The sequence below is a fragment of the Heterocephalus glaber genome, unplaced genomic scaffold (genome assembly GCF_053883595.1).
Source record: "Heterocephalus glaber isolate CG9 unplaced genomic scaffold, H.glaber_assembly_v1.0 deba00001461, whole genome shotgun sequence".
Classification (NCBI taxonomy): domain Eukaryota; kingdom Metazoa; phylum Chordata; class Mammalia; order Rodentia; family Bathyergidae; genus Heterocephalus; species Heterocephalus glaber.
This window is the reverse complement of record NW_028258308.1, coordinates 48,834,116-48,906,204: the sequence shown is the minus strand read 5'-3', so window position 1 is coordinate 48,906,204 and position 72,089 is coordinate 48,834,116. Positions and strand designations below refer to the sequence as shown.

At 40.9% G+C, this 72,089-nt stretch overlaps 1 protein-coding gene and 4 pseudogenes across 1 annotated transcript; 2 read left to right on the top strand and 3 right to left on the bottom strand.

The window, feature by feature from the left end:
- The first annotated feature begins 9,090 nt into the window (after positions 1 to 9,090).
- Positions 9,091 to 10,285, top strand: LOC101714518 (N-acetyllactosaminide beta-1,3-N-acetylglucosaminyltransferase 2-like; annotated as a pseudogene).
- Positions 10,286 to 15,839: 5,554 nt separating this feature from the next.
- On the bottom strand, positions 15,840 to 16,802 carry LOC101710454 (olfactory receptor 2T29). Its single transcript, XM_004870974.2, has one exon. The coding sequence runs from the start codon at positions 16,800 to 16,802 to the stop codon at positions 15,840 to 15,842; it is 963 nt and encodes a 320-aa protein (XP_004871031.2).
- Positions 16,803 to 30,162: 13,360 nt separating this feature from the next.
- LOC101710096 (olfactory receptor 2T3-like) lies at positions 30,163 to 34,074 on the bottom strand (annotated as a pseudogene).
- A 4,142-nt stretch (positions 34,075 to 38,216) lies between these two features.
- Positions 38,217 to 39,408, bottom strand: LOC101709747 (olfactory receptor 14A16-like; annotated as a pseudogene).
- A 10,532-nt stretch (positions 39,409 to 49,940) lies between these two features.
- Positions 49,941 to 50,855, top strand: LOC101709390 (olfactory receptor 5P55-like; annotated as a pseudogene).
- Positions 50,856 to 72,089: the final 21,234 nt, after the last annotated feature.

Below are 72,089 nucleotides of genomic sequence, written 5' to 3'. Positions count from 1 at the left end.
ATGTATAAAAGAGGAATACTAACAATAAAACTTGCCTTAACTCCTCATGGATCTCTGGTCCCCCGTGCCCTTCCCTTTATAAGTTTTGTTGGATACTGTCTTCAGTTTCCAGTCTTCCCTCGAGAAGACCCCAACATCTCACAACCCACTTGAGTAATCCTGTGGCAGCCTGTGAAACTGTGCTCCATAAATCAGTTGAAGAAGTTAGGACTGCTGTTGTTCTGCCTGGGGCTGTGGGCTCTGCATTTATAATCAGCACACCACTGAATTGCAGCAGAATGGGATGTCCTGTAACCTGTAGGAAGAGCAGTGTATGGGGAGAAGCTGTAGGTTGGTGGGCCACTTCAACACTCATCTTGGGATCACCCTGTTCTTGCCAGTGATGTGCCAGAAAAACTCCTTAACAATAACTTCATTCTGGAAGTAAGGGTTGTTCCTGAAGCACAAGGAGATCTTGCAGCAATTACTGGGTGGACCCTGTTCTTCCACCTGTCAGAACAAAGTGGAGAAAGTTCACATTCCCCATTCTGCTGACCTGTTTGCACTTCCTGTTTGCAGTGGGAGCTCTTTTCCTCATCTCCACCACCCCCATAAGCAGCCCCCACACTAGACCTGCCATTCTGGAGGCTCCATAGTCCTAACTTCCAAATGGATCATGTAGCTAAGTGTGTCTTCATCTTCCTCACTGATCACTTGTGACATCTCTGGGTGGTTGGGCATCTGCCTAGGGTCAAGGAGGTGATCACTCAGGACTTACTGTGCCTCCACAAGCTTCTGAGAGAAAAACAGAGAGAAAGAGAAAGAGAGACAGAGAGAGAAAGAAAGGGAGATACAGAGAAAGAGAGACACAGAAAGAGAAGACAAAGAGAGAGACACACACACACAGAAAGAGACAGAAAAAGTAAGACAGAGAGAGACAAAAACAGAGAAGGTAAAGAGAGGTAGATGGGGGAGGGGAGAGGGGAGAGGAGTCTTACAGCAGAGAGCACATGGGATCTGGGATCTATAGACACACAGGCCTTGCAGGCTCCAGTCCCCTTCCTAGGTCCCTGACTGACTTTCTTCAGGCAAGCTCCGGGCTATGTGGGGCATCTTCCAGGTTGTGTGCACATCAGACTGTGGCCAAAAGCCTGCCCCGTTGACCACCACCACCCCTCCCCGAGGGGCAACAGCCTGTGTGCTGAGGCCCAACAGAGAAAGTTCTTGTGTCCACACAAGATCTTACTATGCCTCTGGTTCTGTCCCCTTTCCCCTGCAATTAACAGTGCCACAAGGAAGTGCAATGCTTCTTGTAACCCAGGTTCCACAGGAGCCTGGCCTTCCTCGCCCTGTGATCTCTCTGCCAAAGGGTGCTGCTGAGCAACAGGAACAGCTGTGACACCAGCTGGAGCAGAGAGCCACCCCAAGCCCCTGCTTGAGCTGGGCCAGAGCCCAGTTCTCAAAACACTGGGAGTTCCTGGATGCTCCTTGTGGGGTGGGACTGCCGTGCTGGCTGTGCTTCGGGTGGGCGATCCTGTCCAGGGCACCTGCCCACCTTGCAGGTCCTGGTGGCCTTGTCCAGGAGATTGGGTGCTAAGGTGCCCTCTGGAAGACAGCCTGTAGGCTCTGTCTTGCTTGGAGGCACCCAGGCAGGAGGGCATCCTGGGCTTTCCCATCAGTGGCTGCCTCCCATCTGCGACCCAGGTAAGGCGCCAGCCTGGGCCCCATGCCCCAACTTGTCCTGTGGCTCGCACAGTGGCCCCTCCAGGAAGTCTTCCAGGCTGGTGCTTTCTCACTTCTGCCCAGGCAGCTTGCCCCCTGCCACAGCCATGGCCTGAGCAAGACTCTCACGCCCAGGTCAACAATCTCGCCAGACCCGTGGGTACACAGTGGTGAAAGCTCAGGGAAGGAAAGGCTGAAGGCCCGGATGCTAGGGAGGTGGCCCAACCTGCTGTCCCCTCATTGCTTGGGTGGGCCCAGAAAGACGAGGGAGGACTGGCTGCCAAGCTAGTCTTCAGCTGGGCGAGCATGGGGAATCCTTGTCCTGCACACAGTGATGCCATTGTCCCTGAAAGAAGAGCCCCATGTCCCTGGAAGTGGACACAGCAGATGTGATACGAGGGGCCACCCCACCTGCTGTGGGCCTGCTTCTTGTGCCGGCTTGGGGAGGGAAGACATAGCAGTGTGGGTCAGCAACTGACCATGGGCCTGTGGCTCAGGGGTTGGTGCAGCTCACCAGGAGGCAGAGAGATGGGCTCACAGAGGCCCAGGTGTTTGCATCACACACGTAGAGGCCCACCTTGGGTCAGTAACGACCCTGTGCATTCTGGCCAGTGTCTGTCCCCCAACAGTTTCCATCCCTCTGGACCAGATGGGGAGTTCAGGTTGCAGGAAAGCTATGGTTGGAGAAGATCAGAACTCCATAGGGAAGTCGTTGGCCAGGCCATGTGAGGACTTTGGGACTGAGAGACAAGTCAAAGGCACCGGCAGGCCCTGAGAGAAACAACAGAGTGAGAGCATGAGAGAAATTGGAGTGAGTGGGGCAAAGCAAGGGAGAGAGGAGACAGGAAAGAGAGTTTGGGAAGGGCTGAGCTGGACCTGCTGGGGAGAAGAAATTTTGGAGTTTAATGTTTGGCAGGGCTCCTGAAAGAATGGGGGTGGAGGTTATCTTTTAGGAGGTGTAAGGACACAGGTGTGTGCTGCGCCAGCCTCCCAGTCTACCACAGGTGTCACAGGACAGCCTTTGCTGGACTCCACCTGCCTAAGTGCATGTGGCATGCTCCTCTCCAGATTTACAAGCTGTTTTGTTGCCCATCCTGTGCTGCAGCTCTCCAGTTGGAGACCTGAGTCTCCTCTGGCTTGCCATGAAGGGAAATGAGGCACCTCTCACTGAAGTAGAGTGTCCCTGAGGCTGAGAAGTCCTGGCAGCTTTGGGAGTGGGGAGTTGTGGGGCTCTTGTGCCTGTTTCCTTGACAGATCAACTGTAGCATGAGCCATGTGCCCACTGACCTTCTAGGATCTGAGCCTCTGCTTCCCCATTTTCACTAGGCGAGTGGAGAATGTTTCCAAGAACAACAAGAGCAAAGCACACAGGTGTTGTGTACTGGACAAAGGCACTGCCCAGCAAATCCCACAGGAGGTGTATAGTGAAAGGACAGCTCTGCACAGCAGATCCCACAGGGCCCCCCTAGCCACCGCAGTCGACAGGGCAGTGCTCAGGAAAAGTCTGCAGGGAACTCGGCCTGTAGGACACAGTCCCTTGTAAGTCCACAAGGCTGTGCACAGAGCACCAGCAACTCTCGGGGGACCCAGAGAGCATGCACAGAACAACTCTTAACCAGAGAGTTGTGGCAGCATCCACAGGCAGCCTGATGGACTACAGCATGGGCCTATACTCCATTGTTTGTCTCCCACCTACTGCAGGGGTGGATTTAGACAGCCAACCCATAGCTTGTCTTTCTTCCCACACTGCATGCTCCAGTATTTGAAGGACACTCTCACCTAACATTCAGACCAGCAGGCAGTTGGTACCGGTAGCACAAACTTGGCTAGTTTCCAAAGTCCCTGATATAATTCTTAGCCAAATATGCTGGTCACCATCTGCTTAAAATGCTCCCTTGGTTACATGAGACTTGAGCCTCCATCGGTGTACGTCAGGGATGTGCTTTGAAATGCCCTGGTCTTTCTAGTACCGTGTATCTATTGGAAAGGAATAGAGACAGGATCCAATGATGCTGTACCACACACACAGGTTCACAGATGATGCTGGGGTGTGCACAACAGTCACAAGTGGAAAGAAACCACCTACCCATGGACTGATGGACAAACACAATGCAGTACAGGGTTATATGCTCAGTGGAATCTTCTCAGACAGAAAAAGGCATGAAAATCTGCTCCTTGTGACAACACTGATGGAACTGAATGTAGCCTTGCAGATACAGCTGAGTATGAGATGTTACATGTTCATTATTTTATAAACACCTATCAATTACATACACATGGCGAGGTCATCCTCCAAATATAATCTTGTGTAAGGTCATAAAACATCTGACAAGAAATGATATTACATGGAATTTTAATCTGAAAAATTTAATAATACAGGTATTTAATATAAAACCATAATTTCTATTTCTAATTAGCATTAAAAATTAATGGAATTAGTCCTAACAATTCTTTATCATTGGACTCAAAAATTTCACACAAGAAAAGTTACCATATGTTCCTTGGCCCTTCAAAACCAACATACTTATTTTAGTAATATTCAGGTAATGTAGGCAAAGTAGCATTTAATTTTCTTCTTTTGGGTACTTGGAATCGAATTTGGGTTCTTGCACTTGTGAAGCAGTCAGCGGAACCACCTAGCTAAATCCCTGGCCCCTTAATTCTCATTTTTGGAAAGGAAGTTTGGTATATAACTGACTCTAATATTTGCTTCAGTCCCCTCTTTCAGATAAACTGTACCCATGACCTCCTCTGGAACCCCCACACCTTGAGCCAGCATATAACTCACAAGAAACAGGGTTCATCCTATCCACTGAAAACTGAATCCCTCATTCTTGTCTACCACTATGCTCATGACCACTCCGACAGGTATCCCTTTGACTGCTTGAGTAATTTTCCCTAGTTCCACTGTATCCATCCCATATGTAGTTAGAATTATCATAGTGATGGTTTCCATCATGTATCTGTGGGTTCCCTTTTGTAGACGCTGATCCACAGGAACTCCCTACAGGGAAAAATAGTAAAATAACAAAATTTTAAGGACGTTAAATATTTTTGTAGCATTCCATAACTTTTAATTTTGAGTATTAAATATTTGGGAAATTTTACTTTTTTTCTGAAAATGAGCTTATATTTTGTTCATACTGTTCTAGAGCTCAGAATGTTAAACACTCATTCTTTACCAGTATTTTAATTTCTCTTTAGTAGGACAAAGAGACTATTTATCCCAAATCCCAAACTTTTAAAATGAGAATTAAAATAATACAAAGGTCCTGATACTAACAAAGAGGCCATGAATATCTTTCCTCTCAGCAGAGGAAAATTTCATTAAGAGTGAAATCTAGTCTATGAAATATAATTCTATGAGATACAAGTCAAATCTGAACTCTTAACATAACTCTCATATGCAACTCTGTAACTAGCTCCACTTGGATGTTCAGAATACTCTCTATCTCATCCCCCCACTGTAGCTGTCAGAGTCACTGAAATTCCACATTAAAAAGCTTTCAATTCATATGAGGATTAACAACTTCAGCAATTTATTTGGTACAGTTTTAAAAGTTACCTATAGCCTTTAGAGAAATGTTCATTTGGAGAACAATAATGGCCATGACGACAGTATCCATAGTCTTTCAGTGGTGAAGCACGATCTTTGATGTCTCGGGAACTTGCATAGACTCTGCCTGAGTAACTGAATGCACCAAAAATATTACAGATAACTCTTAAAATGGTCAATAAACATCCCTCCAAAAAAAAAATGGCCACAATATATATGAAAAGATGCTCAATTATAGTTTATAGGAACAGACACACACACAAATGGAGGGTTATTCAACAATAAAATGATTTCAATATTGTGGAATGCTGTAATCTGGAGAAATCTTGGTAATATTATCATGAGGAAAAGTATAGGCCTCCAAAACTCATGTTAATCCCTAATATAAGGACATAATTGCTTAGTTGGAAAAGAGCTTTGGGGAGTGGGTGGGTGAAATGCTTCAGAATTAGGTAAAAATGTTGAATGCACTGAATTTGACTGAATTGCTTAATTTGGAAGTATTTTAATTTTTTTGAGATATGTGGTGCAGGCTGTCCTTAAACACACTACGTAGCCCAGGCTGGCCTCTCATTTTCAGTGCTGTTTCATCTTGAGTGTCTCAGGATTACAGGAGAGTGCCACTCTGCCTTGCTCAAGTGTTTTAATGTTAAACATTTCACTTCAACAAAAAAACAGTTTTATTATAATTTTTCTTTATATATCTTTAGTAGAGTAATTATCATCCTTTGGTGCTACATAGTCATTTCTCCAGGAAGAAACTGGTTCTCTGCATGATGTACTCCCAAAATTCTCTCTCCCTCATGATACTGGACCTTTAATTTTGAAGTGCTTATATAAGTATTTTATATATATATATATATATATATATATATACACACACATACACTTATATATAATTGTTTTTCATGTGATATTGTATCCATTGGTCTTTTCCTCAGTGAATGACAGAGCCTTTCTGTACTTGTTTAAAGCCACAATTAATTTTCACTGTTCTGAGTCTTGCAGTGAGAAAGTCCGTTGCTGTGCTTATGTTGCCCCTGGAGCCAGCATGCCTGGGCCTGCCCTGGGTGTGCAAATGTTAACACCTAGGCCCCTCTGTGGCCTGAGTTCCCCAGCTGCCTGGGACACTGGGCCACCTGGGCAGCAGCTTCAGGACTGAGAAGATCTGACCTTTACTTAACAGAAAGTATGCTAAAGCTGGAAGGAAAGCACAGTGACAAAAAAGAACTACTCCAGAGATGTCACTGTTACTAGGGAGGCTCTCAGAATTCTTCTCCTTAGAGCCTGGGCACTCCATCCCTCTCACTCTGACTTCAAAGCCATAGCAGAAGCGACCAGCACTACTTCTGCTTCCTGGAGGCCTCACACGGAAGCCAACCTGTGGGTCTCTTCCTTCGCAGCTGGAGAGCATAGCTGTGGAGAGGAGGAGGATGCAGTACCTGGGCCCAACTGCCAGTCCTGGAGCCCAGGCACCCACTGTGGACTTGGTGTGCAGGGAAAACCTGCACAGCGAGTTAGGTTTCCACGATCTGCTTTCCTCACCCCATTACCCCTCACATGCCCTGATTAGCTCGGCCTTCCATCTAACCGGGAGCCTCTGGCAGACAGTATCACTTCAGCCTGCAGTGCAGCCTCTCTCTGCACACACCGCTGCCAGGACCCCAGGGACTCTGCCTGTGCCACCCTCCGGGTGAGGCCCAGCAGGCCTCCAGGACTCTGCCCGATCAGAAGATGGATAAATCTTGCAATTTCCTGTGAGCACTTGATATCGCTGAGGGTTCCACCACAACAGAGCACCTGAGAAGGCTCTTTAACCTGAACAGAAATTTCCAACTAATGAGCCTAATTTCTGGAAGCCTGCTTTACTATGTGATCCCCATTTACAAACACTCACTTGGATTTAAGGAGGGTTCTGATTCCACAAATTCATAAGGAAAGACATAACACAGAACTCACAAGGCACCTACTTTATTTTTTATTGATATTTTGTATGAAATTTAAAATTCCCTTTTCTTTTTTTTTTTTTGGTACCGGGATCAAACTCGGGTCTTTGCGCTTGTGAGGCAGGCTGGGGAACCACTGAGCTAAATCCCTAGCCTATTCTCTTTTCTTTATTGAGACTAAAGAACAAGTAAGACAGCTTTTCACATTTGTAATTACATGGAAATTGAGTCAAATTAGAGAGCTACCTGTCTCAAGGAATCCACATCCCCACCACCTCGGGATACAAAGGCATTCTGAGGAGCCTCAGTCTGGTGCTTCATCTTCTCCAAGGTCCAAAGAAATGAAAACCACAGCACAACACACTCAAGTAGAGTCACTTCTTTGTACTCAGGTTGGGTTTCTCATATCACATGTGAAATGTAAGGCTTCACATGCCCGGAGCACCAGGCACACTGCAGGGGAGTTCTCTCCCTTCTGCTGGTGTGGCTGAATCCAGAGCTGGACTCTACTTCTAGAATGTGCAGGTCACGTTAGTCATGCTCCTGAAGAAATAATATGTCTTCTTCAAAATTCAGTCCTGCAAGTAGTATGCTCATCTTAGCAAATAAACATTAAATAATGATGTGCCTTCTAAATACTATTGCATTTGTATATGTGTTTTCAACAGGATTACATGTATAACCATCAGGGTAAACAATAAGGTATAAATTACTGTTCTAACTAAACCCACCTTCTCAGTGATATTTCAGAGAATGGCCTAGGAAGACTGTGTGGATGTCATGATTGACACAGATGGCTGGAGTCTACCAGGAGATGGGATGAAAGATTCAGTCAGGCTAGTCCTCCAGGCCACAAGGGACGGCTTCCATAGGAGTGGTCAGTGCATGAAGGTGGTGGAGCAGAAGCTGAAGATAGCAACAGAGCGATTCAAGGACACGACCAATGGCAATGGAGGGGTTACTAAGCAGAATGGGCATGTGTTTAGAGATAAAGATCCACACGGAAGAATAAAATGACAGCCAAGTTGATGATGACAGCCATGGTGTACAAGATGGTGACAACCTAGAAGAGAAGTGAGTCTGCCTTGGCCTCTCGGGTGTACCAAAGAACAGGAGGGCTGTAGGGAAACTCTGATGGTCCTCACTTGGGTGAAGGTTGCAATCTAATGGTACACAAGATTATATATGACAATGTGGAAAGGCTATATTGTCATTTTAAAGGAGACAAGCCTTAGTGTGGGCTATAAGATATAATCTCTCTTTCATAAATCTATATTGTTAATCCCAATGAATTTTGTAATATGCTACATCCAAGATCAAATTCAACTAAAATACCTATGATAACAGTGTACCCACATGAAATTCTAACATCATCACCTCAGAATACTGGTGTATGTGCATATTTCTTCCAGGTTGTACTTTTGCACATGTTTATGTAATATATAATTATACATAATTAAATGTCAAGAATACCTTTCATGTTTCATTTATTCCAGAAGGAGCAGATACAAATTTACATTACTTGGTGATTTTAATGAGAGTGCATGAATGAAAATTACATCTGGGCTGCCGCTGCAGCAACAAATGCGGGAGGCAGCCACAGCCATGCCAGCCTAAGACCCTGCGAGCCGCCCTGCTGGGCACAGCGCATGGAGCATGAGCGGGGCTGGTCACCGGGCTGAGCCACGCGGAGCGGCCAGGAAGTGGATGTAGCCTCGATTGCCCGTCCCCGCCCCGCCTAGCTGGAGCTGCCCCTGGAAAAGAACCTGGAAAGGGCTGGCAAGGGGCAAGCAGCAGATAGACAGTCTGGGAGGTGAAGATGTGAGGAAATCACACTCACCGGGCTCTCAATGCAGGGGCAGACTCCAGGATGGATAGATATGAGAAATGAGTGTTGGACGTCAAAGAATAAAGCTGTTGGATATCCTGATGATGGCAAACGTCTTCATTTATTTGATTGTGGAAGTCTCCAAAAGCAGTAGCCAAGAAAAAAATGGAAAAGGGGAGGTAATAATACCCAAAGAAAAGTTCTGGAAGATATCTAGTCCTCCCCAGGCATACTGGAACAGAGAACAAGAAAAGCTGAACAAGCCGTACAATCCCATTTTGAGCATGCTGGCCAACCAGATGGGGGGTGGATATGAGTCTTCAAATATAAGCCATCTGAAATATTGTGAACCTGACCTGAGGGTCACATCAGTTATAACAGATTTTAACAATTTGCCAGACAGATTTAAAGACTTTCTCTTATATTTGAGATGTTGAAATTATTCACTTGATTATAGATCAGCCAAATAAATGTGTAAAGAAACCCTTCTTATGGCTAGCTATTAAGTCCCTCACTCCACATTTCACTGGAAGACAAGCAATTCGGGAATCCTGGGGCAGAGAAACCAATGTGGGGAACAAGACAGTGGTGCATGTCTTCTTGCTGGGCCAGACCCCCCCAGAGGACAACCATCCAGACCTTTCAGATATGCTGAAATTTGAGAGTGAGAAGCACCAAGACATTCTTATGTGGAACTACAGAGACACTTTCTTCAACTTGCTTCTGAAGGAAGTGCTGTTTCTCAGGTGGGTGAGTACTTCCTGCCCAGACACTGAGTTCATTTTCACGGGCGATGACAATGTTTTTGTGAACACCCATTACATCCTGAATTACTTGAATAGCTTGTCCAAGAGCAAAGTTGAAGATTTGTTTATAGGTGATGTGATCCACAATGCTGGGCCCCATCAAGATTATAAACTGAAGTACTATATCCTGGAAGTTGTTTACTCTGGGGTTTACCCACCTTATGCAGGGGGAGGTGGATTCCTCTACTCTGGCCACTTGGCCCTGAGGCTGTACAACATCACTGACCGGGTTCATCTCTATCCCATTGATGATGTTTATACTGGAATGTGCCTTCAGAAACTCGCCCTCATTCCAGAGAAACACAAAGGCTTCAGGACATTTGATTTTGAGGAGAAAAACAGGAATAATATTTGTTCCTATGTAGATTTGATTTTAATACATAATAGAAAACCTCAGGAGATGACTGATATTTGGTCAAGGTTGCAAAGTGCTCATTTAAAATGCTAAACTATATACACGCTAAATTTTGCATAGAAAGGCATATCTGGATTAGTTATCAAATTGTATTTTCACATTAGGTAATTTGTATGTTAAGCCATCAGAATTGCCTTTATAAGTAGTATCCATTTGAGGGCCTCCAAGCCCTTCAATTTGGTACTTTTGTGACAAGGGAAAGGAGATGACAATTTTTTTATGGAGAATGTGACAGGGTGATTGGTTCTTATTCTTTCTACTGGCTAATGGTCTTTATTTTCTAATTTGTCCCCTTTCCTCTGAGTCATTTTTTTAGAATTTGACCACTGTAAGTTATTTTTGTTTTGCTCTTCTATATGAGAATATTCTTACTTCCATTATAATGACTGATATATCTGTAATTCAGGTATATTGAACTTATTTGCTACGAAGATCTTGTTGTTCATATCTCAATGGTTTTTGTGAAATGGAATTATGTTATTTTCATAAGATGTGGATGAATTTTGTTTTTTCTTGTTTGTTTTGTTTTTGTTTTTGTTTTTTTGAGACAGAGTCTCACTATGTAGTCCAGACTGGCCTTGAACTTCCTATGTAGTTGAGGATGGCCTTGAAGTCATGGCCATCCTCCCAAATGCTGGGATTACAGGCATGTGCCATGACACCCAGCTGAAATGTGGATGAATTTTAAAAATTGTTTAGAAAATGGACTATATCTAAGTTTCCTGCCACCCCATCAGTATTTTCTTATGTTAATTAATTACTTAACTTTATAAAATAAGAGTCACTGTACGACATAAAAAAAAGACTACATCTGAACAAGATGCACCCACTCTCTTTGTTCAGGGAGAACTTGAATCTTCTATCATTTTCTGGGTGCATGTAAAGAATCTTGATATAGAAGACATAAAATTTTTTATATAAGGCAAATCTAGTTTGGATAAGTGCCAATTTAAGCAAAGTGACTTAAATTGAGTAAACAAACTTTAAAAATCTTGATAAATACTCTTACCTAAGAAATGTCTATAACCTACTGGGCATAAAAATAAATATTGAAGAATTAAAATAACTAAAAAATACAAATGTACCAAAGGAGAAATTTATGAAATTTGATATTACTTGAAACATTTGCTTCATGCACAAAGGAAAAAAGTTTTGCAGAGGTTTTAGCTAAATAATACTTATCTAGTCATTGGGTTTAACAAAAAAGGTGCGAAATCCTAACTTTCTCTCTTCCTAGAAAGTTAAAATTGCTCAGAGGAAATTAAGAATATGAGAGACATGAAACACAAAACAATTCATTGAAAATAAAATGAGTTGTTCTTTTGAAAATTAGATTGTGAATGTGGCAAAAAAATTCAAAAAATTGTGGGATAATTACAGGGATTCGTTCTCTTCAGTAGCAAGTTCATAGGAAAACCCTGATTGCACAGAAAATATTACAATCAACAACTGAGACAATATTGTATTACAAAGCTTTTACACAGCAAAAGAAACAGCCAACAGAATGAAGAGACAACTCTCTGTGTGGGAAAAAAACATTACCATCTATTCTTCAGACAAAGGACTACTGTCTAGAATATATAAAGAACTCAAAAAATCAGATCCTTAAAATTTGAAGACTCTATCCAAAAATGGATATCTGAAATAAATAGACACTTCTCAAATGCAGAAGTACAAACAGCAAATAAATATATAAAAAAGTGATTGACATCACTCGCCATTCCTGAATTGCAAATTAAAACAACACTGATACTCCATCTCACTCCAAATGGAATGGCTATCATCAAGAAATCAATAATAATAAATATTGGTGACACTGTGGGGAAATGGAACCTGGCTTCAACTTTGGTGAGAGTGTAAATTGGTACAACCATTATGGAAAAAAGTATGAAAATTCCTCAAAAAATTAAAATTAGAGGTTCCATCTGGTCCAGGTAGTCCTCTTCTAGGTATCTTCCCAAAAGATTTAAACTCATCATACCACAGCAATTTATGTGTGGCCATGTTTATAGCAGCCCAATTTGTGAGAGTGAAAGCTCAGAAACAGCCCAGATGCTCATCAACAGATGGATGGATAAAGAAAATGTGGTTTTTATATACAATGCATTACTACACAGCCATAGATGGGAATAAATTTGAATCATTTTTAGGTAGATAGGTGCACTTTAAGGACATAATTTTAAGTGAAATAAATTAGACACACATTTAAATATCACATTTTTTTCTTGATTGAGAAACCCAAGGAAACTAGATATTGAGAAGTAGGAAAAAAACCATTCAAATGAAAATTGAAGAAGGGGAGGAGGGAGGGAAAGAAATGGGAATATGGGCTGGCAATTTAGCTCAGTGGTTCCGGCACCTGCCTTGCAAGTGCAAGGTCCTGAGTCCAATCCCTGGTACCAAAAAAAAAAAAAAAAAAAAAAAAAAGAAAAAAGAAAAAAAGAAAGTAACAGGAATAAAAAGAAAGAATGAAAAGAAAAAATGGAAACAAAGTTTTGTAAATTCAGAGAGGAGTTGGTAGGGAGGGGCAGGGAGTGGGAAAAAAGAATTAAGATATAATATGTACAGATACAAAATCCCTAGGATGGATGCGATTTTTTGAATTGCAAATATACCAGAAAAATTGATTTAAAAAAGAAATAGATGAAAGGCTTACTTTGTCCTCTAAAAACAATAACAAATTCATAGGTATTTATTCTGTGTCTGTCATGTACCAGGCATTTAGCAATGATGCAGAAATATAAATAAGAGAAATTTTCTGCTTGGATACAGTAATAGGTTTATGGTAGAAGGACACAGCAAATGTGTACATGTGCCAATAAATAAGGATTAAAGTTTTGCAGACAATAAATTTTGTAAATGAGTAAAGCTATCAGGTTATAATAACTGAGGAGAGCAGTGTAGAAGAAAGATGTAGAGCCTGATCATTCAATGTGAGGGAAACAGAACAACAGCTCTGCTGTGGAAGTTGACAGCTCCGGAGTCCAGTGCAGGGTGACAGCAGCTAGAGGCCCATGAGCAAGAGGTGGTCAGATCATTCAGTTGAATTTAGGACACCTCTTCAAGGTCCCTGGTCATGCTCTTGAATTGATATGTATTCTTGCTCTGCAGACACCCTGATTTTGTTTTAAAAAGTTAATTCTACTATATGAGGCATTATCTCAACTAAGTTTCTCAGTTTCCATGGTTCTATTTCATTCATTTATCGTTGCATGGCTCAGAATGTAATATTGCATAAAAGTGATATTTGAATAAATATGTCCCAGTTGTTCATCTGGCTTTACTATTTAAAATGATATCACAGATTCAGTTTTTTCATATGCAATAATAAAATAAATTCAGATCAACATTATCATGCAGTTATTTGTTTAAAAATTACTGAGTTAAAAAATGATTGAGTTGTTATTATGGTTTTGATCTAAAATGACTCCTAATTTCTCATGTTTGGAGCTGGGGCATGGCAGATCACTGGGGTTATGACTTGAAAGGGTGCATTCTCATCTCTGCATTCTTTTCTTCTCTTTGCTTCATGGCTTTTATTAGTTGAGCACCTTTATTCTGCCCTATCAAACTGCCATCCTGTTCTTGGCTGGGAGTCTTCAGAGTGTGGACTGAAATCATAAGTCTAAATAAACCTCAGCCTTTTGATGTGTGGTTGTTGGGTATATTATCCAATGACAAGAAAGTGATAAGACAGATACTAGTACCAGAGTAGAGGGATCATTGCTATGACTGTATCTGACCATGCGATACAGAAGCCTAGAGTCCTAGTTCTCAAAGGGAATTTGGAAAGTTTTGGAGATGCCTGGTAGACCTAGCATGTTGTGAGCTGAGTTTGATGGGAGATTCTCATCAGATATTTGAAGGCCAGCATGCTGCTAGAAAAGCACACAGTTTCAGGAGGCCAGGCTAAGGAGGTTTCGGTTAGGAACAAGGACTCCATTGACAGCTGGACTCCAGGTCATGTGTTATGCTCTGGCAGAAAAATTGGCTCCATTTTGCTCATGTCTGGAGACATAGTTGGAGATGGAGATTAATTTGCAGTAGACTAATTAATCTAACCGAAGAAATGTTGAGTTGGCCCAGCATTGCTTTTAGCTTAATCTCCAGTGAAAATCAGGAGTAAATGGCAGAACTACACTGTTTGAATCATTTTCTGTTTTGCTCAAAAGGACGTTCCTGAAAAGTTGGGGCAAAGAAAACCATTGATGTTGAAAAAATATCTGCATTAAAAAGAAACCAAGTAGTTTGCACCAGGACTGTAGGAAAGATGGCTTAGAAGCATCTTAGGAATCAGAAAAACCCCATCTTTCAGATTAAAAGTGTGAAACTGTAACATTTCATTAATGAAGTGTATCCCCTGGCCTCCTGCTTGGGAAGGGCACCTATGGAATTGGTTCTCTGGATTCTTTTCACAGTGCTTAGATTCTGAGACTCTCAAAGGCTGCATGCATGCTCCAAGGAGGGCTGGCTACTGCTATAACTGACAGCAGACCTTGGCATCATTGATGTGGTGCTGGTTATATAGGTATCCAAATGCAAGAGTTATGGGGTCATGGAGGCTTCCGAACAGATTTCAGAAGGCCTGGGAGGCCAGGCATTGTGTAGGCACTCTCAGAGGGCAGTGTGTGAGACTATAATACTGAAAGTAAAAGTGCAGTGAAGAGCCCAGGAAATTGGAGACCTCAGGAATGAGTCAAATCTGCTGAGGAAAGCCATGGCTGTGTACTGAGGCACCCCAAGAAAGAGACCTTGTAGGCTACAGCTGGCAATATCAGAAAGTCAGGGCTGCCCAAGCCCTCTGGAGCTTGCATCACAACACATCTTGGCCCAGATGCTGGACATAGAACTTCAGGATTTACGGTTTTCCCTCCTGGGTTTTAGTCTTACTTTGCTGTGTTTCTTTATTCCTTCCTTTTGGAATGGGAATGTTTATCATGTACATTATATATCACCGGCATTTAGCTATTTTGTGTTACACAGGTTCATAACTAAGCATCTACTTTGAGTAGCAGAGGAGAGTTTGGAGTTGGACTTTGCTGGAGCTGTTAAGACTTTTCACCTCTTAAAGATGGGCTAAATTCATTGTTTATAATAAGATATAGTAAGGCTTTGAGGCCCTGCGGCAGGATGGTATGCTTTGGCTATAATTTCAAGTTTACATAAATTATCATGAAAATTGTAGTATAATGAATCTCAGATACAATTAACTAGACTCACTCATTATTAATATTGCATCCCCTTATACTCTACCATTTCTCCCTCTCTCTGTTTCCCATATCTGTTGAAAACTTTATGACAATTTCCTCTAAATATTCTATCATGCATTTCCTAATAATATGAATAACGTTTTTCCTATAGTTAAAGAGCAGTTTTCAACTTTAGAAAACATAGCATCAATAGCACACAATTTAACAAGGGTGGACAACAGATGGAGAACATTCAGGAACAGTAAAACAATTCCTTAAAAAGGGCTGATGTGAGCAGGGACCTCATGATGTGAGAGTCTGAGGAACAACAGTCCCGTAAGACCCTAAATCTCTGATGAGCAGAGAGAAGGAAATGAACCCATGAGTACTTGCGTTCTCTATTTTACCATGTTGTGAAAGGCAGGTCTCACACTGCACATTTTCTTCAGAGCTTCTGTGACATCCTTATTCCTAAGACTATAGATTAAGGGGTTCAGCACAGGAGTGAGTATTGTGTAGAACACAGACACCACCATGTCCTTCTCAGGGGTGTGGAAGGAGCTGGGAAGCATGTAGGTGTAGATGGCAGCCCCATAGAAGAGAAGCACTATGGTCATGTGGGAGGAGCAGGTGGCCAGCGCCTTCTTCCGGCCCTCTGATGAGTTCATCCTGAGCACGGTGAGAAGGATGCAGGTGTAGGAGCTTGAGATGACTGTCACGGGGATGAGGAGCATGAGGACACAGCACAGGTACATGAGCACCTCATAGAGCGAGGTGTCTGAGCAGGAGAGCTTCATCACAGCAGGGACTTCACAGAAGAAGTGGTTGATCTCCCGGGAGTGGCAGAAGGGGAAGGTCATGGTTACAGGGGTCAGCATGAAGCCATCCACAGACCCCAGGAACCAGCAGCCAGATGCCAGGAGGAGACTCACTCTGTGGTTCATCAGGATGTGGTAATGCAGGGGACGGCAGATGGCCACATAGCGGTCATAGGACATGGCTGCCAGAAGAAAAACTTCTGAACCTGCCAGCATCAAGTAGAGGAACATCTGCATCCCACACTCAGGAGCTGAGATCCTGTTTTCACCCATGACGTGGTCCATGAGCATCTTGGGCACAGTGGTGGAAATGTACACCATGTCCATGAGGGACAACTGGGTGATGAAAAAGTACATGGGGCTGTGGAGGCGGGTGTTGGTGCATATCAAGAGGATCAGCAGTGTGTTTCCTGACAAGGCCATCAGGAGCATCACAAAGAGGACCAGACACAGCAGAGCTGGGTGTCTGGACTGAGGGAAGAGCCCCACCAGGATGAAATCTACCCACACAGTGTAGTTAGGCATCCAGGTGGGGCTGTCCATGGGATTCCACCTGGACCAGGAAGAGAAGTTGGGGGTTAATGAAACATGACCCTCTGGAAGACTGTTTAGAGAGCATCCTGCAGTCATATGCACGAACCTGACTGCACAACCAGAGGCAGCCCCACAGGCCTGGGTCCTGATGGATATACATGCATTACCTGTGTCTCAACAAGTGAAAAGAAGCTAAGATCTCACCATCATTATTCAAATTAATTGGTAACTGATAGTGAAGTTCAACATGTCAAGGTTAGGAACTTCTTGATGACACTGTAGTTTATCAACAAGTACAGAAGGTTTACCAACTCATTGCTCTCTATTAACATAATCAGCAAAATCATTGCCAGTAAGAGAAATCTAATTTCTTATTCCTTGAGTTTTCATTACTGAAGTAGGAAACACATCCAATCGTTATGTTTTTAAGATTAGGTATTAAAATACACTGATGTATGTTCTAAATATGACATATTTAAAATAACTGAAATATAATGTGTGTGTGTGAATTTCACACTGAACATTTAAACTCCCTCTGCCCATAGGACCAAGCCATTCCATGAGGACCTGTGTTTGTGTGGAATGATGCTCACATTCCCACGAGCAGGGTGGGACCCTCACCAGGCCTGGAACCTGGAGACCTAAAGGTCATGGGATTAGGGTTCCAGACTCTGGCCAGATGTCAGCCTCAGCTTGAGCTGGCCCCTATCTCCTCCCATCTTCCATTCACTCTTCCTTAAAGAGAAAGAAAATAATATTTGACTTCAGACATAGTGAGGATTAGGTGAGGCAATGTAAGAAAAGCTCTCAGATGAGTGCTAGTCACAAATGAATAAACATGCATGCTTTGGGTTAACATCTACACTAGATTCTGCAGAGGTGATCTTAGAGATGGCTGTTACTACTCTTATGTTATGTGTAAGTCTTTATACATTCAATACTTTGGTATTCAGAGTACTGTGAGAAAAATCTGCAAATAAAGAAGTCAAGCATGCATCTCATCTTTAAAAAGGAATTTGGATTTGATAATCTTTCTGGTTTATATATTTGCTTATTTTATATACATGTATAAATTTATTGATATATACTTATTAATATGAACCTGTATATATAAACAAATGTATGACATGTGCATTAATGTAACCCTGATTAAATAGAGCTTCATGGATAATCCCTTTTTTGGTCTAGAATATGTATTTTCCTAAAAGTTCATCTCCATAAAGCTCTTACCATTAGCGTTAAATCTCAGAATGAAAGAAATAGAATTTAGGGAGTCTCTGGTATTTACCAAACAAGACTTTGGCTGTTTTTGCAATCACTATAGGTTTCACTAAGTGCCGTAATTAATTTTTCTTGGAAAATGGAGAGCAGAGAGGAAAACTAAGCAACACTGAAATGTTCCAGCTGCCTGTTCCTCTTCTGGCCTCATCACCTGTCTCCATGCATGATTGCTTCAAAAAGTACAGGTTTCAAATACATTTTATGACCTTGTAATAGTTTCAGAAATTAGGTCAGATATTCAGCTCACTACCAGCATCATGTTCCGAGGTGATGATGCAGTAGATGACACACTGATGCACTGATATAAATATCCAAAACCCGAGACACATTGAGAAGACAGATAAGATGATAGAGGATGGATAGATAGATGTCAGATAGAATATGATGCAATTTCCTGCTCATCAAATCTTCCCTCCACAGTCAGAAGAAGACAAAGCTCTGTAGAAATTTAAAAACTTCCCAAGAAACTGCAGAGCACACCTTCTGATATAATCTGTATTTGTGCACTGAGTGGATTGAGTATGAAGTAGTGAGCAGCGTGTGATCCCCAGGTGCTGTTTCCTGAGTGAGCAGAAGGGAGCAGGAGGCAGATGAGGGTGGAGGTGTGTTAGGAACATCTCTGCTGCTCCTTGTTCAGGGGAATTCATGGTCATGAAGCCACACAACAGCCACCGTGGACACCAGACCGACCAGGGGATACTGTATCTCTGTCACTCATGGGGACTGATCTACCTGTTCATTCTTCTTCTCTGTCCAACTCCTTGAGTTTCAACTACACCACTTAGGGCATGGTTAACTGGGGGGATAAGTAATGGTGCTGTAAGGTGACACTGAACCACTCTTTGAACTTGACATCATCATTTTGGGCAGAGTTCTAATGCTTCCCCATGTTTCTTCTTCCCCAAGTGCCTGTCAGTTACTTACCTTATTTTCCCTCACAGATTTCAAAGTCAGGTTCTCAAGGTATTTGCCTAACACTGAAGAACTAAACTGAGGAAAGTCTCATGTGTAGCCCAAAGGTGGGATACTAAGCAGTAAACTCCCATCCTCTTGGAAATACCATCCTCCAATGTAGTCCACATTTTATGTTCAGCCAAGCACTGTCAGTTTCCTCAGAGAAACATAAATATGATTGAGTCCCATATTTCTTCCGTTACTGTAACTTTCCAATGTTGTCCCCTCTTGGAGTGCAACTGTCACGTTCTCTCTGTAAAAGCTCAGCCTCAGGAAACAAATACATCATATGAGCATCTAAATATAAAGGAGAAACATGTATTGGTTTGTTCAGAAATAGCTGGAAATCAAATGCTTATTTCTTACTATACCACAGTAAAGAAATGTTATAAGTAAATGCTGTATGAAAGCTTTAAGAAGAAAGCACATTTTCTTTTCTCAAGAAAATAAATGATATAGAAAAACTATGAAATATAATCAAGGACTAGCAGAAAGTTTCAGCAGCAGATCCATGAGTCTGGAGAAGTAGCTACCCTTTGCTCCCGAAACACTCTCTGCCTGTGTGGTGAGCTCCCCTCAGATGGCCCTGCAGCCACACCTGGTGAGTTGGTGGGTGTGGACAGGTTAAGTGTGCATGGCAAGGTGGGGCAACAATGTCACCTTGAGTTTTACTATGCTCTTCATGGGATTGGATCAAAGTTTTGTCTGAAATTCTCTCTGGACTTTGGAGAAGAAAACAATTAGGAGAACAGTGGAGGATAATAGGTACCTTCCCCATGGTCCTGATTTTAATCTTATATACGTTTAAAAACTTTTATTCCTGTAAAATTCACAATCTTAAAAGTTTTGTGCTATTATGTTTCTTCTTTGTAAGAGAGAATCTTTTTTGTCTGTCTTGTGTTCTGAGTAACAGCTTTGAAGATAATGATACATTGTGCATTGATGACTGTTATTCTCTCATTATTTTGTTATGAAATTTTGTTTTTTAGAAAATAAAAAATAATGATCATAGATATCTGAATTGTCAATAACATCTGATATATAAAAATCAGTTAGTCATTGTACAGCAATTGCTTTTTCATTTTATAGTCATTTCCATATATATATATATATAAAATGAAGGAAATATATGTATATAAAATACATATATAAATGTACATAATTTTTAAGGTATTTTTCTTTCAGATACATGAATTCAATCGAGATGTCAAGACACCACGACTGATCAGTGCTGTGGTAACATTTATGTTGACGTCTAATTCTGGGTATCTCCATCTCTCCCACTCTTTATTACTGGCTGTACTTCAGTGTTGAATTTGATTGTAATGTATTTATTTTTTACTTTAACTGCTAACATGAGATTAAAGAAAATTCTAAAACTAAAAACTGGTTTAATGAGAATTTAAAAATGAAGCATAATATATTCCCCAGATGGAGATCACAGTTGGAATATTGTATTGCTGGAGCTTTCAAACAGCACCTCATGGGCAGCTGGCTCTGCCAAGATGCTGCAGGAATCTGGTCCAAACCATCAGGAGTGTGCCTCTGGAAGGAGAGGAGAAATTGGGAAACAGTAGTTTGAAGGTTGAGTGAGCTAGTACCCACATGAAACCCAGAAACAGTGGTATTTAGTAAGATAAGTAAAGTAACTGGACTAACACACACTGGCCCCGAATGAAACATTCCTCAGGGGAACTTTTCCACCACATGGCAGGAAGAGAAAAACCACAGCATATAGTTGGGAGTGTGGACTTTGCTACTGGATAGAGATATAGCCTGATCAGAAAAAATATCTGAGTTCCCCTGGTGAATGGGGGGAGGAGTGAACATTCCCAGTGTGTTCATCTGTGCTTAGAGTGTCTGGTCAGGGAGCCTTCCAAGAAACCCTGTGGCTGCCTCAGCAGAGCAAGGAGGACTGTGGTCAGGAGCTGCCTGATCTATCTCCTTCTGCTTTGGGACAGGGTACAGGAGAGCAGAAGATCCCCATTCTTTTATATCTCCAGGTGGGAAACAGTGCCAACAACAAGCACAACATGCCCAACAGCAAGTGAGGGCCCATGAAAATGCTGTGACACAGAAGAGCTAAAATAATGGGATGGAGGGAAGCCTTCTAGTGCTTGACTGGTAGGAAGCTGAACTCCAGGCTGGGGAGTCTCAGGTTAATGGCCAGATGGTGTGAAACCCAGCGGACAGCAGGCACAGTGAACTGGGCACAGGGGAGAAACAAAAAGAAAAGCAGCAGGAAGTAGAAAGTCTGTCACCATTTAGAATTCAGCTGTGTGGAGATTTGTGGAGAGGGGGTCTGCATGGGGGGTACAGCTGCAGAGCTCAACAGGATCTGGTGCTCATTTGTCCCACCCCAGTGAGACTCTGCAGGCCTGAACACTTCTGCCCTGCTCTGGTAATCAGAGTGAGCACAGACAGAGCCTGGATATTTCTGCAGACACACTGAGGTCTGACCAACAGGCCAGGTGCCTTGGTGTCCTCCTTCCCAGTTATGTTGAGCAGGTGACCGTGGGCCAGTTAGCACTTTGGACCTGCCAGAGACTGTGCCACAGAGGGGCAGAGCTCACCTTGAAGCCAGCCCAAATTTGTCTTCCTACTGAGACAGGAGGAACAGAGAAATCTGGACTGTGAAAAAGAGATTTTCATGTCTTTTTTTTACTTGGGCAGCACCTGACAACAGAACTCTGAGGGAAATGACTGTCTCCAGTATAAATACATGCTAGAAGGAGAAATATTTAAAATACTTAAATTTTGACCCCAAAGTGACTGCTTATAAAGTAGTAGCCAAAGGAGTTGTGTTCTTGAGAAGATTAAAAAATAAGTAATTCTTTGAATAGCAGTTAAAAAATGCTGTGTTTGCATATCAGGGATCAGCACACACACCTTACCCCCACCCTGTGACAACTTCAAGAGGCAAAAGTGTAAACATTTCATTTGGGAAAAGAGACCTGGGCTTCCTACTAGAGAAAGTATCCCTAAGGATTAGTTCTCTAGAGTTCTTTTTACTATATTCAGCTATATTTTACCATATTCAGGTACTGGCTAACAACTGAGGTGGTGTCAGGCTTTAGTGTCATTCTTATGATGTTGGTTATTCAGGCAAGTGGAACACAAGTTGTGTGGTCATGGACACCTCCACCCAGAGGTCAAAGAAAGAGCTGTGAGGTCAGGTAACCTACCCCTCAGAGATGGACCTGTGAAGCTAAAGTTTGGTGGAGACCAAGATAAATTAGAGATGCCAGTAACACAGAATGGCTGCAGAGGAAAACCACAGACTACAAGTGGTGCCACCCAAAAAGAAAGGTTGTGGGGGCTGACACCAGTAAGGCCTCAGAACTCACATCTTAGTACTTTGTGCCCCAGATTCTAGATATGTAGCTGCAGGACTTAATGTTTGCCCTACTGAATTATGGTCTTGCTTTAGCCTGGTTGCTTTCTATCCCCAAATTTCTTCCTTTTGGAATGGCAGTGTTTAGATTATGCCACTGTATCTTGGCAATGTGTAACTTGTTCTTGAGTTTTACAGCAGTTCACAACTAAGCTTGCCTTGATTCTCAAAGATGACTTTGACTTACACTTTTGAAAAATGTTGAAACTTTTGAGATTTTTCTAAAAAGAAATTATTGCATTTTGGTTGTATGCAGGACAGTTTATTATGTTACTATGAAATTATTATTGTATTTTGATTAAGTACGGTTTAAGGAGATGAGTTTGTGTGTCAAGTTGACAAAAGGTGGAATGTGACAGTCTTACTTCTCCACTTGAGTGACTTGGTAGGATTTATAAATCCTCGTGGAGCTGTAATGCACACTTATGGCTGTGTGTGTCTGTGTGGGACACAGAAGCATGATCCTGTGGTCTGCATTCAGTTCATGGTCTCTTTACTTCTCTTTCTGTTCTTCTGCTCTACTTATTGCCCACAAACTGTAAATATCTTTGTTCTGATATGCCCTTCCACCAGGAGGTTTTCACCTTGGAGCTAGTCAATCATGGACTTAGAACTATAAAATCAGGAGCCAAATGAAGAGCTCCTCTTTTAAGGTGTGAATGTCCATTACTTTGTCCCAGCAAGACTAACCAAATTCCTGATCGTGTGGTGTGGGGCCATAAACACTTCCATTACAGAGTGTCTCTTTATTTGGGAAATTTTCTACTTAAATTTCAGTGAACAATTTTTCTATGCCACTAATCTGTGTATATTTCAGATTGTAAATGCTCCCATTACCTGAATATCTCTTTAATGAAAGGACCAGAATGTTGAGAAGAATGTGGATAATAAAGAACATACTCAAGAAGTTTGAGATAGGAACAAAGGCTATAGGGAACTGGATTAGAGACCATGTGTGTTACATTTTGTCCAAAAAATCTACAGTTGCTCATTGCTCATGTCCTAAGAATTTGTGGGAGACTGAGATTAAGGATTTAGGATAAATTTCATCTCACTGAAGAAATTTCACATCATCCCAACATTCAGGCTGTGGCATAATATTGCAGTCTGCTTTTAGTCAGGTTTATACCAAGTAATAGGAGTGGAAGCAGAAAAGTAATGTTTGAAAAACTCAAATTTTGGCATGGAAGGAACCATGTGCAAAGTTGAGACCAAAAGAAGTGTGCTGTTGAAAAGGTTAGTGTCTTTAAAAAGAAAAAAGTACTTTGTACAAGGGGAAGAAGAAAGATGTTTTGAGGGCACCTCAGGAGTCAGCAGTACTCCACCCATCACAGGCTTGAGTGTAAAAGCGTCAACTTTTCAATTAAGACAGCCCCTGGGCACTGAGAAGGGACATCCAGAAAGTTGGTTCCCTGGAATTCATTTCACTGTGTTCAGCCACCTGGTCATTCTCAGGCTGTGGCTGCCTTGGTCCAAGGAGCCCTGGTTATTGTTTTCTCTGATACCAGATCATAGTGAGCTCTGAGTGATGCTGGCTTCACCAACATGTAGAATCCAAGAGCTGTGTGATCAGAAAGTTTCCACTCCAGCTTCAGAGAAAATACTGGGAGTGGAGGCAAGGATACACAGAGAGGTAAGTACATGAAGGTGATGAAATGAAGTCAAAGGTACCACAGGAACCTGAAGATGCCAGGAACATGGAACATCTCCAAAGGAAAACTGCAGACTGTGAGTGGAGCCAGTCGAGGAGAGAGGCCAGATGAGCTGTGATACCATGGTGGGGCCACTCAAGCCCTCTGGAACTCACCTCTCACCTTCATAAGCCCTAAGTGTAGAATGTGGAAGACAGGACTGAATGTTCATCCTGCCAGCCTTTGTTTTTTCTTTGATCTGATTATTTTATGTCCCCTACTCCTCTCTTTTGGAATAAGAATGTTTACCATGCACCATTTTATCTTGAATAATGTAACATTTTTATTTTTACAGAGGTCCATGGCTGAGAGTTTACCTTGACTCCCAGAGGAGACTTTGACTTGATTTTTTAATCAATCCTGAGACTGCTCAGATTTGGCAAAGGCATTAGTCCCTTTCCAGTGGTGTACAATTATATAATGTTAGGTGAAAATCCAAAATTGCTATTGTATTGATTTGGAGGTTAAGTATGGTTTAGAGGGGTACATTTCCTTGTTAAGTTGACAAGGAGTGGATTGTGATGATTAATCATGGTTTGTCAGCTGATTTGGATAGAGAAACAACTAGAAGATTAGTGAAGTATATTTGTTCATGTGTCCAAGTTGGTTATGGTGGCGTGACTTTACATATTTTATATTGTCACTAGTCCCTTCCTTTTTCATACCATTTGACTGCTGTGCTTCCCAGCCAAATGCACTAAGCATCTTTGGTCTACCATGCACTTTCTTCCTTGGAATGAGCCAACCATGAACTGATTACCAAAGAACTATGAACCAAGTAAACCTTTCCTTCTTTAAGTTAATGGTGTTAGGGTATCATGGATGAAAATAACAATATATTATATACATGTACGGATATAACAAATGAATCTCACTATCCTGTATTAATAATATTCACCAATAAAACTGTTATGTACCTGGTAGGGGTATAACTCAGTGGCAGAGCATTGTGAGGCTCTGTGTTTGATCACTAACAATGAAAAATAAAATAAATACTGTATGGGCCAAGGATTTAGCTCAGTGGTTCTGCTGCTTGCCTTGCAAGCTCAAGGTCCCAAGTTCGATCGCTGGTACCTCAAAATAAATAAATAAACAAACAAATAAATAAATGTTGTATCATGCCTTCACACTGTAAAGCATTGCCTGAGTGTACACCATGTAGCAGTTTAATGAAGCAAACAAGAAGACAGGAGCAGCTCTGCCTTAATGGGTCTTGTAATGAAGTTCTTCTGAAAAAGTTTTGTCTGCAGGATCTGGAAAAATATTGATCACTGTACCTTATCATTGTGATCTTTTCATGACATCCTTCATCCTGACAGCATCCTCCACTGTCAGCCTCACTGAGGGCTGGAGCGTGCTCTGACCTTTAGGACCTCAGCAAGCAATGATCTGTCTTGACTCCTTAACCATCTAGTTTTCTGTTAGCTCTGAGGAGAGGCCTGGGGGAACCCTAAAGGGTGGACAAAAGAAAGACACGGGGTTATTTTACTTCTCCTGGTGATGGTCTCTGACTCCTGCTGCAGGTGTGGGCAATGGGGACTTTTGGGGCTCAGGCAGCATCCAGTAGCCTAAAGTTGATTTCATCAGCACTGAGAGGACATAGGCCTGGACTGCTGCAGAGCACCAGGCAGAGCCTTCCCAGGATCCTCCTTCTGCAGAGTCCACCAGCACAGCAGTGAGGGGCTTGTGCAGGTCAAGCAATGACTGCTCCCAGTCCTGGGGAGACCACACCCCCTCTCATTCCCCTCTGCTTCACCAACCCTCCCACAGGTCACTGCTGCCTTTGTACCCAGTCTCCATATCATAGTGTTGCTGTATCACTAGACACTGACTCGTGAGGTTAAGATCTATCAAATTATCAATAGTACAAAGGCCATTCTTCCCTAATAGTGAATAGCTATGCCATGTTCAAATTTTAAACTATAAGTCAGGTTAAAATAAGAAGACTGATACAGAAATTTGTCTCTGAATATCAGCTTTTCCCCTACAACAATTATGTATCATATGGTGATTCAAATTTCTTCATACACAATCACTTATTGTTTTTTGACACAAGCTTCTTCAAACTATGCAACAGCACCAACTTCACCTGCCTTAGCATTGAATTTTGTTTGCTTTTCCATCTTTGCCAGTTTTGTAGATATCATTATTTAACTAACATTTTGGATGACTAATAGGTTTGCATGATTTTTCATGTTTATACATGTAACTAGTGCTTTTGTCAAAATTTAATTATATCCTTGCATATTTTCCTTGAAAGATTTTATTTGTAAATATAAATGTGTTTGTATAATCAAAACAGTAATTTTGTGAGTTGTATGGACTGTAACTATTTTCTTTTAGTCTTGGTTTTGATATTTTGCTTTCCCATAATTTAAATAAAATTCTGTTGAATTTAGTAACTTTGGTCATATATTTCAGTGGTTTTGAGCTTGGAAAGTCTTCATGCATTTAAGGATCATCTGAAACATCCACCTTAATTTTATTAATAAATGAGCTTGAGGCATTTTGTGTATTTAACTTCTAATATAATAATAATTTATTTGGGATAAGATATACAGCAAAGTGGTGACATGAGAGCTTCAGGTAGAACCTAGTTAAAATGTTGAATCATTTTCACTTTCATTCATTCATTCCAAATTCTATTCAATAGTAATTGTTATATATTCAGTATCAGATATGTGCCAGGTTGGTGTGGTGAAGACAAAGACTAGGCCAATATCAATCTCATATTCTTATAGTACATAAATGGTATAAACTGATAAGTAATGTAAATTTAGGTATTAATTGTGAGGAGGCAATGGCCAAAAAGTAATAAAAACTGAGTGGGGTAAGGAAGGGACTTTGGGGAACAACAGTGCCCATGCTCCTGGAATGCATAATTCAGGTTTAGACAACAGTCAGCAGCACTGAGAGCAAGTTACTCTCAGGGATTTTCACTTCGGACAATGTGTTCCCTCTGCCCCAGGAAGACTGTTTAAAGTAGGTCAACATGTGTCATGTAACAAACCATCCACTTCTGCCCTGTTCCTCATACAATATGTTGCAAAATGCTTCCCTCTTGCATCTTGGTTCTCATGTCCTTGAGTTACAAATGAATAGCAGCAGAGGTCTCCATTTGTTGCTGTTTCCCTGACGCTCTCTATGTCCAAGAAGTAGAAATGGGTGTCAGCAGGGAATGACAGAACACATCCAGACACTCTCAGGAAGCAGCTCCCAGAGAAGCCCGTGCTGTGGCTGCATCCCCAGTGAAACAGTATCAGGAGTGGGGTCTCTGGCTGTGACCCTGTCATGTGCTGTAACCACGACAATGGATTAACCCACCACTGAGAAGGGCCCTTCTTGAGGGAGTGGGCCATTGTGATACCTGCAAAACACGGACAAATCAAAACAGTAATGATGACAACAGCAAATGCAAATTACAAACGAATGCATACATGACATGATTGGTCTGTATGTAAAATAATTCACCTTGTGACTATGCACAGGCAGGTGGCAACATCATAAGCTGGAGCAGGGTGCACCTCGGCCCTGCTCTGCCTGGGGCCCTTCCCCTTCTCTGCTTCCTGGCTGCCATGGATGGAGCTGCTTTCTCCACCAATTCACCTTCCAGCTGCTTCTGCCTCAGAGCCAGTCAAGTACAGACTGGAACCACAGACCAAATAAACCATTTGCTCTTCAAATTGTTCATGCCAGGTATTTCATTCCAGAGATAAAAGAGACTAATGCAAATCTTGATTAGTTCTACAATACGTTTACTGATTTTTGAATAAATGCTATATGAACACACCAAAATGAAACCTATTATTCTGTATAATATGCACTAATAAAAAATCACTATGAAAATACCACAGTGTATGCCACATAAATATAAATAAAATGTATTCTTATAACTTTATTATGCAAATGTATTGTAAGAAAAGTAAAGTAAATAAATAAATAAGAAAAAATGATCATAAACTATAATCTATCATAAAATACACAGCAAAAACTTATAAATTATAAAGCTTATACTTAACTACATTTGAATTAGTTTAATGCATTAAATAACAATAATTTTTAAAATCATACATTGATTTTATTTATCCATTGCTATGCAACAATAAAGCCATGATACCTGCCTTAACATAGGTAAATGAAAAATATAATAATAAAAATAGCATTAAAAATGTAAATAAGAAATGAATATACATAAAATGATTGATCTATGTGTATAAACAATTAGCATTATTATTTACTCCTAAGTGGGTCCTACATTTATTTACAAGCTGTAGAAGGCACTGCAGGCTTTCTGTGGAGAAACCTGACAAGAGAACCTGACAAGTAAGTTCTTTTTCTTCACCTTAAAAATGACACAAGGAAAGTCTGAGGGCTTGAGCAAGCCTATGAAAGTCAGATAGTCCTTCATAAATTAGATAGAAACTCAAGAATGACTTATTTAAATTCAACTTTTTTCAAGTATTCTATCTTATTACTAAGTTTCCTAATGTACCAGGAACCTCAAAAATTTCAGTTTTTTTTTTCAGACTGTACTACAGAGCGATAAAGAGACAAATGGATATTCATTGAAAACAAAGAAAATAAAAGCCAATCAAAAGCTCATGAAATCTACACACTGATAATAAATGACTTCTCTAATGACCTCAATTATATAATTAGGAGAAAAATGATGTCAATAATTGATAATGGTATCAGAGTACCTACCTACTTGAGCAGTTTTGCTCCTTCTTTTTAATTAACTACATCGATCTATAAAACTGATTCTAACCACCACTAGACAAGCTCCTCTTACTTTACAGGGGCTATGTTTTTGCCCAAGTCAGTAGGATTTACTTCCAAATTCACACAAATTCTTTCATACACGGCAGGAAAAATTGTCCTTGGGAAGCAGGAGTGTCCAGTTGTCATGCCATGTGGAGAAAGCCTGGCCTGCAGAAGATGCCTCAGGCAAGGGACACCTGGCTTTTGTCCCATGACTGCATGTCAGGCAAGCCCAGCATTGTGAGCCACATGGTCCTAAGAATCAACTCTGGGATGGACACCACCTTCTTGCATATCAGTCAGGGAGAAAGTGTTCTTCTCTAACCTCTCTCTTTACAGGAACACTGGTCACATGGCTTATTTTGTTCATGAACATAACAGTGCCCTGGTAGATCCACAGAAATTCCCTTAGTTGCATGAGACATAGCAGGGGACATAAATGCTAGTGACAAATCTAAAATCGTAGTATTGGTTAATGCAGTATCAGAAGAACAAAAGTCAAAAAGGTTAAGAGTTCCAAAACCCTTCCTTTCATCCTTCTTCAAGATTGCTGCTGTATTTAGTCTAAATAGAGTAGAGAATTATTTAGAATATGATTTCTAAATCCTATAGAAATTAAAAGGAAACCATTTTCATTTACATGTTGTGATTAGACAAATCCATTATTTTTTGAACATTAATATTAATAAGCCTTTTACCCAGGTAGCCTTTATGGGAAAAATATTAAGAAGATTGATGTTTGTACCATAAACTTCACTTTCAATATTTCTAAGGCTTGTGTTCCCTTGTACTTCCTGAGATACAAGATCGAATTCATTGGTGCAGGTATCATAGGTGAACAATGACTTACAGGGTTTTACAAAGTGAAGAAATATACAATATTCCTCTAGAGTTCTGCTAGGATCTGAAATTGTCATAGTGAGTCTCCTTCAGGATTTAGATCCACACTTATGTCTCACATTAAAATATTCAGTGAGCCCAGCATTAGAAGAAGATAAGATCAAGGGCACTGTGTGTGCTTTGTGCTTAGGTCAGCTATTGGAACCCACTTAAAAGGTCTCTATCTAAATAAAATATAGTGTGATAAATAGAAAGCATAAGTCGTGTGGAGGAGAAATTCTATATGCATGAGAAAGTGAAAATATGGCTGGGCTCCTGTTGGAGACCGAGATGCTGAAAGTAGATGAGGAGACAGACAGGGACCGAGGAGAGATGGAAGGAAGAAAAGATGGCCACTCCCAGGCTTTCCCTCTTACAGTCCTCCTGAGGCTCACCCTCTACTAAATCATTATGGTCTGCAGGGCCCCGTGACTTCCTTGTTACAAAGGCTGCAGATGAGAGGGTTCCGCACTGGCACCGTGATGGTGTAGAAGGCGGACACCATTACGTCTGCTGGGCTGTGTGGTGGGAACTGGCCAGGATCCAGGCATAGACGCAGACCCCACAGCAGAGCATCATCACGATTATGTGGGAGGAGTTGGTGGCAAAGCCTTCCTGCTGCCCTTGGCTGAGCTCGTCCTGTGGGAGAGGCACAGGATGAGGGTAGAGGAGCCTGAGATGACCAGGATGGGGATCAGGATCGTGAGGACGCAGCACAGAGCAGGCTGTAGAGGGAGCTGTCGAGCAGGAGAGCTTGCGCAAAGCAGGGGCTGCACAGAAGCTCAGTACTTTCCGGAACCAACTGCGCGGAAGCTCATGGTGATGGCCTGAAGGGACCATGATGGTCGAGAGTTAAGTCAGAGTCATGTGATGGAAGAATGGCCCTGACACGTGCCTGTCCCGAAAAGCACTGGCCCCCTCCCCGGTACAGTAGACTTTGATACAGAATGGAACATCCTGAGAATAGAATTCAGCCCTGGCCCCTAGCCAGGTCTAGGAAGTGGAAACATTCCCCTAAGTCACAAGTGCATATTGGCACAGGGCCATATTTGTGTCACACGGTTTATAAGTAACAGCAGTGGCAGAGAAAAGGCGGGGGGGGGGAGGGAGAGAGAGAGAGAGAGAGAGAGAGAGAGAGAGAGAGAGAGAGAGAGAGCTGCTGTGGTGAACTACGTTGCAAGTCCCGCCCCAGAAGGGAACCTCGTTCCAGCGAGTGTTGCTTCCCAACCTGGTGATGTATTTTACCCTTTGTTTGACTTTCTACTTCCCTACGTTTCCTTGTCTTTTCCTTCATTCTATTAATCTATCTATTTCAACTCTTGGAGTGGTGTGTAGTGGCTTTATTCACATATTGAGCCTCAAAATCCAATTAAAGGTGAACGTTTGTTGGAAAGTTTACCTTGTCAACCCATGGGGGTGATCAACAGACCATCGAACATACCCAGGAACTAAGCCTTGCTCTCTAGGAGCTGGCAAACCCTCTGGCTCATCAGCAGTGGGTAAAGGAGAGGTCTGCAAATGGCAGAGTAGCAATCATAGGCCATGATGCCCTGGAGGAAGAATTCTGCCCCAGCCAGGGTCAGGTAGAAGAATATCTGGATCCCACCACCCAGAGGGACTGTGTGGGCTCCAGTCACCTGGCCCACAAGAGTCTTGGGCACCATCACAGTGATGTACTTGAGATCCATGAGTGACAGCCGGCTGATGAAGAAGTCCATGGGGGTGTGGAGGCAGGGCTCTGTGCGGATCAGGAAGATGAGGAGGGCATTGCCACACAGGGCCATCAAGAAGAAAATGAGGATCACACTAGAGCAGGGCAGCATGTGTGATTTCACCAATGAGGGTGAAATCAGCGCTTGGAATTTGACTCTATGAAGTTAGATTCCTGAGTACATGTCTGGCATAGAGTTTTCTCCTGAGGGGAAACAATGAGTCATGATTTTATACCTATCTTGTGCATGAGACTCTATTTTTGGTGAAACATGGACTTTGCGCTGTTTTTCCAAACACTGGGCTAAACTGAGGTGGGATCATAGACTCAGATCTTGGAGAGGTCAGGCTGCGCATTGGCCACAAGTGAGAGTGAAATACAGAGCAGACCTGGGGAGGTGACCACCCACGAGCTCTGTGAAGAGACAGGCATTTGCACGCATTACTATTTACCTCAAATTCAGAGTGTACAAAGACTTACCAATCGGATAGAACTGCACATTAATTCTGTAAGAGAAGTTGAATTAATGTATTCACAGACTTTTAGACACAGTACCTCTTCAGGCTCAGTGATGGAAATCACTGTTGATGCAAATGACAGCATTAAAATTGTTCATAATATGAAAATCATAACTAAAGATTCCTGAAAACCTTGTATCCCTTAAATACCTTCCATCTCTATTACAGTCCCTTCCCTCACTACAAGTCTTCGGTCTCCCCAGCTGTTCCTTACACCATCTTGTTCTGTAAACAGAGTGGTCAGGATTGGAGCCTGGGCAGGGTTGCACCTGGCCCTGGAGCAAGGCAGGAGGGAGCAGGGCTGGCTGGACCCTCGTGAGCCACAGTGAGGTCCAAGGATTTCCTTTATTAACTCTTCTGCAGACAAATAATCTTAGCAGAAACTGTGGAAATAGGAGCTGCAGATCCCCTTAATTCTGTTTGTATTTATTTGAAAAATAACAAGTATTTATTTTTCCTTTTGCTGATGCTATTTATTCCCTGAAATACTGCCAGCAATGTCCAGCGTTTCCAGCACAGGGATCAGTGAGTGAATAATGTTAAGGCACCAGTTGGAGAGGATGCATTAAAACTTCTGTGCACCAGCACCCCTGCAGTCCATCTTAGGAATCTCTCTAGTCCTGCATCTCAGTCTACTTAGAAAATGAGTAAAATCCTCCTTTATAAATCCACAGCTTTGCTTAGGAGCTGCTTTGCCCAAATACATCTATTTCAAAATTTACAGTCAAATGGCAAGAGTGTCACCTGACACAATTGTACTAAAAAACTTTTAATCTAAGGAGAGTTGTGGTCAAGGGCACCGGCATGTTAGTTACTTTTCTCTCCTTGCTGAGACAAAATACCTGACACCCAGTTTTAGAGGGGGAGGGGTTTATTTGGCTTACAGTTTATAGAGGTTTCAGTCCATAATCAGCTGGCTCCAAGGCAGGGATGGCAAACAGGCATCACAGAGGAGAAACATGGGCACACAAAGCAGCAAAAGTAACAAGAGGGACTTAACAGCATCTCACTGCCCCTTTTATCTTATTCAGACTACTTAGGGTGGGTAGCACTCACACCTTTCATCCTAATGTCCTTGAGCCTAGCATTGCATTGTGAATCAATTCCAGCTTCACACACTATAGATCAAGCCTATGACCACATGAGGCTTTGGGTGTACATCTAGACACAAACCATAACATTCTGCCTCCACACCCCTCCAATGACTCATGTGCACTCCTTCACACAAAGTCATTTAGTCCATCTGTAAGTGTTGCTGAAGTCTTAACAGTTTTAGCATTGCTAACAGTCAAAGTCTCCCTGAGATGTAATGCAAACTCTTAGCAGCAAGCCCCTGTACAAATGAAAAGAAAGTTAAACACTTCAAACATTCAATGGCATAAGATAGACATTTTCATTCCAAAAGTTACAAACAGGGGGATACAAAGGAATGGAACCAAAGCAAGTCCAAAATCCAGCAGGGCAAACATTAAGTCCTGAAGTTCCATATGTAGCATCCAGGGCAGCCTGTGGCAAGTCATGAACTACAAAGGCTTCAGTGCTCTGCCCCTGTAGCCCTCCTAGTAGTTGAGGCTCCCATTGTTTCTCTTGGAGCCAGCACTATTCCCTCTTTGCAGTTTTCCTCAGATGATAAACACTCCTGGATTCTCAGGACTTCTGGGATCGCCATTGCATCTTTGGCTTCACATTCACAGCTTCTCATCCTGCCCTCTCAGGGACACACTGCCTGGCCTCCCAGGCCTTCTTCTAAAACCTGGGTGGAAGCCTTCCTGACCCCACTTCTCTTGTATTCTGTATGCACCTAGAGCCAGCACCATGTGGATGATGCCAAGGTCTACTGCCAACTAGAGCAGTAGTCAGGTTTCCTGTTCTCTTGGCTGTAGAAGTGCAGCACCTGGATTGCTGAGCACTCTGAAGCCAATCTCAAAGAAGACTTCCCTAAGCAGCCACTTTGGAACAACTTCCCTAGGCTGCCACCATTCTGGAGCATGGTGCTCTGAGGCTTTCTTATCAAAGCAAAGTCTTTAACATTTGCCATTTTGAGGCTGCAAAGGATGGAGTCCTGCTGCTTCTTCTGATGCCCTTGGGCCATCTTTTCCATTCTCTTTTTCCTTATCAGCAATCAAGATCTCCTCTGCTCTACCTTTGCAGTCCACAGCTTTACTGGAGCTTCCTTTCTGGCCAAACTCAAAACATTTTAAATCATTCTACTGGGGTCTTTGCTCTTGATTCACAACATAAATCTGGCTAAAAGCCCCCAATAGCATGCCATGTGACTAGACAGTCCCAAACTCCTCCACACAGGTGTGGAGTCCTGCTTTCCACACAATGTATGCACAGCCACAGGGTGACAGAAGGCTGGGAGTCTGTGTTATGATCCTGCTCCAACCCCCATGAGGAAGGGAATCATTATGTACAGCACACATGTAGTAATAAAAATAAAAATTAAAAATCAGTGAAATAATTTTTTAAAAAGAACATTTGCAATTGAAAATTAGAACTGCTATCTTAGTACAATTTTAAATTTGTCTTTGCAAAGTGAGATTAAAAATCTGTTGTCTTTTATTTTCCTTTAACTCTTTATGTGTAGCTCTAGCCTGCTTACATGGGATTACTGTTTTTCTTTTATTTCTTATTCACAGAATGTTGGGATTTTTCTGTATATTAAATCCTGTGTGATACAATACTTAATTTTTCCAATTTGTCTTACCTTTTGTTGGTTTAGCTGATTTTATGTCTCAGAAAAGTCTCTTTTCCAATGGGAGCAGCTGTTCCTGTGTTCCCTGGTTTCTCCTTACTCTGAAGAGCCTCTGTACTCACTTTCTACAGCTGCAGTTACAGGGCTGCCCACTGAGAATGAACAGCTCCTCTTGAAACAGCATTGCACCAAGGAGCTTTGTTCCTATAAAAATTGTGACTGCTCAATTATTTCAAAGCTTTGAAAAATAGAAAAAAATATTTGGTAAGGATGAGTGTGAACTGGAAATGCTTGCCCTTTTTCAAAATGATTTGAATGGAAACAGCATCACTAAACCTCAGGAACTTGTAAATTAAATCCACAATAAAATGCAACCTCCGACCAATGGAATGGCTAAGGTAAGGTAATACAAACAACTTGTTGCAGACAGGGAGGAATTCTTACTCACTGTTGTGCGAATGTAAATGAGTACACTCATTATTGAAAACACTATAAAAATGACAAGAGTGAAGATCCAGATATTCCACTATCAGGTATACAACCAAAAAAATTAAAATCACATATTGAAGACACCTGCTTTCCCATGTTTATTGCAACTCTATTCACAATATCTAGGATGTGGAGTCAACCCAAATGACAGACAAATGGATAAAGGAAAGGTGCACATGCAGCATGGGTAGCTAGTCAGCCATAATGAAAGGTGACATCCTGTCATTTGCAACCACATTAATACACCTGGAAAATAATAACCAAATAAGCCAGGCATGGGGAGACATATACTCAGTGATGTCTCTCATAGTGGAATCTAAAAACTTGATCTAAAGGAAATTGAGAATGGGATCATTTTTAAAGTCCCACAGAAAACCCTCCTCTCACTTAGAGATCAGTGAACACTTACACAAATTTAAATATTTCCAAAATTATCAAAAATACACAAACCAAATGAAATTCTTTGCAGATTATTGTGATTTGTGAAACTTTAAAAATAGTTTAGTATTATTGATTTATGAAAACTGGATATGTTTTCTGTGTTATTAGCATTAAGCATAATATGAGCATGGAGTTTTATTCTACTTGGGTTTATTAATTAAACCAATGTTCTACCTATTGAATATTTAATATAGTAGTTATAGATTTCATGTAAAAGTAAATATAAGAGTATATATATAAAAGGATTTTTGGAATCAATTGCTTCACATATACCAAAAACAACATTAAGACAAAGGAAACAAACACAAAAAAGTATATTTAATATTTTACCTTTATACTTTTGTGGTACTTTCTTAGAAATGAATGTGCTGGAAAAATAGTGAACCACAAAGTAATTTGAGATAATCACTCATTTATCTAAGTAACAGATACTTCTGAACCTTTCATTACCAAATATAAGTTTTAGTTTATTTACATTTGACAATAATGCAAAAATAATTCAGAAAAAGACTAGATATTACTGTCCAGATTGCAATGTTGCACTCTAGGTTGAATGTTTTATGATAAGCCATACATAGAAAAAATATTGAATAATTCAAGTTATCATTTTTATATTTCTTGTTATATTATCTTATAAAAATTAACAAAAATGCAATTTTGGTCATCCTGTGTTTAAATAATTGAACTGGTAAGTAGTAAAAAGTTTTAAGTTTGTCTGAAGTGTTCCCCTGCAGAAAAAGTATTGTCATAACAGAAAAAAACGTGTACACTTCCATATGCTACATTTGTGTAGGTAAATATTAGTATAAAATAAATTTTCAGAGATTGTGTGAAGTTTATAGTATTTTGTTATTTTCCACATCACCCATGATCAGTCCCAGTACAATTATATTGATAACAATTCCTGCTGTTATTTAAAATGTTGTATGTATTGAAGTCAGCAAACGTTCTATCACAAGGTCTTTAACTATAGTTCTTTTAAGCCTGTTTTCATCCACAAATGAATATCCTGATGGATATTCAGATATTTTCCTTAAAGTTCTTGTATCAACTATAAGTCAAAGCACTTTATCATTAGTAAAATATGATTGTTTAGGGCACAAAAAAGATAAATTCCTTAGGAAGAACCACATGGGACTGTGTCCATTAACCCACCTTTTAAACGCTAACTACATGCCTGCTCTGGGCCACATACCAAGCTAGATGTGGAAGATGAACACAAAACACAAGAATCACAGTGATATACAGAATCTTAGAGAAATAAATATCAAATTAGAACTATAGTGTTATAAAAAGAAGCCAGTGGTGCTCAGGAGCCCATGATAGAGAATTAAACTAGTTTGGAGCAACTGTAGGCAAAGGTAACCCCATGAACAAAACTGCCAGGTATGGAAACTGTCATTAGATCAGAAATTCCCAGTAATCTACACACAATGTGGTTAGATATGCAGCAGGTGTAGCAGCCTGAACTCTTGTTGGCTTCAACTTCACAGTCTTGGTTGTTGGTGTGGTCTCTCTAAACACCGTAGATATGTGACAGAAAGGTCCCAGCAGCCCTTGCCCTTCATAGCAGAGTTAAGTTCCTCTCTGTGTGTTTTTGCCCAGCTCCTTTCCTGTTGCCTCCTTATTTTCAGGACAAATCTCCCAATAGCTCCCAGCCATAGACCACTCCCAGTTCTGTGGTTACCACCATTGTTGCTTTTCTACAGCCCATAGTCTGTGCTGATTTGGCTATTTCTTGTTTTCCCTTCACTTGCAGTTGTTCATCTTTCCTTTTCAGTTTCCATCCTCTCTGTCATTTAAAACAAAGCTTAGTTACATCCTGCTGTAAACAATGTGTAGTCTCTGTATAGTCAGTCACATTTGTTGCAAGGCCATCTGTGTCCCTTGATTTCATCCCATGTACCCAAAAGCTTATTTTAGCATTTCCTTAAGGAGAAGTATTAATAAACAGTATAGATGAATTCTCCTGTTTCCATCTCTTCTCACTAGACTTCCAGGACACAAGGAGTCACAGAAATCAGCATGTAGCGGGTTTGGCAAACCAAAGCAGAAGATAGAAGGACAGAACTGTGTTGAGATTTTGCTTTCAGACTGTTGGTGACAGGAAACTAATTCAGTAATACCTCAGTTCATGAAAGTTTCTGTTTCCAAACAATTCAGTTAACAAACAGAAGCATTCATCAAAATTTTTCTGCAGTGTGTGAACTCCACATGGGGTATTGAACAGGACAGCAGCCATCTGCCCCACATGAACACTAATCAGCCTCTTCCCCAGAATCATGGAATTAATTAAGTTTGTGAACCAAGGTACCACTGTCTAACATGAACTTAGTTCTCTAAGTTTGTATAATTCTGTGGCATTTAACACTGTCACAAGGTTGGGTCCATCACTTCTCTCCAGTACCTTAAATATCATAATAGATTATACATGTCAGCGCACAATGTATTTCAGATATCTCCTTTGCTAAGAATGACCATTTGTTCAGTTTATCCATGAGAGGCCAAGTCTGTCTCTGATGTCTCAACATCCTTTTGTTGTTCACAGCTTGGAGAGCAGAAGATCCCATTAGTATATGAGAAATAAGGTCAACACATATCTGGCTCATCACATGTGGACCCCACTGACTTCACCAACCCCTTGATCAGACATGAAGCACACTTCCCAGCCACACTGTAATAGGCAAGATCAGACTGTCATGAGAATTTTCCTGAAAAGATCCAGCATTTCCAGATGAAGGAACCTGACTGTTCAGACAGCTGTGTCGGGGAATGAAAAGACCATGATATATCAGGAAAATCCCTTCTAATGTTCAGGGCGACACCAACTCTGCTGCAGTCCCCTCAGTGCCTTCTGCATGTTCTTGTCCCTCAGGCTGTAGATGAGAGGATTCATAGTGGGAGGCACCACAGTGTAGAAGACAGAAACTAGCAAATCAAAGGATGACAGAGACTTGGGCAGGGGGTGTAAATAGGCAAAAACCCCAGAAGACTGAAACAGAGTCACCACCACCAGGTGAGGCAGGCACTTGGAGAATGCTTTGGAGTGGCCTTCTCTGGAGGGCATCTTCAGCATGGTGGAGAAGACATGGAAGTAAGAAACATCGAAGAACACAAAGCAGCTGATGTCCAACAGGAGGCTGAGCCCAGTGACTACCAACTCCCTGATGTTAGAGAAACAGGCAAGGGAGAGCAGCTGTGGGATATCACAGAAGAACTGGTGGACTTCAAGAGGTCCACACATGGGCACAGAGAAGGTGGCAGCTGTATGCAGAACTGCATTGAGGCCTCCACTGACCCATGAGTATGCTGCCATCTGCTCACAGGCTTGGTGGCCCATGATGGTCCCATATCAGAGTGGGTGGCATCCGGCTACATAGCAGTCATAGGACATGACTGTGAGGAGAGCCACCTCTGTAGTGGCTAAGAAGAAGAGGAAGAAAACCTGGGCCACACATCCAAGGAAGGAGATGAGGTTGAGGTTCATCAGAGAGTTCTCGATGGACTTGAGCACAGTGATGGAAATGAGGCACAGGTCCAGGAAAGACAAATTCTTCAGGAAGAAGTAAATGGGGCTGTGAAGGTGGGGATCCTTGGTGGTGAGTGTGATGATGAGAAGATTGCCCAGTAGGGCCTCCAGGTAAATCCCCAGGAAGAGCACAGCATGTAGGATCTGCAGCTCCCAGATGTGAGAGAACCCACTGAGGAAGAACGGGCTCCCTGACATGGCACTGTCCATTTCTTCAGCACTTTACTCCAGTCTGTAAAAATAAGCAAGTGATGTGAGACTCGACCAAAAGTCCAGCCTGCTCTGTTTCCTTCATTTCTCTTTCTCTGACTCACATTTGCATCTTTCAGGAATTTGAGATGAGAGGGGATTCCAGGAAGCCCCCATGGAGGCCACTTAACCAGGGCGGGCACCCTGCAGATGAGACTGGGCAGGGCCTCCAGGGAGAATTGTGTGCCTTAGGATTTTATCTAAATTGAGATCTATAATCTGTAATTGACTCAACCAAATCATACATACATACATACATACATGCTTTGTGTTAAAACACATGCTTAGAAGATAATGCATGTTTTTGGAGGGAAGAGTCCTAAGTCCAATTTTCCACTGACCTGTTTATTAACTTTGTGACTTTGATTAAATTATCTGAATAACAGTTTAGTTAACTTATGTTCAGTGTTTCATCATCTGTTGATTATTCTAGTTCAGTTGATGGGTTCATTTAAAATATTGCAGCCAACATGGCTGAAGGGTAGCTCATTGGTAGAGCACCTGCTTGGCATCTGGGAGCCTCTCGGTTTGTTCCTCAGCACCTACAAGAATCTGCCTCCCAAAGGCCTTTATCAAATATTCCACTTCCTTCCTTAAGGCAATGTCAGGGAAAACTGTGAAAAACTTTGAAAATGAACAAACAATAGCAAAAAGAAATTAGAGTGCAAGTCGTACATAGTTGCTTTTTTTGTGTTTGAACTATTTTACAATTCCATGAATTGTAGGAAACTGCTAAAAATGCAAATTATTTCTGTCAGAGAAATGCAAATGGGTTAAGTTTCTAAATAATGCAATTCACTACTGGTAGGTAGATTGACTTATTTCACATCTGTGTGTAATTTTCAGCTCTCTTCATCTGTCCTTATGGATGTAGTATTTTGTTTTGTTTCATTTTGTTTTATTTGGTACCAGGTATCTAACTCAGGACCTTGTACTTGCCAGGCAGGCTCTGTACCACTGAGCTGAGCTACATCCCTGGCCCCGCGTGTGGTATTTTGATTTCTCCTCTGAACCATCTGTGATATCTTGCCACTTCTCTCATAATTACAGACTTAAACCCTTTGATCTGTGTATTTTGTCATTGACACTCAATATTTGTACATTTTCAAGTGTAGGAGTGTTATAAATCAACACATGTATACAATGTACAATGGTCAAATCAGGGTGCTTAACATTTGTATCTCCTCACAGTCTAATCATCTCTATCTCTTGGGACATGTTGGACTTTGAGTTATTTTGAAATACATTATAGATTGTCGAAGACTACAGTCAATTTGCAAGGCACAAGGAGACAAATACAGCCTGTTCCCACTTATTTGTTGGTCTTGTAGAGGAGGTGACTGGAATAGTGCTCCTTGGGGACTGGAGGGGGAAGAGGAGAGGAGAGTAGCAGCCTGGGGGTCATCAGAGCTCAGTCTGATGTTCCACAGCCTGTGTTCATGCTGTGTTAGCACAGAAGCCATGATCCCATCTTCTTTCTAAAAATATTTATTCCCTGACATGAATAACAAATGCTGTCATCTCAGTCAAAAGTTTTGAGAAAATTCTACAGATGTTGGAAAAATTAGCCTAATTTCCCAGAGACAGCAACACTGGAAAGCTATCAGATATTTATGCTTTTGTTCCATTTATTTTATTTGCCTAAATATTATTTCTATGTAAAACGGACCATGTTAATTGTATAATGTAATCTTCAAATTCATTTTTGTATGTCAGGAACCTTAGAATTATCAATAGCTTCCCCAACTTTAGCAATGTCTCTTATCAGAAATGCTCCTATGAATGATGTGTTTTTAGCCAACTCTAATTCATTATTAGGAAGAAGAAATTTTCCCCCTCTTTCAGAGCTGTCTGACTGGGTTTCTTTTCCCCCTCTGTTTCTCTGGACCTGAGCCTCCCCTGTCCTCCTTCTTTTCAGTCTCTGTGGGTTATTTTATCAACTGCATGGCTGAGAATTGTAAATATTCCCTGTGTTTCTCCATCAAGTTGTTCTTTTCTCACTTATTTTTCTATTCCTTCCTCCCTTTGTCTCAGAGCAAGAAAGTTTCCCTCCATCACAGGGTCCTAGTACAGGATAGTGCAGTGGGAGCACTTGTAGTTCACTGAAGCACAAACACTAATGTTCACATATATATCACTCTGAGAGGATGACCTAGGAGGATCCCTCCCTGAGACCAAGCCAAATAGATTGGGGTTTTTCACAGATATTTCAGTCTTGGTTCTGTAACAATTAGCACAGTGACTGTAACTATTATTGTCCTGAACTATGATGTTGATTTTACAAGCTCAGCTTTTTGTATTGTTCTTGATAAATCTCCAGTGTTCATAGATTTTCTCTATAAATTTTTCCTCTCTTTTTTGCTCTTTGAATTTCATGTTCATAACTGCACAGAAATTCATCTAAAATGCTAAGGTTGATTTTGTGAAAGGATACCCGCTCTGTGGGAAAATACCAGAAGCTCATATTCTTCTAGACATGGTTAGGTACAACTGCACAAAAATTAAAATACAACGTGGTCTTGTGTGGCTGAGGGTGTATTACTACTTTAAAAAGTAAGTGAACACCAGCTCTTCAGAATTAATTCCAGTGGTCAGTGTTCGACTCCCTCACCCCCTACAGCACTTTTTCCTGGACTTCTGCTTGGCTTGGTATTGCACTGTTCTCCCTGTCCATAAACTTCATGCTTCTTGAAAGAGCTTTCCATATATGCTGGCTTCCAATTTCCTCTTTATCCTCATGGAATCCACCCCATACTTCCTGTCAAAGAAACAACTACCAGCAAACTGAAAACAAAGCACTTAGGGCATGGGCCTGTGATTAAAAGTGGGCCAAGCCTTTCCCCTCTCCCTGTTAAGGACCCTCCTTGAGATCTACAAGAAATACCTGTTTCCTACCAAGATCATCACTCAGCAGAAACGGTGGTCCTCAACATGTGGCCCTGAGCTCTGCATGACTGCCATTGCATGAGAACTTGGTAGAAACACAGTGCAGACACTGCCCCACCTCAGACCTGCAGAATCAGAACCTGGGAGAGGGACTCAGAGCAATGTGCTCCAAGCCTCCTGCTCCATGATCATGGCGGTGCCTCCATTTGACTAAGGCAGATCCCAACAACGAGAAGGAAAAGGATGGAATAGGATAGAGGGGACAAGAGGATGGATTTCTAACAATAGGAAAGGGGTCCAAGAGAGCAAGGGAGAGGGGTGAGGGGGAGTAGAAGGGGAAATAGGTAGAATAAAGATGTCCCATGGACAGGAAGCTAGTAACCTCCAAGAATGTAAACAATATGTGCCATAGCATGAGCTAGGATTAGTAATAAATACCAACAAGAATGAAAATGGGGAGAAGGGAATTAGAGGAGGGAAGGGGGATAAAAAAACAATCATGTATTATGTGCTTGAATCATGTCCCCAGGATGACTGCAAAATGCATGCATGTACTGCACACATGGACTAAGAAAATTTAAAAAATTTTAAATATTAGCATTTGAAAAAAAAAATCCTGATTCCCAGTGGATCTGAAAACCACATCACAGCAGAGTATGCTTCCTCAGATTTCTGTCTCTTACTGCAAACATTTTGCATTTTGTGCTAAAATGCCCCCTCCCACCAACATGTTCCTTTTTGCTTTTCTTCAATTCTGTCTCCTAATTCTATTCTGGAATTTCCAGCATTCACAGTAAATTCTCAAGAACAACTCCACATTTCTCATGTAGAGTCAGTTGCTCACCTCAGAATGCCTATTCTCCATTTATGTTGCAATTACTTAACTAATGATAATATAATCATTGTCATGCAATCCTGATAACATGTAATTATGTACAACTATTTAATATGCAAGATGGTGTCTGTTACACCAAATGCGGGCAGATACCAAGTGTGTCATGATTCTAAGGGAATGAAAGTGGGTTTGATTTAGAAATGTGGGAAATGCCAAGACTGACATTGGGAAGGTGGCTTTGTTTAGGAAGGGAACACCATACCTCCTAGGGAGCCTATGAACACAGCAGGCCCTGGGCTCCCTCTGAAGCTGGAGTTTGCAGATGGGTGGGATGGAGGGCAAGGGACTTGGAGAGATGAGTCCAGGCTGGGAGGTCCCATTTTTCTGTGTCCTCATCAGGGCTGATCAGGCCTGCATGTGAAGGTGGCCTAACACCTAACTCTTCTTGACATGGAATAACTTTGGCAAGAAGGGTATATTTCAGGCTGAGAAAAAAGTGAGGGTTTTCTTTTCAATAGTATATTGAGAGTTATTGAAAATAGTCTGTAATAAATACATATACCATAGACATGAAAAGGAAAGAGAAAGCCCTAAATAATTTCAAGAGAGAGCAGGTACAGGGAAGGACTTGGTGTTTTTGAGTGAGTGGGAGTGGAGTGAGATTAGAATGCACTGAAGCTGTGCAGCTTGATAATAAATACTCCACCTCCACTGTGCAGCAGTAGAGGGTGAACTCAGCTCCACTTTGCCCTCTTACCTCTGCCTCTTTCTCACTGGGATCCTGCTTTCAAGACGTGGTCATGCTCCAGACCCCAGAGCACCAGAATCGCTTCTCTAATTAGAGACTTGGGCAAGCAGGCCTGCAAGAGGCCTCACTTCCATGAGGATGAAGAAGTTGCCTCCTCTCTCACCATAAAATAGCTTGTGCATACTGCTCATAACAACGATAGAAACACTGTGTCATCATTGCTAGGAAAGTCCTTGTATTACTGATGTGCAACAGTAAGTGTTGGGGAGGGGAGGCGATGCTCTTTTGTCCCTGAAACACCAGCAGATTTTGCACAGCCTGCTTATCCTGGGACAGCCAGGGAAGGCCAAGTCCAGCTGCACAAGGGGAGCTGAGGTACATCCTTTGCTATCTGTCACCAAGCCAGCATTTGGGCTAAGGTTTTCCTGAATCAAGGATTTTACCCTCCCTTTCTTTCAGTACTGAAGACTGATCCCAGAACTTTTTACTGAGCTAGAGCTGTATGACAACCCTTTTAAGGACTAAGCTGCTAAGTTGTCCAGGCTGGGCTTGAACTTGTGATTCTCCTGCCTCTGGCTCCCAGAGTGTGGAGATTACAAGCATGAATCACTGAAAAGTCAGATTCACTGGTCACCTGAGGGGACCTGTGTGGAGAAGTTTATGAACATCACAGCCCCAGCTCTAATCTTCAGAACATGTTGCTCTTAGGCATTAGGCAGGCTGGTCCTCACCAGATGTGGCTCAGTTTGAGAAATGCAGTATTGAGAATGAATGTTCCTGAGCAGTGATCTGCACCAGCCACACTGCGAGCTGTCCCCAGTGCCCTTTGCTGTAACTCTCCAAGTTGCTGAAGGCAGTCCTGTATTCCAACTCTGCAGTGGGATGGAGCCCTGAGGAGCTCCAAGAATCAGCCACAGATTACACAGGGCAGGAATGGGATGGGGACACAGGTGCCCTGGCCCTGTCCTGAACTTGGCAGGAGCCGCCTAGTGCAGTGCCCAGGACTCAGACTGGCTGAGCTGAGTGTGTGCTGCCAGGAGATGGTGCTGATGAGGAGAGAACATAAAATCTTAACACCCTGACTCTGTTCTACACTCCCCTGCCACTTCTGAGCTCTGAAGGCAGCCTCTTAACCACAGCATAAAGACACTATTAAAAAGGGCACTTACAGAAGTGAGGCTGGCAGGAGGAGACACAGTTTGAGGAAGGAGTTTAAACTTCCTTGGATCTGTTCAGGTGGGGAGCAGGAACATGCCCAGCTCTGTCTGCAGCAGGACACTGAGCGCCATGGACAGCTGCCTGGGCTTCCTGGGGTTGAAGTGATTCTGCTGGGATTGGGCAGCAGACACTCTGGGAATAAAACCAGATTAACCACATATTGTCCTTGGGAAGAAAGGGATTTCTCAGGAGACACCTCATTACTAAGAGAGACTAGGAGTTCTCAAAAGAAATCATTCCAGCTTTGCCCTGGGTCACCACTGCTCAGCACTGGAGTAAGAGTCTCTAAGTGTCTCTTTACTCTGAAGAATGAGAAACTAGAGACATTTATAGATAAATAGGTGCACATTGAGGCCATATTCTTAAGTGAAATAAATAGGATACACATATGTAAATATTGCACAGTTTTGCTGGTGTGAAAAACTGAAATTATAAATAAGGATCACAATGCGTGATATTGTGAAATATGAAGAAAGGGTCCAAAGGGGAAAGGGAAGTGGGAGGGATTGGCAAAATAAAAGAAGGGAATGGAATTAATATGAGAAAAGTAAAAAATGGAAATCGTCTTTGTAAATAGGGAGGAGTGGTTGTTTGAAGGGGGGGGCATGGGAATGGGGAAAAAATAAGAACCAAGATAGATGATGTAAAGGTACAGATTTCCAATGATGAATGTCATTATATTGTATACCTAAAAGGTACCAATAAAATTAATAAAAAAGAAGTGTATGAAAGATTTTTGTTGTTTTTAGTGAGATATAGATTAACTTTTCACTACTATTTATTGATTTGCATTGCTTTATTTAGGCTTTCTGTGTATTAGGAAACAGAATGAAAACATTATGCTTCTTTACTATAAAAGTACTTATAGAAACAAGTTTGCTTTTTATTTTTATCTTTTGTGATTCTATTTTCCCAAGATGTTTTATTTAAACTAGCCAACTTGCCAATTTTTTTCTTTATGACAGCTGGCTTTGAGATTTTTATAGAAAGTTTTCTTTCTTTCTGACATTGTTTTAAATCATGCTCTCAAAAGAAATTAGACTCAGCTTTCTAAGTATTTTTTTAAACCTCATCCTTTTGTTTTTCCTCCACTGTGGAGAAGAACTTTTAGTTTCTACCTTTCTTCTCAGAGCATCATTCGACAATTCTTATCTCCTCTATTGCTATGGCATTAACTAGCAATGTAGTAATCTTTTGTGGACTTTCTTTTCCATTCAGTGCTGCACAGCCATGAATTACATACATATGCACACAGACCCTACAGTTATCTTAATAAGAAGGACATACTGACAGACAGTGATTGAATTATCCTATTACAACGTTATTTTAGTTTTCCTGTCATCTCAGAAGGTTTTTCCTTTCTTTCATTTTTAAAGCTTCTGTTTTATTCATATGTATTATATTTTACTGGTAAACATAGAACACAATTGGATAACAACCTAAATTTCTTCTGTTTATTTGGAAATATGCAGGTCACACATGTGTTGCAAGTTTTTGAAACTTACTAATAAGTTACTAATAACTTACTAGTAAGTTATTAATAGATTTCACTAAGAATTAGTACTGAGGATATAATTGTATTTAAATGAGTGGGTGGAGAAATATATTCATAGATTTCCTATCACTGACATTTCATCTCTGAAATGAACCAAGTAATATGCTGTAATTTTTATCTGTTTTAGGACAACATTTAATATTGTTTTAGTTAGGCAAGTTTTCTTTGTATCCAGAAATGGTATGTGAGTTTTTATGGTTCTCTATCCTTTGCATTTCTTGTCATATTTGTAAGGTTTAAAAAATGCATGGTACAAAAAGAAATCAGCAACTGGCCCCATACAAATGTCATCTTGTTAAATAAGTCAGGGTGATTCTATAAAAAAGCAAAAGGCAGCAAACAACACAGAAACTTGAAATGAAAATCAAAATCTAGGAACCCTAATCTACCTCCTCCAAGGTATAACTGTATTGTGACAATGCTACAACATAGTTGAACCTTAAAACATTATACTTGGTGAAGAAAAGTGAGATACAAAAATCCAGTACTGTATGGGTCCATATATATGAAATACTCATTGCTGTCCAGTGCATGGGCCCAGGAAGTGGAGGAAGCGGTCAAGGGCTGGGATGAGGTGGAAATGAAAAGTGGCCCCTAATGAGTTAAGGACTTGTTTGGTAAGTCATGACAAAATTCTATATTTACACAGTGTGGTGAAGAGCTCTCTAATTATACCAAAATTCACTGAACTGTCACTTAAAAATCACACGGCATCTGAAGCATACCTCAATAAAGCTTTTATGTTCAAACAAAAACAAGGGAACACTTTCTACTATGTCTGTCCAGACTGTTTTCATGCACAGCTCAACAAATTCTTTACACAAAATTTCTTTATTAAGCCAGGGTCATCACTTATGTAACCTGTTCCCTAGGTGAACATCTAAGTCGCCACCATTTCTAATGCTGCCTTATTTTCCTTTTTAAAAGCAAGTGTACTGGGCCAGAGATGTAGCTCAGCAGCCCTGCGCCTGCCTGGAAAGTGCAAGGCCCTGAGTTTGATCCCTGGTACTGGAAAAAAAAGAAACTAGAAAAATAAAAGTGTGCTAGAAACATGCATGTAGACATAATGTGACACAGAATCCTGTGGTTGTCTGGAGGGCAAACTGTTTCAATATTGGTGCTGCCATGAGTTACCTATTGTGAGTTGTTCTATAACATGGGTGTGCATGGATCACTGTAAAATGACATCTTTATTACTTTCAGGAAAATTACCCAGGGGAGGAACAGCGGGATCAAATGGAATTTCTATCTTGAGCTTTTTGAGAAATCCCTATACTGATTCCATGCTGGCTATAATAGGTTTACATCCTCACCAACAATGTATAAGGGTTCCTTTCTTCCACAGTCTCCTCAGCATTGTTGGGTTTTCAGCCCTTTTTAGTATTTATTCTTACTGGAGTGAAGTGGAATCTCAATATTGTTTGATTTGCATTTATTTAATGGCCAAAGATGCTGGAAATTTTTTTCATGCATATCAGCTATTTGTGTCTTCATCTTTGAAGTCTATATATTTCAATTGTTCATTTGTAATTGGTTATTTTATTTTTGGATATCTAATTTTTAATTTCAAATTTCTGTTTTCCCTTTTTTATTTTCATTCATTAGTACACATGTGTAGTACACAATTTTTACATTCCTTTTGGGAAGTTAGAACACTTACCTAACACATCTTAATTCCTTTGTCATCCCTTTCACTTCCTTCTCTCCTACCTCCACCTATCCATTGATTCCTACATTTTGCATATGTTTACAGGACATGTTTGTATTCCTTGTGTGGAGTCGATACTACTCTTTTGTCTGAGTATGGTTTGTAAGAATTTTTTGACTACATAGATTGTCTCTTCACTCGGTTGTTTCCTTTGCTGTGAAAAAGTTAATTTTTAAATTGGATATTGTCTCATTTGTTGATTTTCTTATTCAATTAGGATTCTGTTCAGGATGTCTTTGCCTATGGCTATGTCTTCAAGACTTCTTCCGATTTCTTACCAGTAGATTTAAAATGTTTCTGCTTATATACATATAGGTATTTGATACATTTTGATTTCACTTTTAAATTTTGTGAATAGCTTTTTAAAGTTTTACTAGTGCAAGTGTGCAGTACATGAAGTTTACATTGATCTTGCTGAGTAGGAACACGTACATAGCACAGCTTATCTTTTTTAATCTCCACCCCTCCCACCTCAATCCCTCTGCCTCTAAACTTCCTTCTCCATGTTTTCATTCTTATAGTTGTTATTATTCTTAGGTTATGTTTATGATGTATAATGTTTACGTCTATTGTGATTGTCCCGTCCCTACACATGGCATAGCCTAATAAAGATGTAAAGGAGGAAATATACAGAGAGAGGAAGTCAAGTGGTTTCACATTATATTCAAAGTTCTCCTTTGATATGAAGATATTAAGTCACTGTCTTTATAGCATATGCATTACATCATTTAAAAACATATTTATCATATGCAAGTGCAGTTTTCTTATGCCCACCATGGTTGAATATATTTTATACTTCTTCAGGTAGGTTGATACTAAACGATATGACAACACTGACTGGGATTGTCTTTCTCTGAACACAAGATTTCTGACTTCCTTTAACAAGTACCTCCCAAACAGTTCCTAATCAGAGTGTGAAAGCAGGGTAAGATGATTTGTAAGGCTGGCCAGAGATGGTAACATTTACTTAAGAGCAGTCCATCTGCATATGCAGTGCTTTCCTCCTTCTGCTCCATGCTCTCCATGTAGGACTTGCTCACAACAAACCCTTGCACCTCCCCTCATGGTGTCCATAAGGGATATGGAGTTACACCTGCGGGGAGCACTTTGTCTGGCATGATAACCCATACCCCTGTGATGGTCTCCCATGGGCTCACCCTGCCAGCATCATCTCTGGTTTCCCTGTCACCCTCTGGACTTGCAATGTGACATCCTCCAGGAGAGAGCAACCCTAGCTCTCTCACAGCCATGGAGTATGTCTCAGCTTGGTCTCTGACATCACCATTCCTGGGATCCAAAGGATGGCATCAGAACTTAAAAGGCTGGTGCAGCTGTGTAATAACTATTCACTCCTGGAGGTCCTTTATTCCTAAAGTTGGACATTATTAGAATATTCACACTGAAAAATTATCTTGAAAATCAAATGAGACAAAGCTTCTAAAGTGTTCAGACATCTGTGGATCACATTTTTGACAGCATTAACTGCTGTTATTAGAGACCATCACAACACAAAATAAGTGAATACAAATTTTCCTTTCTTAGTTCCCAGTCATCTACTGCCATCTGGTGCTATTGATACTCCCAGATCAGAGCAGATGATGTATGGACAGAGCAAACTGAACCACAGTGACAGAGCTCATTTTCCTGGGGCTCTCAGGCTCTCCCACCCTGTGGCTCACACTCTTTGAGACGTGCCACACTGTGTACCTGCTCTCCCTCCTGGGGAACACCCTGATCATTTTCATTGTTCTCATGGACCCCACCCTCCAGACACCCATGTACACCTTCTTAAGGAATCTGTCCTTCTTGGAGATTTGGTTCAGGAGAGCCAGAGTGCCTAAGCTGCTGGCCACCTGCCTCTCTGAAGCAGTCACCATCTTGGTTCCCACATGTATTGCCCAGTTCTACTTATTCTTCTCCATGGGATCTACAGAGTGCATCCTGCTAGCTGTGATGGCCTATGATCAGTACATGGCCATATGCAGCCATCTGTGCTACACACTTCTCATGAATGCTCACATCTGCCCGAAGTTTTCTGCTGGATCCCAGATTGGAGAATTCATTGCCCCTCTCCCCACTATCATACTCATTTCTCATCTAAACTTTTGTGGCCCCCAGAAGATCAACCATTTCTTCTGTGACTCAGACCCCATTTTCAAACTCTCCTGCTCAGATGCATTTTTTGTGGAGGCCTTGGGATACACATGTAGCTCTGTTGTGATTCTGAGTTCTTTCATTCTCACTTTCTCTTATGCCAATATTGTGGCCACAGTAGTCAGGCTGGCTTCCCCAGAGGCTCAGAAAAAATCTTTCTCCACCTGTGCCTCCCAACTCACTGTAGTCACCATCTACTGTGGCACTGTTATCTTTGCCTATGTCCACCCTCCAGCCAGGTACAACTTCACCATTGATACGGTGTCCATGTTCTACTGTGTGGTCACCCCACTGGTAAACCCTCTCATCTACACCCTGAGAAACCAGGAGGTGAAGAAATCTTTCAGGAAATTTCTAGCATGAAAAGCATTTTTGTTCACAGAAAAATCAAGGAGTTTTGAGAAATGAACAAAAAATTATCCAAGTAGAGTGTATGCTAAAACATCTTTTACTCATAAGTGAAATAAAAAGGATACACATGTGTAAATACCAAATAGTTTTTCTACTGTGAGAAACTAAAAGTGAAATTAAAGATTAAAAGGATTAAAATGAATAATTGATCTTTTGAAATAGGAAGAAAAGGTCCAAAGCGGTAGGGGTGATGGGAAGCAAAGAGGAAAGGAAAGATGGAAAAGGAAAAATTATGAGAAAAGAAAAACAATGGAAATGAAATCTATATGACTAGGGAACGGTGGAGGGGGTGAAGGGAAAAATATAAGAACCAAGTTACATCATGTAGCCCATCCGATGCTCTCTAAGCTGCGACTGGCCAGGAGAGACAAGCAGCTTGAAGCTCCGCGGCCGTCCCGGGCCACGGCACGCTGAGGTCCGCTTAGCCACACGGGCGCCTCCAACTCCCAGTTCCCCTGTGCCCCCCACCGCACCTCCTACATTCTGGCTTTTCTGCTACCTGGTCCCACACTACAGAGGCACAGGAGATTATAAAGACCCTTGTCCTGAGCGCCACAAGATAGAGCAGAAGTTAGTAACAGAAAGAGGGCCTCTAAGGCTCCTGGATGAAAACTGAAGCTCAGCAGAAAAGTAAAGAGAATCTCTACAATAAAGGCACATCAGGCCACTGTACTTGGTCTGCTGCTGGCTTGCTGAGACCCATTGACTTGTATATGCACAGGGATTCCTGTATTGCCTACTGTGCCAGCACAGACATACACTGAAGGAGGCCCATAATTTCGATTGCTATTTGCAAAGAAGAAAGAAAACAAAATTTTTTCTCTTATTCTTAATTCTTCATTTTTACTTTTTTTCTACTTTTCACAATTTTGCTTTTCTTTCACTTCTTTCTTTTATCTTTTCTTTCTCTCTCTCTCTCTCTCACTCATTCTCTCACTGTCCCACATTGCTCTTCATCTCTCCATTAGTTCCTTTCTGCACTGAATTCAGATTTCTCCCTTATTGTTTTTTTCTTCTCTTTTTCCTTCTCTTGATTATCATTAGGTTTAAAGGGAAGTAAATTTGGTATCTAGCCTCCCTGTTGCTGTTAGATGATTCTATTCACATCTTTGTTCTTTCATTCTGCCTTTTTCTCTTGCCTTTAACAACTTCTTAGAATTTGTGTGATCTTTCTGTGTCTTCTGGCCTCACTGCTAATCTTACCTGTTCTATCTACCTGTTCCTCCCTCCCCAACTCCTTTTAACTCCCCACCCCAAAGGGGAAAGATGCTATATTGAAGAGTTTATTTATTATAAACTTATGTTGGGCTGGTCCTCGGTTTTAATTTAACTCACATAGTTAAAAGTGATAGATTAATAACTACCAAAAATTGTCATTTTCTAAGCTGTGCTTGATGCTATGGTATTGCTGACCATGTCATTTGGGCTAACATGTTGTGATTGATCTAATTAGTTTTTCTTCCTGGTATAAGAAAAATAAAATAGCTTCAGAGTCATTAGAGTCTCAAAACCCAAACACGAGCTATATCTGGAAGACACCTCTGAAAAGCAATCATTTCACAAGTGTTTTAAACACAAGCAACAAAGATAACTACATTAAGCAATTTTGAAATATTGACCCAGGAATTAAACCAAGGACAGTACCAAAAACAAAAATGAGAAGACCCTTAAGGCACAAATGCAGGCTTCCATGCCACAAAAAGGAAATTCTCTGGGAAATGAGGTGGAAAAGTCTGATAAGCAACCACTTGGACACCCTGAACTGATAGCACAGGAAGTAACAAAGCAGATGCATGTGGTTCTAGAAAATTTCAAAACAGAAATAATCTCCCAGATAAATACAGACATGGTGAGCAGAGTGAAAGACATGATTAGAAGCTCTAGAGCAGAAAAAGATAAGAAAATAGATGAGATCAGAAACATGCTGGAAGCCATGAATGCCCAGCATAAGAAAGAAACGGAAACCATGATTGCCCAACATAAGAAAGAAATGGAATCCATGAAACAGATTCAAACAGATATTCAGGAGATTAAAAACTCCATTGGAAGCATGCAGAGCAGACTAAGAGAATCTGAAGACAAAATATCAGATATAGAAGACAGGATAGTGGCTAAGGACCATGAAAACAGAGATTTCTTAAAGATAGTAAGGGACCATGAGAAATCAAGCAAACAGCTGTTAGATGATGCAAAGAAGAATAATATAAGACTCATAGGAGTCCATGAAAAAACAGGAGAAATTACAATTGACATAAAAAAACTGTTGACAGAAGTAATAGTAGAAAACTTCCCAGACAGAGGTAGAGAATTGGCGTGCAGATAAGTGAGGCATAAAGAACTCCAAGCAGCTATGACCAAAAAAAATCTACACCTAGACATAAAATAGTCAAGATCCCAGAAACCCAACAGAAGAACAAAATCCTACAGGCAGTTAGGGAAAAGAAACAAATCACCTACAAAGGAAAGCCCATCAGTATCATGGCATATTTCTCAACACAAACCCACAAATCAAGGAGAGCCTGGAGTGAAGTATTTCAAGCCCTAAAAGAAAATAACTTCCAACCTAGACTGTTGTATCTGGCAAAATTATCTTTCAAAATTGATGGGGAAATTAGATACTTCCATAACAAAGAACACCTGAGAAATTTCATGAACACCAAACCAGCACTCCAAACAATTTAAAGCAATACCCTAGAAAAAGACAATGAAGGTCACAACTCCTGAGGCCCAGCAGAGAGAAGGCATCATGCAAGGTAAGACACTAAAGCGAAAGGGGGGAAAATAAGAAATAAAAGATCCAACAAGAGTAAAACATCATGACAAGGATGAGTCACTATCTGTCAATTACAAGTATCAATGTTCATGGCCTCAATTCACCAATCAAAAGAAACAGACTGACAGAATGGATTAAGAAGCAAAACCCAGCAATATGCTGTATACAAGAAACACACCTAACTCAAAAGAAAATTCATAGACTGAAAGTAAAAGGATGGAAAACAGTTCTCCATGTGACAGGAACCCAGAAAAAAGCAGGTGCAGCAATTTTATTTGCAGACAAAGTAGATTTCAAACCAAAACTAATTAAGAGAGACAAAGATGGTCACTACATCCTTGTGAAAGGAACAATCCAAGAGGAAGAGATAACAATCCTAAATATTTATGCACCAAATATGAATGCCCCCAACTATACACAGCAAATATTAATGGACATGAAAAACCAAATAAGCACTAATACAATTGTAGTGGGAGACATCAACACCCCTCTATCACAAATAGACAGATCAACTAGAAAAAATTAACAATGAAATTCTACAACTGAACCAAGCTATTGAATAAATGGACTTAATAGATGTTTACAGAGTGTTTCACCCCACAAAATCAGAATACACATTCTTTCTTTTCAGCTGCACATGGGTCATTCTCCAAAATAGATCACATGCTAGCTCATAGGACATATCTAAGTAAATGTAAAAGAATGGAACTTATCCCCTGTACATTATCAGACCATAATCCAATACAATTGGAGATCAATAACATAAGAAACTGCAAAACTCCCACAAACATATGGAAATTAAACAACACCCTCCTGAACAACCAATGGGTCACAGAGGAAATTAAAGAAGAAATTAGACAGTTTTTACAAGTAAATGGCAATGCCAGTACAACATACAGGAACCTGTGGGACAAAATGAAAGCAGTTCTACATGGGAAATTCATAGCAGTGAATGCACATATTAGGACAGCAGAGAGAACTCAGTTAAATAACCTAATGCAGAACCTCAAGCTCCTAGAAAAAGAAGAGCATAACAAACCCAAACCTCATACAAGAGAGGAAATTATAAAGATCTGAGCAGAAATCAATGCAATGGAGACTAAGAGAATGATACAAAAAATCAATGAATCAAAGAGTTGGTTTTTTGAAAGAATAAATAAAATTGATAAACCTTTAGCCAACCTTATCAAAAAAAGGAAAGAAAAGGGGGAAATACATGCAATTAAGAATGAAAAAGGGGAAGCCACAACAAATCCAGCAGAAATCCAGAGAATCATCAATACCTACTTTGAGAACCTGTACTCTAATAAAATGGAAAACACAGAAGAAATGGACAGATTCCTAGATACATATGAATTGCCAAAATTAAATGAAGAAGATATAGAAATTCTAAACACCCCAATAACAATGAGTGAAATTGAAAATGTAATAAAAACTTACCAACAAAGAAAAGCCCAGGTCCTGATGGCTACACTGCTGAATTCTACAAGACATTTAAAGACGAACTATCACCATTACTCTTTAAATTCATCAAGGAAATTGAAAGGGAATCAATGCTTCCAAATTCATTCCTGGAAGCAAGTGTTACTTTATCCCCAAACCAGAGAAAGACCCAACCCAAAAAGAGAACTACAGACCAATCTCCCTAATGAACATAGATGCAAAAATCCTAAACAAGATACTGGCAAACAGAATACAGAGAGTCATCAAGAAGATCATACACCCTGACCAAGTCAGATTTATCCCAGGGATGCAAGGACGGTTCAACATAAGTAAGTCAATAAATGTAATACACTACATTAACAAAGTCAAGGACAAAAACCACATAATCACTTCAATAGATGTAGAAAAAGCATTAGACAAAATCCAACACCCATCCATGATAAAAATGCTACAGAAAATTGGAATAAAAGGCCTTTATCTCAACCTGCTTAAGGCTATCTATGAAAAACCAACAGTCAACACCATACTAAATGGTCAAAAACTGAAAACTTTCATGCTAAAATCAGGAATAAGACAAGGATTCCCTCATTCACCACTCCTGTTCAATATCATTCTAGAAACATCAGCCATAGCAAGTAGAAAAGAGAAAGAAATAAAAGGAATAAAGATAGGAAAGGAAGAAGTGAAACTGTTATTATTTGCTGATGATATGATACTTTACATAGAAGACCCAAAAACTCAGTCAAAAGTCTGCTAGACCTAACTGACAGATTCAGTAGAGTAGCTGGATACAAGGTCAACACTCAAAAACAATAGCCTTCTTATACGCAAATAGCAGACCCATTGAGAGAGAAATTCAGAAAATAACTCCTTTTACATTAGCATCTAAAAAAATGAAATATCTAGGAATCAACCTAACAAAGGAAGCAAAAGACCTCTTCACTGAAAACTATAGTACTCTGAAGAAGGAGATCAAAGAGGATATAAGAAAGTGGAAAGATATCCCTTGTTCCTGGCTAGGAAGAAGCAATATAATGAAAATGGCCATACTTCCAAAACTACTATATAGATTCAATGCAATGCCAATTGAAATTCCAACAATATACTTCACAGCACTAGAGAAAACAATCCAAAAATTCATTTGAAAGCAGAAGAAACCTAGAATAGCAAAAGCAATTCTAGGCAACAGAGACATGGCCAGGGGTATCACAATCCCCAATTGGTAACTGTACTACAAAGCTACTGTGATAAAAACAGCATGGTACTGGCAAAGAAACCGACCCAAAGATCAGTGGAATAGATTAGAAGATGTAGAAACAACTCCAGACATACTCAGGCACCTCATCTTTGACAAAGGAGCCAACCACCCTCTTTAGAGAAAAGATAGCCTATTTAATAAATTGTGTTGGAAAAACTGGATTTCAACCTGTCAGAGATTAAAACTAGACCCATACCTATCACTGTGCACTAAACTAAGATTGAAGTGTATTAAAGATCTAAATATTAAGACAGAAACACTAAACTTGTGGGAAGATAAGTTAGGTAGAACTCTTGATGACCTTGGCATAGGAAAATACTTTATGAACAAATCTTCAGTAGCACGGGAACTAGCACAAAGAATCAACAACTGGGATCTCATCATATTAAAAAGCTTCTGCACTGCAAGAGAGACTACCAACAGAGTGAAGAGACAACCTACAATGTGGGAAGAATTATTTAGCAGCTGTAGCTCAGACAAAGGTCTACCATCGAGAATATATAAAGAATTTAAAAAAATCAGACCCCACAAATCCAAAGACCCAATTCAAAAATGGGCATTCGAAATGAACAGACATTTCTCAGAGAAAGAAGTAAAAACAGCAAATAAATATATGAAAAAATGTTCAACATCACTGGTCGTTAGAGAGATACAGATGAAAACAACACTGAGATTCCACCTCACCCCACAAAGATTGGCTGCTGTCAAGAAATCAATCAATAACAAATGCTGGCGGGGCTGTGGAGAGAAAGGAACCCTTCTCCATTGTAGGTGGGAATGTAGATTGGTGCAACCACTGTGGAAATCAGTATGGAGATACCTCAAAGAACTAGGACTACATGTCCCATTTGACCCAGCTCTTCCCCTACTGGGAATCTTCCCCAAAGAATTAAAAGCATAATACTGCAGAGATATATGTGCACCTATGTTTATAGCAGCACAGTTTGTAATAGCTAAAGTTTGGAAACACCCCAAGTCCCCACTGACTGGAAACTGGATAAAGAAGATTTTTTTTTTATATAAAATGGAGTACTACTCAGCCATAAAGAATGAAAACTAGAGACATTTATAGCTAAATGGATGCATATTGAGGCCATACTCTTAAGTGAAATAAATAGGACACATGTGTAAATACCAAATAGTTTCTCTAGTGTAATTCAAAGTGTAAATAAGGATGAAAATGATTAAAATGAATAATTGATAATTTGAAATAAGAAAAGGTCCAAGGGTTTGGGGATGGTGGGAGCAGAAGGGGAAAGGGAAGAAGGGAAAGAAAAAATTATGAGAAAAATAAATGGAATCAAACTCTGTGTAAATAGGGAAGGGTGGAGGGGGTGAAGGGTGCACATGTAATGGGAGAAAAAATAAGAACTAAGATACACCATGTTCTGGTACAAAACACCCAATGATAAATGTAAATGTATTTTATACCTAAAATGTACCAATAAATATATATATATAAATTTTAAAAAAGATACATTATGTACAGGTACAAGCACCCAATGATAAATGTAAATGTATTGTATACCTAAAATGTACCAATGAAAGAATTTATGCAAAAAAAGATCAATAATTGAAATTACATTTAAAATTTGTCATTTAATATGATAACCTTTGTGCAATTTCAATTTTAGCTTGAATCCTCCTGAAGTGCTATTCTATATGTACTCTGTTCATGAATGTCTTAATACAGTGTCACAATGATAGAACTGTTAATAACACAAGTTTCTTGCCCACAAGCCAGTTGCAGTTGGAAAATGGCTGGGTCAGTCTTACATGCTTTAATTAAATATTTTCATATCTTTAACAGAAACCATGTTCCATCAAATTTATTAAATGGACCAGTTTTTCTCTAACTAGTACATGTTCTCATCCAAACTTGATCATTTGTTCCTCAAACATACATTCATTCCATAAATCTCAAGCACATATGAACCAGACACTAGTCTGAAGCATTGATTGCGATTTGTTAATAAAAATTTGGCTAGTAAATTTCATTAGAAAACAATTACATAATCAGATTTTTCCTGCTTCACATAAACTATGAATCAATTATCTGGGCTTCAAAATGTCTTGGTTTAAAAAAATGGAGAAAATGAAAGTATAGAAATGAACGGTATAAAAATAGTGTGTTTACCATGGTAAAATAAGTGGTAAAACAGATCCTGGTAAAGTATTCAAACAGGCAATTAATTGAGCAAATACTCATTTTATCTTTTCAAGAAAGAGAGAATAAAAAGAAAGGACAACAGTTTTCCTTTATTATATGTCATTCTCTTATGTGAATGAAGAGCTTTATAATTTCCATTGCTTTAGTGCAGTGCAGAAACAAGAGTGATGGCAAGGGTGCGGGAAAAATAACCCCACCCAGGTCTCACAGTGAGCAATGGGTGCTCCTCATGAGCATTCTCCAAAGTCAGCTCAGGGGATCAACAGCATCGGGGTCGTGTGAGGAACATGACATCCACCCCAGTGCCCCTGGAGGGGAATCCATGGTGGGACAAGACCACAGGCTGGTTTACTCAGCAAATGAAACACTGAAACCACTACTTTAGGCACAAAACATATATCTTCAGCATAAAACTCATATATCTTCAGCATATATGTATATATATATATATATATATATATACATACATACATATACATATATTTAATGAAAAAAGATTAATAAATTCAAGATTTTATTACACATGCCAGTGTGTAGTGTTTTTTCTTCAATGTCAGGATGTGACTTTCCAAAATGCATGACATATATAATGAAATATTATTTTCTGAATACCAGTTTGAGGAAACATTTCTTAGAGATTTTATTATTTTTATGCAATGATTATTTGTTTTTGTTATATTTGTATGTGAATATATTTGATTATTTTACCCCCCCTTTTATTCCCTCCTTTTCCTCTGCTGTCTCTGATCCTCTTCTTTGCTAATCATCTTCCTCCTACTTTCCTGCATTCTCCTACTTACTTTCTTCTAATTGTTTTTAGATTCCATATTTGAGAGAAATTATGGGATGTTTGACTTTTTAGCTTGGCTTATTTCAGTAATAATGATGTTCTTTGCATCCATCCACTTTCTTGCAAGCGACAGGATTTCATTCTTTATGGCTGAAAAATTCCATTGTGCATATACAAGATATTTTCTTACTCCATTTTATCTTTTGATAGGTGTCTGGGCTGTTTCCACGGCTTAGCTACTACTGGTCTGCTATAAGCAGAGCTATGCAGTTGTCAGTGTAGCCTGGTATTTATGATTCAGGAATTTATTGAGGAATGGCATGTCTACATCAAAAAGTAGCTCCATGCTAATGTCCAGCATGGCTGTATTAATTTACATTCCCCCCAATAGTAGAGAAGGTTATCTTTTCCACACATCCTCACAAGCATTTATTACTTTGTTTTCTTGATAGCAGTTGTTCTGATGGGAGGGAGATGGCATCTCAATGTAGTTTTGCTTTGCTTTTCCTAATGGCTGAAAATGTTGGACATTGGCCACTTGTATTTCTCATGGAAAGGGCCTGTTCAACTAAATTATTTGCTTACCACTCAGGTTACTTCCTCCTCAGCATTGAGTTTTTTGAGTTCTATATGTACTCTAGATATTAATCCTCTCTCAGAACTGCAACTGACAAATATTTTCTCCATAGCAACTATTACCAAAATAACTTTGACTTGTAAATGTGAAACTTAGGACATATGATATGATATTTTCTAACACTCGATTTTCTATCAGAATAGTAAAATTCATATTCAAACTATGCCGCAACAAATGAAACATTCTCCCAGCAGAAGAAAGATTTTTTTTTTTTCAATTTGTTGTAGCAACTTTTTCAAAATTCCAACTCCTTGGATATATCTAATTATATCTTAGGTTACAGTCATTAGGCTAAGTATGTCTAACACTGCTTCCCTTTGTACTGTCCCTCCTTCTAAAGTTTTACCTGCTATGATTCTTACCAGGGCAAACCTGCAGCCATTGGTAGTGGATATTGGGAAGTTTATAAATGAAAGACTGTGCCTCCTGCCACAAATGCAAATTAAGGATGTACAAAAGAAAGTCTCTTGTTTCACTCACTCCTGTTTTTCCTGATGCTTTGCTTTGGCAACCTTTAGACCATTCCTTCAACATTTTCTACAAGTCTTGTTTCTTTGGAAAAAGACAAACTTGGTAATAATCATCATCACATTTTTTTACATGGGATGCATTAAAGCAGATTATCATGGGATTTCAGAAACTAGATGATGGAAATCTTCCTAAAATAGAGCAGCAGCATAGGACAAAATGCAAACATGAGCCAAGGTAAAAAATTCTGGAGGAAAGTGTCCAGGGACAGTGAAAACATATTTAATTAAAATTAGATGACCAAATTATAAAAATACTTAGAAAAATTTTTAAAACTGTAAAGGAACAAGAACTATTTTACACAGAAGGCAGTTGCATACAATTTGCTTTCTAAGGCTTAATAATGGATTTATAAACATATTTATGGCAACTGGATGTCAATATATGGTGAGAATAGTTCCGTAAATTTTTGGTACTGGGGATCAAACTCAGGACCTTGTGCTTGCGAGGCAGGTGCTGAAACCACTGAGCTAAATCCCCAGCCACTTTTGTAAATTTTTAATCAACTTTCCAAGTTAGAGAATTGTTTGAAAATATTTTGTTTGCCTCTATATTATCATGGGGGGCAAAATTGCTAAAATATATCATTACATTAATTTTTTGATAATATACTTAACTCACATGTTTCTTGAAAATAGTGTGGGACTGACTTTCATACAAAACATGTGTGCATATCAGTGATTATTATTGTGAGGTGTGAATTGTGGAAAATACTTAATAGAAAAGTGAACTCAGCCATATTCTATGAAACAGAGTGAAATACTATGCTGTAGTCATGATGTAAATCAGAAAGCCTGGCAGTTTCAAGTGATTCTTCTTGTCCTCTTCTCAGTCACAGCTCATAGCCAGTCCTTCTCCAGTGTCATTTTTGCCACTGATCCATTTTCTAATGCACCACACATTTTGACTTGGTGACAGCACCACAACTGACCCACACATGCCTGTGTATTAGAGACACAGCCTCCTCACCCAGGGTCTTCTCCCTGCTCTCAAGACATCCTCCATGCTACCCCCATGCCACAGCCAGAGGGGACATTCCACAGTGTCGGTCAGAACCAGCCTCTGTCCTGCCTCACAGAGACACATGTCTCTCTCTTGCTTGAAGATCAGGAGGCAAATCCCTCTCCTGACATAGATGTCCCTCAGGGCCTGGCCCTCTCTTGTGCCCATGGCCTCTCTTTGTCGGAATTAATGAGCTTGGCTGTCCTGCCATGGAGGACCTTCCCTCCTCCTCCCCAATCCCCTGCACCCACTGCTCTCCCTGGAGAGACCCTAGTTCTGTGTTACCCATGCTGTGCTGCTCCTTTCTGGGCCCAGTCCCTCCTGGGCATGTCTGTCCTCAGGAGGACGTGCTGACCCCATAGAGTGGAGGGCTCCAGGCCCTCCTCATGCTGGGATGCCTTTCACTGCCTGCTCATGTAGTGTCACACGCTTGTGTAGGATTCCATGGTCACGGCAGCTGGTTCATGTTGTCTACTTAACTTCTATTAATAAATGCATTATATATCAAATGTAAAACTACAAAAGGTAATTCTTCAAAAAGATTAATTCTTCTTCTAAGCCACCCTATATTCCTTGTCCCAGTAGGTAAATAATTTGAAGTTCGTTTTTGCATGCATATCTATTGCTTTCTTTGTATCTTCCTAACTGTTTATTTTAGGAAAAGATCAGAAACGAAAAGAAAAATAATGATTTATATTCTTTGCTACAATATATAGTTTTGCATACACACTATTTTGTGATTTGACTCTTTTCACTTTATAAATAAATTTGTTGCAGCACGTTGAACACTAGCATATACAAGGTTTTTTGTCATTTTATTTTTTCTTGGAATATTGCAGTTTTCTCTACTATTGGATAGCTCGTTTCTAATATCTTCTAGTTCCAAAAAAATAAATTTGGACAAATACATTGCATATTAATGTTTGTGTGTGTAGATATATATCTGCCTGCATGTGTAGAACTCTGTAGGAAGTTTCTTTTCTGATTATAAATAAGAGAATTGAAATATTTCATAGATAACTGAAGCTTTCTGCCAATATAATTACAAATATCTGCACTTATAACAGCAATTCACCTCCACAGCTATCCAGAAGATCTGGTCTAATTTTAGGTTATGCCACTCTGTTATGTCAGAAATGATTTGATTCATTTAATTAGTGCATTTATCAAAAGTCTGACATTTCATAAAGGCACCACTTGCATTTCATAGCTAGAATCTTTCTTCATATGTCTTCGTTATTTTTCTGTCATGTTATCATCTTTTCTTCTCAATATTAGAATTTGTATTTGTAAGAAATATCAAACCTGGATCTTTGATCTGAGCTGAAAATATTATCTTTCATGGTAGATTCATGAACATTTACTTTTTAAGCAGTAGAAAATATTTTATATATAGTTTTATACTCAAATCTTAAATATCATATATGTGAAAAAAATTTAAAATACCTTTTTTATAAAATGTTTAATAGTATTTCACTATATTTTCTTCTAGAACTTTTATTACTTCTCTTTTAAACATATAATTTTTCCTCTAGACATGGTGATGTGCTTTATGATTTAATGTATAAATTAAATAACTTTTAAAGTTTACACTTTTATGAACATTGCATATCTAATAGTTGACCAACATTAAAATCAACCTGATAAAGAACAAATAAAATCACATCTGCTTGGGGCTAACTAGACATGCAAGTCAGGGGGCATAAATTCGGGAAATCAGAAACTGTGCTCAAAGGCTTAAAAAACCTGGTGACTCTCTTTACAACTAAACCATGAGGTGACTAGTAGGTGCATCTTTGACTCTCAGAAGCTGTTTGCTGCTGGTACAAGTTTATATATTTTAGTGTTTTGCTTGAATAATATATTTTGTATAAAATTTCAGATTATGATTTTCTAATATATTGAAAAATTATTTCTCAAAATTAAAAATCTTTATTAAAATCCATCTTCACAAATACATCTTCACAATATTACTCTCCATTTTCATAAATATAATCCTGTTAAAACAAATTTGTTTTCCAATAAATATATTTACATTTACATAAAGCAATATTTATACCTATGACATAGAAATTCTGCTAATCAATTTATTATGGATTAAACATAAAGATTCATTTTATGTTTATTAGTAGACGTTTGCTGGACAAAATGATTGCACTCATTGTGTGGAGTTCGTACACATACATAACACACTTAAGTCTTTTTTTCATTTCCTTCCCCTCCTTCTCTTCGCCTCCATCTCTCATTCAATCTCCTTCCCATTTTTACAGGATCAGTGGCCCTCCTTCCTATTATCTATCTTTGTTTTGATCTTTATGTATATTTTGCATTTATCATATAAGAGACCATGTAATATTTGGTCTTCTGTGATTTATTTCCCTTGACAGTATGGACTCAAGTTGCATCCATTTTGCAACTACTCAAATGTGTCTTTCTTTATGTTGAATAGTACTTCATTGTTTATATATGTTACATATTCTTTATATATTCATTTGTTGATAGGCATCTAGGTTGCTTCCGATATTTAGATATTATGAGCTGTGTTACTGTAATTAGGGCTAAACCAGTACCATGCTGATATTATATCTTCAACTTTTTCAAGAAGATACCTATAAGAGAAGGTGAGGTGGTCCCAGCACCTGGAAGGAAGCTCCCCCACTGCCATCACAAGCTCCTAGGGCAGAGAAGCTGAGCCGGTCCCAGCACCTGAAAGGAAGCTCCCCTGGTGCCATCCCAAGCTCCTAGGGCAGAGAAGCTGAGCCTGTCCCAGCACCTGGAAGGAAGCTCCCCCGCTGCCATCACAAGCTCCTAGGGCAGAGAAGCTGAGCCTGTCCCAGCACCTGGAAGGAAGGTCCCCCGCTGCCATCCCAAGCTCCTAGGGCAGAGAAGGGGAGCTGCTTGGATGCCAGAAGCACCCCGCCCCCCCCCCCCGTGGAAATGAGAAGACAAATAAACAAGCCTCAAAAACAGACTTCTGGATCACCTAAAGCAACCCCAAAGGGAAATGAGATGGAACAATCTGATACTCAACTACCTGGACTCTCTGAACTGCCAAGAAAAGAGGATCTGGGAAAAATGAAATCAGAAATAATTACTCAGATAACAGCAAAGATAGTGCTCATGGTGCAAGACATGATTAATAAATGTAGAGAGGACACAGATAAAAAAATAGAGGACCTGAGGAACATGATGGAATCATAACATAGGAAACAAATGGAATCCATAAAACAGATGCAAACAGATTTCCAGGAGATAAAAAAACTCCATTGAAAGTCTGTGCAGCAGAATGAACAATTGTGAGAATAGAATTTCAGATATAGAAGAAAAGATTGCAATTAGTGACCAGGAAAAGAAAAATTGCTTTAAAATTGTAAAGGAACACGAGAAATCAATCCAGAAGCTGCTATATGATGCAAAGAAGAATAACATAAGACTGATTGGAGTCAATGAAGAAACAGGAGAGAGTGCAGATGACATAAAAAAAAAACAACAACTGTTCACAGAAGTGATGGCAGAAAACTTCCCAAGCAGGGGAAAAGAACTTGACATACAGATAAGTGAGGCATATAGGACTCCAGCTAGCCTTGATCAAAAAAAATCTACACATAGGCATATAATAGTTAGGATTCCAGAAATCCAACAGAAGAACAAAATTCTACAAGCAGTGAGAGAAAAGAAACAAATCACATACAAAGGAAAGTCCATCAGAATCACAGCAGACTTCTCAATTCAAACCCTCAAGACAAGAAGAGCTTGGAGTGATGTATTTCAAGTCCTAAAGGAAAACAGCCTCCAACCCAGGTTGATGTACCCTGCAAAACTATCTTTTAAAATTGATGGAGAAATAAGATACTTTCATGATAAAGAACACCTCAGCAACTTCATGAATATCAAACCAGCACTTCAAAAAATTTTAGACAAAACCCTAGGAAAAGACAATGAGGATCACAACCCCAGGAAACCCAGCAGAATGAATCCATTGGGCCTGACAAATTAAATGCAAAGGGGGAGAATCGAACAAGAAGAAAAAGTCATGACAAGGCTTTTAAAACTTTTAACTTCATCTCCCTACTAAGTGTATAATTCAATCTTGTTATACTGATTAGTATTTTTCTGATTCTAGATTTGCACACCTTTCCTTGTGCTATACTGGCTATTTATCATCTTCTTATGTCTACTTTGTAATTGGGTTGTCTATCAATGAGCTCTAAGAATTCTTTATACATTCTGGTCATAGGTTATATGCATTGTAAATATGGTCTGTTTAAGGACTACTTTTCATTTTAATGATGTCATTTAAAGTTCTAAATTTTGATGGAATCTCATTTATCAATTTTTTTCTTTTATACATCATGTTTTTGTATCCTAGGTAGTTCTCGCCTATCCTGAATTCATAAACATTTTCCCTTATAATTTCTTCTTGAAGTTTATATTTTAGGCTTTCATATTTAGCTTCATAGATAGGTTCAATTTATTTTCATGTATGGAAATAAAGAATTGAGGTTAATTTTTTATATACGGATACCAGGTGTTCTAGTGCTGTTTGCTGAAAACACTATCTCTTCCTTGGCTCTTGAATTGAGTTTATATTATATAAAATGCTACTGTTAAATAATCGTTCAAAACTCAGGGAACCATATATGTGTGGGTCTGTTTCTAGGTTCTCTGTTTTATTCAAATGATCTATATGTCTTTCCTTACACCAACAGTGCCTTGATTACTGTAGCTTTTGAAGAAGATTAGGTACTAAACGTCTTCCAGCACTGTTTTTGTTTTTTGGGGTTTTGTTTTTGTTTTTTAAACTTTTCTAGGTCCTTTGTACTTCTACATAACTTTTAAATTTCAATATCCAATTCTTCATTTATAGCAAGTATACACAGACCTGAATTTTTATATATACCTTGTATTTTCTAATCCTGCTAAATTCAAATACAAGTTCTAGGGGCTCCTAGAGATTTCTCAGTATTTTCTCTGTAGATGATCATTTCATCTACATATAAAGATTTTGCTTCTACCTTCCCAATCCTATCCTAATTGTTTCATTTTTTTGGCTAAATTATTTTGTTTTGGGCCTAGGTTTCAAAGTTTAATGGACAGATGAAGAGTAAGCGTATCTGCCCTTGTTCCCTACCTTAAGGAGAAAACATTGTATATTCTCCATTCATATAAGGTGTTCTCGCTGGAAGTATGGAGTACATGTCTTTAATCTGTTGAGAAGTTTCTGTTCTACTTCTTGTCTCCTAATAGCTTTTACCATGAAGAGCTGTAGAATTTAGTCCAACACTCTTTCTCCAACTAGTGACAGGATCATATGGCTTTTTCCTTTCCTTTGTTAAAATGATGACTTTTGGGGGTGGATCTTCCAATCCTGAACCAACACTGCCATCCCTATAATAAAACCACTTTCTACATACTGCCAGATCTGACTTCTAATAGTTTGTTTTGTTAAACAAATTTCTACCTATATTCATACTTTTTTCTTCTATTATCTTTATCCAGTTTTAGGATTAGCACAATGTTGATTTCCTAAAATGAGGGGAGAAGTGTTCCTTTGTTTTCTGCTTTAATTGTTTGATATAATTTATCAGTTAAAACATATATGAGCCTGTTTTTGTCATATAGGTGGGTTTTCAAGCTAGAAATATACTTTCTTTAATAGGTGCTATTCAAATTTTATATTTCCTCTGGAGTTAGTTTCTTTAATTTGTCTTCCAAGGTAATTCTTAGAAGTTGTTAAATATATTTCAAAACAGATTTTTGAAATACGTTTTCTATATCCTTTTAAATTCTGTAAAATCTCTGGTAATGTCTCCTCAGTCTTGATATTTTAATTTAAAAAATGTATAATTGATATTTTGTAATAGGAAGTAAAGTTCTAAAGGAGCAGGGCAAATGGGAGGGGTAGGGGAAAGGAAAGAAGGGAAAAGAAAAAATATGAGATGAGGAACAAAATGGAAACAAAATCTTTGCAAATAGGGAAGGGTGGAGGGGGTGGAGGGAGGGCAGGGGAAGGGTAAAAAAAAATAAGAACCAAGATGCTCTTGTAATGGTACAAGATCCCAGTGATGTATGTAAATGTATTTTATACCTAAAATGTACCAATAAACTTAATGTGGGGGAATAAAAAGAGTATCACTTCAATGTGCATCTATTTACCCATAAATGTTTCTAGTTTCTCGTTTTTTATGGCTGAGTAGTCAACTGGAAACTGGATAAAACTGCACTTGTAAGAAAATCTTCAGCTTCAGGGCACAAGTTACTCAAGCCTTTTCCTTGCAGAAAACTCACTTGGAAAAATTCCTAAAGTAATTTTCAAGGCATGGTGAGCCTGTAAAGTAGGCTCTTGACCTGCGCTCTTCCCCTGAGCCCCACTTCCTGCCCTGCCCCCCTGGAGGGAGCTGTGGTGTTACTGGGCCTGGGATCTCAGTGTGAAACCCAGGGTGTCCGCACTGTGACAGTCCCATGGGTGGCTGGACAGGCAGCAGAAATCACACCCCACAGCCCCATCTGGACGTCACCGCAGCCCCTTAAACACACGCAGAACCAGACCACAGGGCCCCCCGGGAGCCACACTCTGCTGCTTCGTGTAGCTTTCAGTTTGTTCCCAGTGAATCCCTTCCTGTCTCTCTGATGTCCTGCAAACCTTCTCTGTGGTTGTCAGCGGCCTTCTGCTTCAGGCTGCAGGGGCGGTTGTACAGGTCCCTCCTTCCTCCAGGAAGCTGTTTGTCCAGTCCTTCCCAGGAGCCGTGACCTCTGCCCCTGCCTACTCCCACCCCACTGTCCACCAGGGCTCATGGAAGAAGATGAAGCCACGCAGCGTTTCCTTGAAGGCCGCATAGTAGCCGGAGTCTGTGTTCAACAGGTCCCAGATCATCTGCACGCCCCATGGCTCAGGTTCCCCACCTTGAACAGGTACTCCTGGGACTCAGAGAGGAGGCCAGCGTCAGGCAGTGGGGCAGCCCCAAGAGGCCTGCCCCGCTGCCCACCTGGGCCGTGGCTCCCGGGCACCCACACTTGGGGCTCGGCTGGGCATGGGTGAATGCTCAGTCCCGGTGAGGGAAAGCAGCAGAAGAGGAGCCCCCGCAGGCCTTTCTCTCGGGCGCCCCCCTTAGTGTTAACTCCTGTGGGAAGTGGGTGCACCCTGGGCTGCCTAAACCAGATGTGGGAGCTGCAGTGTCTCAGGGTTAAAGAAACCTGATGCATACATAAATGAAAGAGCAAAATAAAAGATCGAAGATAGGAAACAGGGAGAGGAGAAGAGATGGAGGGGCAGGGGATGGGAAGAGTGGAAGTGTGTCAGGCACCTGCACCAACTCCACACTGTGAACAAGATCGTACTAAACAATGGTAAGAAAAGATGGAGCTAAGGCCAGATCTTAGTGCTCATCTGCAGGACAGCTTGGCTTCTCAGCCCAGACCTGGGGCCAGGGGAGTCTGAGTGGCGAGTGTCCCTTCTCTCCCTCCCTGCTGCCTGCTGACCTGTCCTGTCTGTCTGCAGGGACTCCCAGGTCCTGCGGCCCCTGCCCCTCCTCCAGGGAGCCCACAGTGGCCATGGCCAGGCTGTGCTGTGCCTCCTCACCAGGGCAGGAGCCTGAGGGGGCTGGGTGTCAGCCTCTACCTTGTTGGACTCAACAGCGATGCCCACAGGGCACCACATCTCAGGCAGAGCAGCCTCAAGAAGGGCCAGGAAGCCAGGAAGCTGGGCACTGGGGACCCCTGTGCTCCAGCTCTCGGGGAGGCTGAGGCAGGAGGACCGTGAGTTTGAGCCCAGCCAAGGCAACTTAACAATCTAGTGAGAGAGACCTTGTCGCAAAATAAACAAAGAAAAAGGGCTGGGGATGTGGCCCAGTGTCCCAGCAGTGCCTAAAGGAAAGTGCTTGGGGAGAGCAGTGCCAGACTTTAATGTAAAGGGTCAGGAGGCAGAGGCAGACAGCCCCAGTGGGGTGTGTGTTCCAGGGATTTGGGGACCCAGCACCCTGGAGATCTCGGGTCATCTTACTTCCACAGTTCCCCTGTCACCTTTGTCCCCTTCCCTTCTGGACCTGAGTGCACAGTGACCGTCCACGTGCAAACACAAGCCCCAGCCCCCAACCTCTGATGCAGTTGCCAAAGGGGAAACCTCAACCTCTGCTGGTCAGGGTTTGCTCAAGACCAGTGCTTCTGCTTCTCACACTCAGCCCACCACGCTTCCTTCTTGGGACCACAGCAGAGACAAACTCAGTGCTAGGTGACCTCACAGCTCCCTCCAGTGCCCACCGCCTGCAGACAGGCATGGTGGAACCCTCCCTGCAGTGTCCTTTGTATGTTGTGGTGCTGGGGCACAAGCCAGGCCAGCACTGTGCCTTTGAGCTCCCCTGCAGCTCGGCCTCCTGGCTCTGTGAGGATGTCCTGCCAGCCATGGCCATGTGCCTGTGACCGTGGTCCCATGACAGCACACAACCTAGGACTCTAACCCATCTGCCAGTGCTCTCTGTCCGGCAGGGCTCGCTGGTGTAAGTCAGGACTTCTGCACAGTGAGGAGGCAGGGGCAGGTGAGCTGCTCTGATGTGACCCCTCCTTCCATGCTGCAGGGCTGTGTGAGGCTTTCTTCCCATGCCTCTGCCTACTGTGGACCCTCTGCCAAGCAGGCTGGTTCCCCAGGTACCCCACTGAGCAAGTGGTATCTGGGTCAGGACCAGTCTTAGGGTTAGGTTAGAGCTTTCATTTAGCTGAGGAGGCAGAGTGCATAAGATCTCTAAGCGTTGGGCATGGTCCTGCTGGGGTGGTTACCAGGGGCTATGACAGGGCTGCTCAGGCGAGGAACCCAGGACTGACCTTGGTGGAGAAGGAGTTGAATTTTTCCAGCATGTGGCAGCAGCTACTGCCCTTCAGCTCCTCCTCGACCTGGGCATGGGAGAAGGAGGAGGAAAGTCAGGCAGCTGAGGCTTTGGCCTGCATTACCTGCTGTGTTGGCCTCACAGCCAGGCTCTGGTGTCCCCGGTCCCCACAGTGCCTGAAGGACAACGGTGCCTTGGATGATGGAGACGCCAGCTCTCCTGCCACTGCAGAGGCCTCAGAATGGACACAGATGCCCTGTCCTGCCTTGAGAACACTTTTCTCTTGACCCAAGAACCTTTAGGTTTAATGAGTACTTTATGCCTTATTTATAATGAACAGGAAATATAGAGTGTGGAGAAACGATATAAAGATCACAAAATGCAACATGTTTTAACTAAATAGGTGTCACACAAAAAATAAAATATTTAGGTAAAAATAATGAAATTGCTGGACAAGCTACCACTGCTTGGATTAAATGCTGATCTGGAAAGTTATCATGAAGGACGGTTTGGAGGAAGGTGGGATATGGAATGAATCAGGTGATAGAAATCACATCACTAATATTTTGTTTTGGTACCAGGAATAGAACTCGAGACCTTGTGCTTGTGAGGTAGGCAGCAGAACCACTGAGCTAAATCCCCGGCTACATCACTAATTTTTGTTGAGTGCAATCATAATATTTCCTACTGATAGGATTTTTTCTTGCTTCATAAATGTGTTACTTTGAACCAAACTATTCTGGTCTCTGTTGTTTGATTTCTGTGTTTGGGGGACATCTGGTGGCCCTGAGGCTGTCATGAACAGTGTGGGTGATGGTGGTAGAGGGAGGCCGGATGGGGGTCTCATGGCTCAGCGTGGCCATCAGGGCCACGGCAGGTGACACTCCAGAGCCAGGTCCCCTGTCCCTATGCCCGCAGTCACCCTGAGGTCCCTGTGGGCCATGGGTCACGTGAGGTGAAGACGCTGCCCATGCCAGGCAAACCTGGGCACACAGCCAGCTGTATCTCAAATCCCAGATCACAAACCTCACATCAGGACAGCTGACTGCAGTGCTGGTTGTGGCCTGGCTCAGTTCTCACAGTGTCCATGCTCACACTTGGTCCTCAGCAGCTGGAAAGGGCTCTGGCAGTGGGATTGATCCATGGAAGCCGGCCACAGAAATGGCAGGTACCAGCCTGGTCACCCAGCGAGCTCGTGGGAGTCCGTCCTCTACCATAACCCTGGACCTGCCATGATTTCACTGGCCGAGGTTTGGACTCCTCTGTGAGGGTGCAGACATCTGGGGTCCCCCAGTGCACAGTGGTACAGGACAAGGCCAGGTGGATGGGGACCCTGTGGCCGGGGTCCCTGAAGTTTCTCTGCCCCCATCTCAGAGACCTGTGCACCCCTCGGGCAGGAGAAAGCTACGGGAGCTCTGCCTGGCTCACCTTCATCAGGGACTGCTCCAAGAGCTGCTCGGCCATCTTCCCAGCTTCATGAGCTCGGACCGAGTAGCCCAGCAGGTCAGGGTTGGTGTGCATGGCCCCCAAGTGCTGCCGCACCCTGTTTACCAGCACCCAGGTCTGGTTGATGCAGGGGCAAAACTCCGTGAGGTTGAGCTCTGACTTCCAGATGAACTTGCTAGACAGCCTGAACGAGGGGGAAAAGGAGCCAGTGGGGCTGGAGCGAGAAGCAAGAGGCCTCCCTGCACCCTGGAGTCACTTGGCTGCCCTGCCCTTCACAGAGGGATGCCAGGGTCCCAGTTACTGTCCCAGGCTAGGGGCCACAC

Excerpts from the sequence above, each read along its gene's own strand:
- LOC101710454 (XM_004870974.2), bottom strand. The coding sequence starts at position 16,802 with ATGGACAGCCCCACCTGGATGCCTAACTACACTGTGTGGGTAGATTTC.